At 38.8% G+C, this 71,718-nt stretch overlaps 6 protein-coding genes across 7 annotated transcripts in view; 1 reads left to right on the top strand and 5 right to left on the bottom strand.

Moving 5' to 3' along the window:
- LOC118803947 (2-oxoglutarate-Fe(II) type oxidoreductase ppzD-like) overlaps window positions 1-936 on the bottom strand; it is a 3,395-nt gene extending 2,459 nt beyond the window's left edge. Inside the window, exon 1 of the mRNA XM_036564497.1 lies at window positions 897-936. Within this exon, the coding sequence (XP_036420390.1) occupies window positions 897-936 (40 nt within the window). The remainder of the gene's footprint in view (window positions 1-896) is intronic.
- A 738-nt stretch (window positions 937-1,674) lies between these two features.
- LOC118803945 lies at window positions 1,675-7,257 on the bottom strand. Its single transcript, XM_036564494.1, has 5 exons — window positions 7,074-7,257; window positions 4,289-4,356; window positions 2,996-3,289; window positions 2,055-2,345; window positions 1,675-1,900 (listed from the first exon to the last, which is right to left on the bottom strand). The coding sequence occupies exons 1-5, from the start codon at window positions 7,121-7,123 to the stop codon at window positions 1,770-1,772; spliced, it is 834 nt and encodes a 277-aa protein (XP_036420387.1). The 5' UTR covers window positions 7,124-7,257; the 3' UTR covers window positions 1,675-1,769.
- A 7,154-nt stretch (window positions 7,258-14,411) lies between these two features.
- LOC118803951 lies at window positions 14,412-18,903 on the bottom strand. The gene is made up of 6 exons (XM_036564502.1): window positions 18,873-18,903; window positions 18,168-18,243; window positions 15,735-15,802; window positions 15,166-15,465; window positions 14,765-15,070; window positions 14,412-14,638 (listed from the first exon to the last, which is right to left on the bottom strand). The coding sequence occupies exons 3-6, from the start codon at window positions 15,793-15,795 to the stop codon at window positions 14,445-14,447; spliced, it is 861 nt and encodes a 286-aa protein (XP_036420395.1). The 5' UTR covers window positions 15,796-15,802; window positions 18,168-18,243; window positions 18,873-18,903; the 3' UTR covers window positions 14,412-14,444.
- Window positions 18,904-20,489: 1,586 nt separating this feature from the next.
- On the bottom strand, window positions 20,490-42,628 carry LOC118803949. 2 transcript variants are annotated; one of them, XM_036564500.1, is made up of 3 exons: window positions 42,564-42,628; window positions 41,266-41,547; window positions 20,490-21,321 (listed from the first exon to the last, which is right to left on the bottom strand). In XM_036564500.1, the coding sequence occupies exons 2-3, from the start codon at window positions 41,491-41,493 to the stop codon at window positions 20,869-20,871; spliced, it is 681 nt and encodes a 226-aa protein (XP_036420393.1). In that variant the 5' UTR covers window positions 41,494-41,547; window positions 42,564-42,628; the 3' UTR covers window positions 20,490-20,868. The 2 variants fall into 2 exon arrangements, with proteins under 2 accessions (XP_036420393.1, XP_036420392.1); XM_036564499.1 differs by lacking the exons at window positions 41,266-41,547; window positions 42,564-42,628 and adding exons at window positions 22,493-22,697; window positions 22,910-23,450.
- On the top strand, window positions 24,025-33,957 carry LOC118803950 (protein SREK1IP1-like). Its single transcript, XM_036564501.1, has 5 exons — window positions 24,025-24,130; window positions 25,225-25,291; window positions 25,690-25,833; window positions 28,211-28,411; window positions 33,849-33,957. The coding sequence occupies exons 2-4, from the start codon at window positions 25,225-25,227 to the stop codon at window positions 28,408-28,410; spliced, it is 411 nt and encodes a 136-aa protein (XP_036420394.1). The 5' UTR covers window positions 24,025-24,130; the 3' UTR covers window position 28,411; window positions 33,849-33,957.
- A 5,431-nt stretch (window positions 42,629-48,059) lies between the features above and the next one.
- Window positions 48,060-55,083, bottom strand: LOC118803953. Its single transcript, XM_036564503.1, has 5 exons — window positions 54,843-55,083; window positions 53,369-53,435; window positions 51,790-52,086; window positions 51,398-51,688; window positions 48,060-48,473 (listed from the first exon to the last, which is right to left on the bottom strand). Exons 1-5 carry the CDS (start codon window positions 54,942-54,944, stop codon window positions 48,241-48,243), a joined length of 990 nt encoding a protein of 329 aa, XP_036420396.1. The 5' UTR covers window positions 54,945-55,083; the 3' UTR covers window positions 48,060-48,240.
- Between the last annotated feature and the right edge of the window lie 16,635 nt (window positions 55,084-71,718).

Genomic DNA, 71,718 nt, shown 5'->3' with positions numbered 1-71,718 from the left:
TTATAGGGTGTAAATTTAAATACAGTATTAAAAAATTGGAAATAGTGCAGGATGTTTTAAAACTATCCACTCAGATACACTCTTTAGTCTTGTGAACAGTCTGTCAATGTTTTTCATTTTTTCATTTCTTTTTTCTAAGCCAAACTAATCTGCGTAGGATATCATTAAGGCTACACAAAATACTGAAAATCGTATCAAACCTTGACCTCAGAATTTACAGTCATATTGTACGTGAAAATGCGAGTCAAAGTCTGTGTCATTAGTGTTGAAGTCATCAAATTCGTGACCCAATTGTCAGGACTGGACAGAAGTCAGACACTCACAGATTATGAAAAGAGGTTTTAATAAAGGGCTTAGATACAAAGGGATAGTCAAAAACAGTGTGAGTCAGCAACAGCACAAAACACAAAACAGTAGTAAAGGGGCATACCAAAAGACGTAGTCAAAAAACAAATAAAGATCCAAAACAGAGAAACAGAGTCCAAAAGGGAGAGGCGAAACAAAAACAAGCTAAGGTCAAACACGGAAGGATAAACAGACATGGAACGCTTCGTGATGCTAGTAGGCTAGTCAAAACTCAGCAAAGAACAATACAACAGGGTGAGTATATATAGGCTGGGACACAGGTGAAAACAATCAATACTCAGGTGATTGAGAATGGGGGGTGGGGGGGTACATCATGTGACTCTTGTTAGAAGTCACGTGAGAGTCAGTGGCATCATGGGAAATGGAGTCATGTTCGGCTTGGGAGCCGAAGAGAAGCGTGACAGTCAGACTTCAGTCCAAGGCATTCGACTTGAGTCCACACCTCTGGAAAAAGCAACATACTAAATAGTAGTAATAAAAATTAGTAAAAAAATTAATAAAATCAGAAATTCAAATCAAGACTACAGTACACCGTGCTGGTCCTGGTGTGCAGAGCAGAGACAAGGCCATGCAGTCCAATAAACAAAAAGACACAAAAAATATTAATATACATACACAACCGTCATAAAACAATACAAAAGAAATATCTTCAGATATTCAGCATGATCAGTGCGCAGTGCTGAGCAATTACAGGAAGTTTTCTCCCTTTCAGTGGATCATGTAAAAATATGATACGAAAATAATAACAAAAGAAAAACAAAGACAAACAAGAACACCAGTGCAACAACAGTAAAGTGCAAACTGTGTGCAAAAGCTGAAGTTTACAATAAACCATCTCAGTTTAGCCAAACACTTCAGTTACACAAGTTTTAAAAACATTTTTATGATATTTGTGTTAGCGCAGAGTTCACATTATTACTGAAAACAGACTTTATCAGTAAACAGTGATTTGTTAGGTGTTGCGTCGCAGCTTAGTTTTGTATATCATTTAGCTACAGAACATGCTGCGCTAATGTAGCTAACTTAATTTATCACAATTATTAAGGCAGCAATAGAACAGCTCCAACATGCTCTCTCTAACAATGTTTACCATCTAGATATAATAGTTCAGCTGTTGTGAGTGAAGATCTGAACATTTTATAGTTTTATAGTGTTTTTAACATATTATTCTTCAACATATCCTGTTTCCACCTCTTCTTACGCTGGTTCTATTTAGGACCATAAGTTCTCTTTAGAACCCTTTTCATGCTTAAACGGTTCTTCAGATAGATGGAGAATATGTAGTATATGGTTCTGTGTAAAACCTTTTTGAAAATAGTTCTACATAGCACCAAAAAGGGTTCTGCCATTGTTACAGGGTCAAGTTTGTAAAAACAGAAGAACACTTTTTGGTTCTTCTACTGTTATTTCATCCTCCAAAGCAAAATCATCACCACTGATACCACACACACAACTACAAGTGCAATGATGGTCAAAGCAAACATCCACACTGGCACAACAGCTCCCTGATCTCTGCATGGACATGGCTGGTCATCTACAGAACAGAAGGACACACAGGTTTGTCATATAGTGAGTTTTAACTAAATATCACCATTAAAGCACACAGTGAGATTTTTTTCATCTACTCTACGCTGTTCAAGCTCAATAAAAAAAGAAAAACACTACTAAAGCAGGAAAGAAATGTATACCATGGACGGTCACTGTGTAGATGTGAATGACCTCTTCATTCCTGATGTCCATTATAATGTAATCTCCACTGTCAGATGGCTTCACCTCTCTCAGCTCAAGAGCAGTGAAGAATGCCATTTTCTGTTTATATTCAGGTTTACATTGTGTTGAGCGTCCATCCACTGTACATATCTGACCACTGGATGGTCCAGCTACATCAGTGCTGTTATAAATCACCTCCACTGGATCTAATATGTCCAACTTCAGCACCAGAGATTCACCACGCTTTATTTGAACGGGAGTATTCAAGGCTGAAGAGACAAAACAAACAGAAACTTGATGAATTGTGTGCAAATCAAACCACTGAGCAAAGGTTAAAAGTTAATTAATTTAATTTACAGTAAACTTGATCATTTTCAGGAAATTTTGTGAGGAGATTAGATGGAAGATAATCCGTGTGCAGAAGAAAAGAGAAAAAACAGGAGTTTCCAAATCTGGAGTTCATAAACTGATTAAAATCTCCAGAGAAAACGTCTCTCCTAACAACCACCTGGAAGAGCTGGTCGACCCCAAAACTGCCCCCATCAGATAAACAGCACTTAAAGCTTTCATCTCTGAGAGAGAGGAGAAAATCAAGCTGATCAGATCTGAAAACATCCACAGGTGTTTCTGTCCATCCTTCCACTGTGAGAAGACGACTCAGCGCTGTGGGTCTGAAAGGATGTGTAGCTGATCAAGAAGAACCTCACTGAGAAAAGGAGACGGACACATCAAACAAAGAAGCTGAACAATGGACTGACCACCCCAGAGTCCAGACCTCAACACCACTGAATGTGTTTGATTACTTCAGAAAATGATCAACCAGCTTCTAAGACTGAACTTTGGAGGTGTGTCTGCAGATTCTTTGAGTACTGAACGCCAGTCTTCTGAAAAGTGGTCATTGAGTAAAACATACACTTACGCTCAATCTGTAGACGCACATCACAGACGTCTTTACCATCACAGTCACACGTGTACCAGCCTCTCTTAGTGAAATCAGCTTCAATGATGGTGAGAGAGAGATTCCCCTTCAGGTACTGATCATGGATCATCTGATATCCCTCCTTCACTGATCTGCATGAAGTCTGATCACACTCAGCCAGAGTATCAGTGGGTTTAGTGAACACAGTCCATCTGACCAAACCAGAGCATCTCTCAGAGCAGGACAGAGTAGCAGAGTCATGAAGATTCACCTTCACTGGAGAATTAGCTGACACTGAAAGAGAGAGAAAGATAAATGGGTAAAACTGAATCTCAATAAAGTAAAAAAAAAAAAATAGCCAAAAATAAGAAAAGCTCTTAATTTTTTAGAAGAGTAAATGTCTAAATGTCATTATCAGGTTGCAGGTTCTGGCATATTTTAATAGATCAGTATTGGTGATATTAAGCCTCATCTAATGATGATCCTCTTTATGGATATGCTACCCAATTGTGCTCTATAAACATTGCTGTTGTAGAAGTAATACATCCAGTTCTAAAACACTGTTAGAGATTAACAGAACTTTATGAAATTGATTTGAGGAGTGTGTTAGCTTTGGGGATCTGGAGCCCTCTCTGGTGGAAATGTGTAACTGCACAAAACATGTGGAAGAACATTTAGTAGCGTAGGTTATTCTTTGGTCCCCTTCCCCAAGTGGATAAATCTCATGACTGAAAGAGAACAAAGTCTAAACTTGGTGAAGGAGCGTCTTCTGAGGATGTAAGTGAATTATCTACTATTGTCATCACATCATCAATATAATGTTCATTTTGAGATAATTTGAGACCTAAACATCGAGCCGGACCTTCTTTTTGAGTCTGTGCATTACATTAATACATAAAGACGTACAGCGTTGTGTGAAAAACCCAATGCCTTTGACATTTAAATGATTATTTCAGGCTTTACAGGGCGATTCACAGCAGTGCACTCACCATATTTTAGCCTGTTTATATTCTCCTCAGTCAGTAATGACACTTCTTTCAGTTTTACATAGTGAAGTTTTAATAAACTGCAACAGATATACTGTATACTGTCTAAGGCACTTTGTTTTTTATAATGTTCTAATATTCATTTAATGTAAATTGTGGGTAACAGTTGCATTCTTGTAAATTTTCACACTACAAACATCAAATGTATGGTAAATGGATATTGGCCTCAAATTTCGGTTATTGTTATCCTTGATTACTAATAAAAAAAAACATATCAGTCAACAACTACTGTGCAGTACGTACTCACCAGTAGTGCATATAGTGGTCAGTAAGATCAGAACAGAGAGAGCAGAACTGCAGGACTGCAGGACTGACCTACAGATACACACACACACACACACACACACACACACTATCAGTTCTATTTTGTTATGGAGTATTGATTACTGTGGACAAAAACACTGATGTGTTTCCCTTTACGTACACACCAACAGAGAATACTGATAGTATGTTAGCAGGCTATATACATTAGTGTTTTTATTGGCATAGCAGTGGTCATCATTGGCTGAGATCTGCTAAGTGTAGAGCATTATATTATTCACTACACTGAGCTTTTCTGCATGTTGAAAAGAACTATTCACTACCTGTGTTCATACTAAACATTCATCAGCAATGATTTTTTCATTACTAACAAATTCCTCAACCTTTTCACAATGATGTTCCAGAAAGCGGTTCACCCATAAGGAGTTCCTTTAGCATCTGCAGTTCCAGAATGTCACACAGCATCAGCTATACACTGTCTGCAGAACAGTACTGAGAATCATCGGGCGATACGTGCACTCAGATCATAACCAGATCATGGATCCTGTGGGTTTTTTAATGACATGGTAACACTTCATGAATTCTTGTACTCACTGGAACTGAAAAATACATTGTTGCGGTCACGCTAAAAATATTGTAGCTCCAATTTTTCTACATAATTTGAAAACTCCACTTACCCTTTGCATTATGTTAAAATTTCTGAGGAATGGATACTGAGACAGCATTGGTTCATGTCGTGAATAACCTCAGGCTCAGCACTGATGCACAAAATCCTTCTACTCTGGTCTTGTTGGATCATAGTGCAACTTTTGACTCCGTTGATCATATGATTCTAATCCACAGTCTTGAATTCTGAATAGGCTTCTCAGGCACAGTTTTAGAATGGTCTAAATCATATTTAGGTAATAGACAGTTCTTGGTTTCACTGGGAAATCATTCATCAAAAAAAGAAAATTTCTTATGGAGTCACTCAAGGTTCAGTTTTAGGGCTTTTGCTTTTCTCTTTGTCCAGTCAAAGTTTATTTATATAGCGGTTTTTACAGCAGCTGTTGTCACAAAGCAGCTTTATAGAAAAGTCTGGGTCCGAGCCCCCATGAGCGTCACCAATGGCGACAGTGGCAAGGAAAAACTACCTAAGAGCAAGAGGAAGAAACACTGAGAGGAACCAAGACTCAAAAGGGGAAGCGTTAGTATTAAATATTAGAATACAAAACGAGGAAAACAGGTGGAGCAACAGTAATAATTATGGAGTTTGAGTTCATGCAGCAGCAGCAGGAGGGTCAGTTCATGCAGGTGAGGTTTGCACAGCTTTGTACAGCATGAAACTCCATGGTGGTCAAAACAGTGCAGATCAGCAAACAGAGGTGGAGCTCTGGTGACTCTAGCAGCTCTAGTGGCTCCCATGTGGCGACTTAGGCCAGAGTTAATAGTGCAAAACTGATATTAGTAAAATTCTTGTGCAAACAGAAAAGTTTTGAGTCTAGTTTTAAATGTAGAGAGTGTGTCTGAGTGTAGAGAGTGTGTCTGAGTCCCGAACAGAGGTCAGGAGATGATTCCACAGCTTTGGGGCTATGTAAGAAAATGGTTTTTCTAGTTCTTGGAACCGTCAGAAGGCCGTTACTAAGATACTGCAGGGCCATTTAACGATGTATATGTTAAGAGAAGGATCTTATACTCTACACCAAATTTATCAGGTATCCAGTGTAATGGAAAAGGTAACATTGTACACGTTACCTCTAGGTGATGTCATTAGGAAAGATAATATTAATTTTCATAGCTATGCTGATGTTACGTATACATTTCTGTTGCTTCTGAAAATGTATGGAGGGGTTTGGGTTGGGGTGTGTTCGAGAGTGGTCACCATGGAGAGGGAGCCTATGGCTTTTGATGACCTCCCTGGTAATCGCTGTGAAGTGTGCCTTTCTGCTTGGTGTCAATAAAAGATCACTATTCATAATGGCCAGATGTTGTGCTTTGAATGCTGGTACACTGGTCAACCAGTATGACCATGCTGGGTGACCAGTTAAACCAACCACAGACCAGGATAAACCAGCATGTAATTCATTTTGGTCTGAGCAGTTTTTAGCAGGGGTAACAGATCTTCAGTACTCGTCTGTTTCTGGGTTTAACTTTACACAGTAATTGCGAACTGCTGAATGACACTGTGGGGTACAGAGAACATTCAGAGCTGAATGTCAACACCTTCATTAAAAACAATGCTGTCACATTTTGAATGTGAATCTGGTGTGTGGTGATCATAAGTATAAAAATCATTTATATTAATACAGATTTGAAGTTTAATGATTTCTATCAGTGTCTCAATGTGGATCAGTGAGCCCCCCTTAATGCTGAATCAAAAAGAAAGAGTTGACTCAGACAGACTTCCAAGTAGCAGCGACTCACACAGCTTTCATTTTCATTTTCTTAGTGTTTATGAATGCAGATATTTACAAAGGAGCAGAATAATATATGAGAAAACTGTACAGAACACAAAAGAAAACAGCTGCAGTCAGCCAGCCAAAAAACAGGCTTTATCACAAAGACCCAGACATTCAGACTGTCCCACTGGGCTGTCTGCCTCTTTTAAAAAGACAAAGCGCCGTCCCTCCAAAGCCTCACTAAATTATTCATAATCAAAAATAAAAGAACAACAAAAGCCCACAAATCCACAAACAATATAATCATTTAAACATTACAAATGATTTCCAAGATTGTAGTGCATTATAAACACACAGAACAATGTCAAACAGGACAACTTTACAAACCCTCACCTCCGCTCCCACCCAAAGCAGCAGGCTGCCCCTCTGTAACAGAGCTGCATGGTATAGTCACCTCTGATTCTCAGGAACTACTCGGAAAAGAACTGAAGATGAAAAGCAGAGGGGCTTCAGACTCACTGCTTAACCCACACTCAAGCACACCCCTGAAATGAAGTAGCCCCGAAAATCCAGACAAGGCAAGGTCAGACGACCCTCTGGTCACAGCTCAGTTGCTATTTTAAACATATGAAGCTATATTCAGCTCAGTTAAATACTCCCTGTGTACTCACTGTGCTGCAATCGTTGATCTCCAGAGAGGTTATTAACACAGAGTGGGGATTGCGAGATCTCAGTCTTCTGAAAGCTGGACTGTAGTGAACACTCTCCACACAGAGGGTCTCAGACTTTACAGAGAAGGAGAAACACACGCTCTGTTCACCCTTATAATAATTTTCATGTAAGTAATGTTGTAAGAGGAGTGAAGTGTTGCTGCTGTCCCATAGCACACTTATGTGGTGGGGACAGAATTCCTTGGTATACTTAGTACATTTGCTACAATGTGTTTCAAGTTTATTTCAATGTGGCAACACTGAGAGACTTTCTGCTCATTTCTCAACAGCATGGCTGCAGTTCAGTCCTGCCATTGAAAACGTGAAGCATTATGAAGTGCAAAAAAAGTCAGAGAAGGCCCCGGTCGTTTGCAGAGCTGAGGACTCACTCAGGGTGGCCTGACATCATATTAAACCCTATGGATTAAGAGTGGGATGTCACTCAGGTTCATATGTGCGTGAAGGCAGAAGAGCGAATACTTTTGGCAATATAGTGTAGATTATCTCTAATTCAGATACTCTGAGCAAGTGAGTTCTAACATTCTTTCAAGCAGTTTTTTACCACCTCTTTCTGCGCAGGAGCATTAGCTTTCCTGTAGCATGGCTAAAAGACTGGACTGAGATCTTTCACAGGTTTACTGCACTGTTCTTAACAGACCTCTCTCTCCCTCCTTCTGCAGTTCCTCCTTCTTCAGCTCTGTCTTCAGTGAAGGTGAATCTTCATTTCACTTTCTAAACTACAGCAGTGTCTCCTCAGTTCCCAAACGCGTTGTTGACGCTTTTAACGAGTGTTGTTAAAAGAAGAGGTGATGAAACACAGTGGTAAACAGGCCCCCGTCCCAACTTTTTTGGAAAGTGTTGTTGGCATCAAACTCAACAAGGGCATATATTTTTCAAAAAACAATGAAATTTCTCAGTTTCAACATTTGTAGTATGATTTGCACATCATTGCATTATTTACTTGTTTTAATTGACATTCTGCACAGCGTCCCAACATTTTTGTAAACGGGGTTGTAGAAATCCAGTTTGATTACATATTATAGGTGTTGCAGTTGAGACTGTTATAGGCAAGTCCAAGTGAAGACCAAGGCTAGAGGTTGAGTCTGGGTCAAGACTGAGACCAGATTAATATTTTATTCAAAATATATTAATAAAAAGAAGAAAATGGAAAAACTGAAATTCATTTGTAGTTTATTGTACGTTTATTATCATTCAATACATTAACAACTATTATAAATTTTGTAAAATATAACATTACATAATACATTATATACCCTAAAAATACTACTAAATATTATTATATTATAGCTTTAGTCTGTTGCATTATATTGTAACTTTTGGAAGCAAATGGTATTGAAGTTGTTCTCTGTTCTTCTTCTCTAAAACCTATTCAGAATCACCAAATAGAGTCCACTTTATTCTTAAATTAAATGGAGTTATGAAATAACTGAAGTGTGGGAGGAAGTATGTGCCTGAAACCCCTCCTCCTTCCTATCTACGGACTTATATATTCACATCTTCACCTTCGATTTTCTGTAATGAAGTTCTCACACCACTTTCTGGCCTTCTAGCTACAGGCAGAAGCTGCCCAGAACTCCAGCCCAAGTTCTCAGAGTTCTCCCCCACCCTCAATCAGTCTTCCCTCATACTACCACCACCATGTTGAGGACACAGTCTGAGCTCACAAAAACATAGTAATAGTTATTGACTAGACACAAGACCAAGTCCAAATGATATCAAGACTGAGTCCAAATGATGTCGAGACCGAGACGAGACCCAAGTCCAAATGATGCCAACACTTAGTCCAAACGATGTTGAGACTGAGATAAGACCTGAGTCAAAATGATGTCAAGACTGAATCCTAATGATATCAAGCCCGAGACAAGACCCAGTCCAGAAAATGTCCAGACCAGTCCAAATGATGTTGAGACTTAGAAGAGATTGAGTCCAAATAATGTTGAGTACCGAGATGAGACTTGATGAAGGCAAGACCAAGACAAGCTAATTTATGCTCCTGAGACCAAGACCAGACTTGAGTACTATAACACTACCCATTCCAATGGCAGTTTTTTCACTGATTGGATAGATCTGCATGTTGTTGTCATTCTCATGTGAGACTGAAGGCTCTGCTTCAAGTGGTAGACATTTTTTGAGAAGCCAGTATGCCCCTGTTTTTCTCATGTCAGATGGGAAGTCAAGTGAGACATGGAGTTTGGAGAAATTTAGGATTTTTAATAAAAATTAAAAACAAACAATAGAAGTGAAGCATTATGGGATATTTGACAGTATGTCATTTGAAATGAGACGAGGGATGAAGCAAAGCAGGTGGACGTGTTTCAGACTGTTCAGAGTGCAGAGTGAGCGGTCAGAAGACTTTAATTTTAGACTATTATCAGCAAAACTTCATGTATGGACCAATCAAGTCAAACCAATCAGAAACAACCAAACACCCATGTGCTGTGACATCACAACCATGACTACATGATAGTCTGGAGCAGAAAAAGAGGAAGTTGGGGGCTGAAAATATCAGACCTGGAGCTTCATTTACAGAAAACAGTCCCAGTTTAAGTCACAGTCTCTGTAATAGAGCAGTGATAGTTGTGCAGAACGACTGCAGTTCTATCAGACTGGTGTAGGTGGAGTTTGTGTGTGAAAACGGAGATTTAAACTGGATTTAAAGTGAATTATCCTGTTTTATTTTCATCAGCCTGCAGCTCCACGTTTCTCCTGCAGGTGGTGGTACATTCTATTTCATATGTAAGCAGTTCACTGTGAGTTACACTTACAGAGCACAGGCTGTACAAATGCCTTATTATCTAAACATTATTATTATTATTATTATTATTGTTATTATTATTAGAGAGGTGAATATGGATGATGAGTTGCTGTATCTGGAGGTGAAGATGAACTATTGATTCACAGAGAAGAGCTCTGCAGATACACATGGAATAACTTTCACTTTATCTCCTTAGGACCACCGGTGGTTCCAAAACGCACTTCGTCATATTCTTCATAACTTTCATATTTCATAAGCTACATTCTAAAGGTGGGGGTCGTATGAGGCTGTAACTGTCTTCAGTCAAATAGATGGGTGATGTAATTTTAAACCCTTATAATAAAAGAAGCTGAACTCAGTTTTTTTCTACTGAAAGTCGACCCATTTTTCCACAAATCTGAGCTGTAAACTATAAACAGATGGCGTCTCTTCAGTGATCTGCTCTGTAAAAATTATTTTTATAAAATAATACAAAGAGCGTCTAAGATTTTTGGCTTTCAGCAGTAAATTGTAAGCATATAGCAATATGTGTATCATAAAACACATGTTCTGATAATTTGAGGGGAGCTTTAAAAATAAATAAATAAATAAAATAAAAACGTACATGTATTGTTATTTTGCAGTTACTGAATAGTTTGCCTTATGATTTACATATACAAAATACACCCTGACCAATAAGAGGTTAACTCACTGTAAACAGCATCTGATTCTCAGATACACGAAAGCTAAACTAAACGCTGTAAAAGAAGAAATAAAAACGAAAAAACAATAAAGATCATCTTTATTTCAGATTTTCAACAGTTTCATCATGAAGTACCCAAACCTGTACAGCAGAGGGCGCTACAAACTGAACCTGCTTCCCAAACTGCAGACTGACACAGTCAACAGGAAATACTTACTGCTCTGTGGTAAATAATAAAATAACACATTTACAAAGTGTGTTTAGTGAAGGAGTGTTGTGTGTGAGTTGCAGAGGTAGGATGAGGTGGACAGTAACTTTTAATGATGTCATTCAATTTAATCATGAACATTTTTCATACAATTACTTCAGCTTATTACTAATAACGTACTTAATTTAGCTATTTTAATGTTTAATAACTGTTCCAGTCTGAAAAAGAGGCTGTTCTGAACAGCTAAACTGCTCCTGCAACCTCTTTATGTCTGTTTTTAATGGAACCCAGACTGTTAAGAAGACTTTGGCCTCAATAAGGTGAACAAACTTCAATCCTCTACGAATAATCCTCATCTCTCTCTCTCTCTCTCGCTCTCTCTCTCTCTCTCTCTCTCTCTTCTCCACTGAGTGAGAATCAGCGAAAGATCTAATTTAACCTTTCCAGCTTTATCCAGAGCCTTAATTACCCAGAAGAGGAACATTTTAATGATCTGATTTTCCACAGTGGCGACTTAGTGGTGGAGAGTTTTTCCCTCTTTGTTATTTTATGATAAAACATTCTCTTTGGTTTATACGTCATATCTTAGCAGTGTTGGACATTATTACACTGTAAAGCACACAGGCCTTAAAACTCTAAGCTAATTTAGTAAATGTACGCTAACTTTCACTGCTAGCCCAGCCAGTAAACCCAGATAAATACATCTGTTCAATTAAAAATGATGTAAATAACACGCTGCATCTTTGTTATTGTGGCCTCTAATGATAAATATGTAGACTATGAGTCTGTATCTCAAAATGAATGAACTTTTCCAATCAGATCTCCTGGCTTTCTGCCAAACAGACTACAGAGAATTTCTTCAGATCATTCAGGGAATCCAGAGAAACTCCAGACAGCACTGCATTAAAACAGCATGATTTAGTGAGGAGTATTGGTGTCCATATAAGGGGTGAACTGAACGTCTATGAAGCACCGTTAATGCTGAGGATATCTACACACTTTGGAGCAGCACATGCTGCTTTTCAGTCTTCCCCTGCTGGTTTCAGACGCTATAAAACCCCCCAGCTCAGCCTTTTCTGTACGAAATCCTCCAGAACCCCATCTGCACTGGGTGCTGCACCACTGTCACACATGCATGCACTGCATCATGTTTTAAAGGCATCATAAACGATTTACTGAAATGACCTGGTGCTAAATCATCATCTGGAATTAATATTAATATTTATTTATTTATTTATTTACTTTTTATAATCCTTCTACTTGACTGTTTGTTTATTTAATGTTTGTCTAATCTTTAATGTTAAAGTTTATTAATTTGGCTTATTGTCTAGGTTTTATTGTACTTTCCCCCTTTAATTAAGTCTTATTTGTTCAGATTATCTTGTTTGATTTTATTGTAGTGCGTTTTTTAGTTTAACCTTATTTTAGTTTAACCTGATTAAGTTTATTTTGATTTCAATCCCTTTAAGCTGTAAATGCTCAGCTGCACTGAAAATGAGTCACTCTCAGTGTACTTTGGAATGAAAGTAAAGCGAATCAAACACACACACACACACACACACACACACACACTCACACACACACACTCACACACACACACACACTCACACAGACGTAATTTCACATTCAGAGATCATGATGTTAAAACTGTCCTCCTTCAGTTCATTCACACTGACAGAACCCAATAACTGTCTATTTTATTTCCACTTCATCCTCCGTGCTCACTGGTGCACTCGTTCAAAATCAACATTCAATTTTACACAAACACACAAACACTAACAACAACAACAACAACAATAATAATCCTGTAAATCTTGTAAAATCTATGATCATCAGTGGTTCAGATTTATAGAGCACAGTGAAGATTAAACTCTGAAATAGACCCAGTGGTGACCCTGACCTGTTTGGATCAAGGTCAGAGCTCCTGTCACTCCAGAACAGTGGACCAATAGACACACCTCCTTCTAAGACCCGCCCACCTGTAAAATACCTCACAAATCAATCAGATTGATCAGTAAAGAACCTGTACAGCCTTTTCTAGTGTTTATATTCTCTGCTTATTTAATGTGTTTTTAATGTTTCTGTAAAGGAAACCAGGATTTATATCACACAGCAGAGCACAGCTACAAACACTCACACAGACATTCACTATTATAAACCTTCATTTTATTATAATAGAAAATACACATTTATATACACAGACACTTTATTTCACATTGCAATACAACATATATACATCCTGAACATCTAATGGTCTGTGTTCTGTTTGTAAACATACCTGAGTCAGGTGAGCAACATTACGGCCTCCATCACCTGAATTAACACTGTTTACAGCAGAACTGAATAAAAACATGGACTGAAAACTCCTGATTTCTTCAGTGGGAACATTCAGAATAACAGTGCAAACAATATAGAGTAAAACAAATTAGGATATAAAATAATAATCCTGAACAAACAGTGAGTTAACGCCATATTTGAGATGGATCAACAAGCTTTTTCACCAGAAATGTTTGATCATTTTTGGTTCATTCATCATGAAATTTTGTAAAGAGCAGCTGCCATTTTCAAACTCTGTGAAGAAAAAAAATGAATCTGTCCAAACACTGAGAGAAAACAGCTTCATTCACCTCAGACCTCCAAACAATCAACACCAACACAACAAAGCAGAACCTGGACCTGTAGAGCTTTAGCGTGAACCTCATCACCTACTGAGCCACCTCAGTTACAGACTGAGATTAATCTGAACCAGTGTGGACTTTACCTGACCTCCCACTGTCTCTGCTGACCACAAGTCCACTGTAAACAAAGAGTTCATTATGTTACACTCCTTCGGGCCACTTTATCAGAAACCCCTCTCCTGTAGCTCCACCTTGCTGGTGTACAGTTAGAGACTGAAGAGCTTCTGTAGATGTACAGTGTGAGTTAGCCATCCTTTAGTCCTTCATCAATGGTCTGTTTCTGACCACAGAGCTCCTCTCGTTGAAGTGACAAAAGGACCACCCCCAAACATCCAACTGAGCTCAGATTCTCAGTGAGAGAAACACAGACCGGTACTAATACTGTAACTACTGAATGTGCTGGAAGGGTTCAGACAACGATCTCAGATCTCAGAGGACACAGATCACACTACGTCATCAAAAAATCAATCTGCATCACTGTTTTTCACGTTCGTCTTTCAGTGATAAGCTACCTTTTTCACCTCATCCAAGCATAAAAACCTTTCGCCATATTTTGACCTTAATTTCTCACTTTTCCATCTGTGTTTTTAATGAGCTTTTCCAAAATTGACCTAAAAGAGGTGGATGGAAAACCCTCTAAAGAGAGAGAGAGAGCAAGAAAGATGAAACAGAAAAAAAAAGGAAGATGGTTTTGTGAAGATCACTCAGAGTCACTGGTGTCCATTCAGATAAAGTATCAGTCTTTCAATCTTCATCCAGAGCTGCTGAATTTCTCTCCTCAGCTGCACATTCACCACCACTAACACCACAATCACAGCTACAAGTACAGCCACCAGTACAATCAGTACAGTGACCCACACTGGAACAGCAGCTCCTCTATCTGTGTCCAGATCTGGATGGTCATCTACAAAACACACACACAGGTTTGAAATACAGTGAGTTTAACTAAACACCATCATTAAAGCTCAGCAGCAGATTCCTGATCAGTGAACTCTGATTGGACAGACAGAGAACTTGTAATAACACATACTCTTCACTTTATCATCTCCACCTGCTGACCCCACGGTCACTGTGTAGATGTGAATGGCCTCTTCATTCTTTTTGTCCATTACTGTATAAACTCCACTGTCAGATGGAGTCACTCCTCTCAGCTGAAGAGCAGTCGACACTCTTTGCTTATATTCAGGTTTACACTGTAGTGATTGTCCATCCACTGTACAGATCTGACCACTGGATGGTCCAGCTGCACCTTTATAAATCACCTCCACCTCCTCTGGTATCTCCAACTCCAGGACCAGAGATTCACCAGGGTTTATTTGAAGTGAAGTGTTTAACACTGAGGAGAAAAATATATCTGATATGAATCTCAGCATCTAAATCACTGGAGTTCTGTCAGTAACGGTCAGTTGAAAAAAACTGATGGACACTTACGCTCAATCTGAAGACGCACATCACAGAGATCTTTACCATCACAGTCACTCGTGTACCAGCCTCTCTTACTGTAATCAGCATCAGTGATGGTGAGAGAGAGAACTCCCTTCAGGTACTGATCATGGATCATCTGATATCCCTCCTTCACTGATCTACATGAAGTCTGATTACACTCAGCCAGAGTATCACTGCGTTTATGGAACTTAGTCCATCTGACCAAACCAGAACATCTCCCAGAGCAAGACAGAGTAGCAGAGTCATGAAGATTCACCTTCACTGGAGGATTAACTGACAATATCTCTGAAAGAGAAATGAAGACCAAAGGGATAAAAATGAGGATAAAACAATAACCGTCCAACTTCAACACAAGTTTCTGCTGATAGAAGAGCAGATTTTAACTGTCACCATCAAACAGAAGATTTAAAATGCAGCATTTTTAAGAACTATTTTAAAATGAAGGTAAGTGAAGATAAATTATGTATAATATATATTATGGATAATATAATATTACCCATATAATATAAATGATAATACACTGTTTAAAACAGTAGAGACAGTGCAGTTCTTACCAGTAATGAATGTAGAGATCAGTAAGATCAGGATACAGAGAGCAGAACTGCAGGACTGCATGACTGACCTACAGACACACACACACCATCAGTACTGACCAGGAGAGGAGAGAGAGAAGAGAGAAAGAGAGAACAGAACTGACCTACAGACACACACACACACACACACACACACACACACACACACACACACACACACACCAGCAGTACTGATCAGGAGAGGAGAGAGAGAAGAGAGAAAGAGAGAACAGAACTGACCTACAGACACACCATCGGTACTGACCAGGAGAGGAGAGAGAGAAGACAGAAAGAGAGAACAGAACTGACCTACAGACACACACCATCAGTACTGACCAGGAGAGGAGAGAGAGAAGAGAGAAAGAGAGAACAGAACTGACCTACAGACACAAACACACCATCAGTACTGACCAGGAGAGGAGAGAGAGAAGAGAGAAAGAGAGAACAGAACTGACCTACAGACACACTCTACATCTGATCACACCAAACTGTCTGTGAAGTTTAAATGGTCAGATTTGACCACACGCTGTAATCAATAAACAACACTGTCCTGCAGGCTACCGGCTCTGAATGAGCTCATCAGCTACGTTTAGGTGGCAGTAATAAAAGCAGTCCAGTGAAAATCACTAATAAACAAGCAGCATTCAGGATAGTAAAATATGATGTGACCAATGGCGTTCCTCTAGCGCTTTAGCCCCGCCCACTCTCAGCAGTCAGAATAATCCAGTGTGCTGGTGTAGTAGAGATGAAGGAGGATTCAGGCTGAAGTCTTATTTTCTGTTTTATCTGATTTTCTCTGTCATGTTGAGATTAAACACTGAACATAACCGGTTTCTGTTTGCCGGTAACAACAGTGGTGCAGTGCGCAGACACTGATAAGAGAAAAGGGGACCTCGACATGGTGACATACTAATATCTTAATCATATTACAGTCAGAACTCAAACAGCGCATCACTGTCTGCTTTTCAGCTCCTTCTGTTTATGATAACCACACTAGAAGACCCTGAGAAGACTTCTGAAAGTCTGACTCCCTCTCACACCTAAAGACAGTGTCACGGCTTTTAGTCACAGACTGTGATTTAGCAAAGACTGTGAATCTTGCAGTGTCACTGTTTACAAGACTGCAACTAGAGTTTTGGATCTGTGGATTAGAGCTTGGGGATCTGCCCTGAGTGAGTACATGGTGGCTGTTAGTCAAAGGAAAGTATATGGCTTGTCTTATGGGCAAAAATGAATGGATGTGAATGGGAGGAACGAGGAATGAGAAAATGAGACATAGAGGAGTGCGGGTCCGTGTGGCTGTAGAGTTTGAGGACCTGCCCTGAATGACCACATGCAGTTTGGTGGCTGTCGGGCAAAGAAAATAATGGGGCTTCTGTGGGGGAGCAGAATGAATGGGAGTCTATAGGAGAAATGAGGGATAAGAAAAACAGACAAACAGATGAGTGCAGGTCAGAACAACACTGAATTCATGCTTGGGTGCCTCTGAGATAGTATATGTGGAGCAGAGTATTTCGGTCGAGCAGAAGTACAGCAGATGGACATACAATTTTTTTTTCCTATGGAAAAAAATTCTTAAACTAACAAAACCATCCAAAAAGTTGTTTACAAAGCACACCATTCCCAATTAGACTGAACATTCTGGAGTTGGAACAGTGTCGAGATCTAGAAAACTGCAGAGTGAGTTAGCGCACAAAGAAGAAGAAAAAGAAAAAGAAGAAAATGAAGAATATAATAATAGTGTTCTGTGTTGCTTTGCTAATTATTGTTATTTCTATTTTTATTCTTATTATTGGTATTATAGATGATCGTGATAGTAGTTTTGGTTGGTTTAGCTGAAAGTTAACTGTTTTATTCACATTGTTAAACTGTTACTGTCAGATTTACTCTCTCTCACTCTCTCAGAAAAGAAAGTATGACGCTGTCACTGGGCCAGTACCAGTCTTGTTACCGGGCCAGTACCAGTCTTGTCACTGGGGCAGTACCTGCACAAAAATATAGCTCCACAGCAGCTTTTCTCTGACTGTAGATGACGTGAGTTTGAACTTACAGATAAACGAAAGATGAAACCGATGAATCACAGAACGGTCTGTGAAGTCTGTGTGAGCTCATTTCACTACTTGTATGAGAAACACAGGACCTTATTCCCGTCAGTAACACTTTTAATGCTGATTTACAGGGAATTAGAACCACGAGATCAGCCTCCTGATGATGATCAGATCTGCATCTCTAGATCTCAACTCTTAAAGCTGTGAGTGTGGAATGAGTCAGATATATAAACTGTTTCTGTCTCTTCTTCTCCTGATGATGATCAGATCTGCATCTCTGATATGTTTAATAATATCACTCTTAAAGCTGTGAGTGTGGAAGGAGTCAGATATATAATCTGTTTCTGTCTCTTCAGTCAGGACTGACCTGTAACGCCTCAGCTGAAGGAGCTCTCAACAGGAAAGAACAGAGCAACAGGAAAGTCCTGATTCACACACCTCCTCTGTGTAAACAGAACAGCAGGATTACATGCTTTAACTGAGCCCTTTTACTAAAACACCAATAATCACATTATTATAACTATAATTTAAAGAAATGACATTAGTGAAAAGAGAGAGAGAGACAGAAAGAGAGAGATGGAAAGAGAGAGGAGGTGGGGTGTGGGTGTGAAAATGACATTTTGTGCGTTTTCCATGTTGCTGTTGTTAAAAGTTTAAATATATGTCGAAGAGGCGTTTAGTTGTGGGAGCTCCGCCCACTCTGCACAAGCATGTTCTGACTGCTGGACGGAACTTTTTAATCTCTGTGGATGTCAGTCTTTATCTTACAGAGTCTGTGTGTGTTTATGGTCTTTATCTGGTTAATGTTCTCTCCTCTGGTCTCTTTATAAACTCTGTGGATGTCAGAGTCTTTATCTTACAGAGTCTGTGTGTGTTTATGGTCTTTATCTGGTCAATATTTTCTCTGGTCACTCTGTTAGTTCAGTATCAGCTCCACTCAGAGGTGAAGAGTCTGTGTAATTAAGATGATGTGATAAAATCCTCTACAGTTCAGACTTTCAGAGCAGACAGACTTAAACCGCTGATTCAATCAGAATAATCGATCAGTAAAGTCTTCATCAATCACACTCACCGCTAGGCTCCTCAGCAGATCTGCTCCTCTCTTCTTCTCTCTGTTCCTCTCCTCTCCTCCTGTCCTGCTACAGTGACTGAAGCTGCTTTCACACTGAACCCGACAGATTCACTGCTGCGCTTTTTGATTTGATACATACCTGTGAAAGCTCAGAGCGGCCAATAGGAGAGCAGTAGGTGTGTCTGGTGCTTCCAGTTGCTACCCGATAGGCTACAGAGTGAGAGAGCACCGCCCACCTTTGCAACCAGTTTTTACATGTCACACACTTCACCGATCTGCAGTTTTGCTCTGTGGGTTTGTGTTGTTGAACTTTGTAGTTGAGTGTTGTTGCTCTTAGACGCTGAGATGAGTAATTTGGTGAGGAGTTTTCAGAGTCTCAACCTCATAGTGGGTGTGGCTATAATTAAGAAGAGTACAATAATAGCATAACTGACCGTATAAGACTCTGATATGTATTCTACAAATGTGTGGAAGAGAAAGCAGCACACAGATCAATGCTGATTTAACTTGGTCTCTCAGTCTTCAGGCTGCCTTAAGTGTTTAATTATCACTTCATTATCTTCAGTGAGATGCTGATATAACTGTATAATTCAGTTCCATAAAAGAATTTAGTGCTGCAGCTGAAGCTAACAGCGGTTTATCGAATCCTTTACTCTCCCAGATGAAGATAAAGTCTCCAAACACTATGACATCACCAACTCGTGCAGCAGAGTGTACACTAGGACGGTATGTGGATGTGTACATTTATATCTTCAGAATTATATATAACCCCAGTTTAAACCTGAACGAGAGTCTTAAACTCCATCACTTTGCCCCCAGAAGCTGCAGTTTAAAACACACCTGTGGATTAAACTAAACCCAATTTCTGTGTCATTTAAAATCAAACATCTGCCTGATGGTAACACTTTATTTGGAGTGGTCCTTTGTAGATGATCAATAAACTCTCAAAAGGCTATCAATAACATATCAACAACATATGTGTAAATTTGCAGTAATGAAGAACATGAACATTCAAGTGAATATTTTCTTACAGTTTGTAGACGGACAACAGTTCTTTCTGATTAACGTATCGACATGAAGTAGATATGTTGTTTATATGTTAATTACATTAAGTAGACATTTCTTACACTAAGACGTTTTGTTGATACATTACTTACATTAAGTAGATTTTTTGTTGATACGTAAATTACATTCAGTAGATGCTTTGTTAATAAGTTACTATATTAGGTAGATTTTTTGATACATTTAATACATGTTTTGTTGATATTACTTATATTAAGTAGATTTTTTGTTGATACATTAATTACATTCAGTAGATGATTTGTTGACATTACTTAAATTAAGTAGATGTTTTGTTGATGTTACATTAAGTAGATGTTTTGTTGATGTTACTTACATTAAGTAGATGTTTTGTTGACACATTACTTACATTAAGTAGATATATTGCTGATGTGTTTCATTAGGTAGACATATTCTTGGTGTTACTTACATAACAGCTTGTTGAGCACCTAGAGATGACATGTATTATACCTGTTACGTGTTCAGTAACTTCTCAGGTAAACATATACAGTTATGAAAGTGGACACTCCAAATAAAGTGAAAAACAAGTGCATTCAGTAAATTATTAACAGACTTTATTTAAACAGTTAAACAAAATATTTACATACACAGTTTAAAACAGTAACAAATCTTCAATGCATTGTCATTTCAACAGTTCAAAACAAACAAAGGACATGTAACATGTACCTTTAGCATAGGCATATAAAATCCTAAATAGAAATAAAAGTTACAAAACATTTGTGTGTATGTGAGAGTATTTGCAATAGAGGAAGTGTATGTGTATGTGAGTGTGTGCAAGAGAAGTGTGTGTGTGTGTGTGTGCACAACATGAACATCCATTTTACTTAATGTAACAACAAGGCTTCAGACAGGAAGATTAAAACTCCAACTCAAAGCTACACATGACATTAACATACAGGCCTACCTGAGAGAACAATTACTCTACACGAATGTCCTTCAGAAGCCGTCCAAGAACTCCTTTTCTGTGCTTCCTTCCCAGCCAATAGGTCCATTCAATAAACAGTAGCTGATCTTTCAAGGCCTTTTCATTTCGGTTTCCTCGAAGACGCCACACCTCATGTTTATAGGTGTTCCATGCCCTCTCAATGTGTTGGGTATGGTTCCCTGTGACCAGGTCAACAAAGTTGACGCTGTGGTTCACTGTATGGTGGACATATCCCACTTGACTAAGAGTGGAGTATGCACGCCATTCATCACTGATGATTACACTTTGCGGCCTCACATGTTGTTTGATGATGGGAAGAAGAGTCTGCTTGTTTCTTCTTTTGACTAGTCGCAGAACAGGTCTTCTGGAATCACCACGGCTCTCCAAGATTCCAAAAACCCATGTTCTCCTCCTCCAGGTGTTGCCAACACGGTCTCTGGCATACTACATTCAAGAAGAAAAATGTATGATGTATTATTAACATTAAATGACACATTATGTGACACCAGTACACTGTAAAGATTTTTTTTTTAATTTACAGTGGAAATTCTGCAGTAATCTACAGTATTCCTTAAATACAGCAAAAAAATGTGCACTCTGTATAGCTTCTTGTCAAAAAAGTTAAAATACTGAATTTTACCATAATTAGCTGTTATTTGCAGATCAAATGGGGAAATGGCTGGTACTTTGTACAGTCTTGAGCAGCTTGTCTCTGAATATTGTAGTGATGGCAGTGGGGCTTCCCAGCATTTGGTTATGCTCCATTTATATTTTCTTCTACAGTTCATTTCACATGTTTATTTTTTAACCTGTTATTCCTACCTCATATACACCATAGACAAAAATTTAATTTTTTGCTATAAAAACTAATTAATTAAATTAATAAGAAAAATTGGTGCTGTTCACTCTCATTTTTATGTTATACTAGATAATGTGGTAAAACTAAGAAAAACAGGATTACAAAAAAAGAGTGTAGAAATACAGTAATCAGCTGTAGAGAATCAGCTTTAGAATCACAGTAAAGTAATGTTATGGTATTATACAGTACGAATACTGTAAACAAACATGAAGTCGCTACAGAAATTACTTCCAGTAAATTACTGCAATTTTACACTGAATTTATTTTAAGTGTAAGTCCTTCTCAGTTGAATAATTATATATTGTAGTTACTCTGAACATGTACATACACTAAGACACTGCTAAAAAAGCTTATGTTTTTCAAACTTAAAAAAATCATTGTTCTGGATATTCAAGTAAATGTAAGGTTTTTTATGTGCTTAGGTTTGTTGACATAAATTTAGTTATTACATTATCTCTACATGTTTTAAAATGAGTTAAAATTCATGGATTTGTATTTTTAAGTTGTTACTAGAGGGTTACTTGAAAATACCCATAAATCATAATAATTATCATTCTTTGGTGCAAGTTGTGCAGTGGTCTAGACCATGAATTTGAACCTAAAAAACATTAGCTTGAGGCGAGAACACAACAGCAATAATAAGCAAATTAAAAGTTTAGACAAGGGTGACTTATGACCTGCCACACCTTTTGTGTGAATCCAGAGAAGGGAATCTCTTTTCTTAAACATCCTGTTGAAAGCAGTCTGTAGACTTACCTTCCTTTTGTGGCAAAATTTGCTCTCGTCTATATGCACAACAGCATTGATGCCACCAACCCTTTGTCCTCTCCTGCTATATTTTTTCATGCTTTTATTGCATCTCTTTCGCAGTCTCTTGGACATTTTTGAGAGGGTGGCACTGCTGCCTGCAATCCCATCCTGGATCATGTCCACCTGTCTCATTCTCAGACCTTGTGCAAACCTGAATACAAATAAACCAATATGATTCTGCTTCTTCAGATGAGTCCCATATATTTAGTATGTGAACAAGCTGTAGCCTCAGCTTGATGTTTCAAGCACCCCACTAACCCCCAACCCCTACATGATAATGTATGTGATAGTTTTTGTAGCTGACAGTTTTAGTTAATCATATTGCAGATATTCATGTGGAATAGTGACATGGCCTGATCATACCTGTGTATGTCATCCATGTGAACAGGGTAGAATGTGATGTTGAAAAAAAGCTCCCAGTTCTTACGCTCTTTGCTGTTCTGCATGGTGTCTTACATTTCCTATAAATATATATTAAAACTGTTCAAATAGTTGCCAGCTACACTCTGTGGCCATTTTATCAGCAACACCAACCTTAAAGGTGCACATTGTAAGTTTACAGAATCAGCCTTCAAGAATTTGCCTTGAGACTGAAGGAATTGTAATACAATTGTAATTTCAAAAATCATAGGGATGATATGTGAGTAAAATGAATAAGTTTTTTTTATGTATCTTTGACAATGCCACTGCTGTAAACAGAAAAACAAACCTGATAGCAGCTGGACATGGTGGCTGTGCATTAGTGTTAACTGTATCTCTCATATCATGAATAACAGCCAGATACACCATTATTATTAGCCAGGTTAATAACTACATATGATCGCTGTCCAAAAAAAAAAAAATATCCATCATTTCAGCACAGCAGCTGCCCTTCACATTCTGTGAAGATTTCATGATGATTGGACCAACATAAATGCTCCAAAATTGCTTTGAATAAAATAATTTTGCATTTACCTACACTGAAAATAAAGAATTGTTTTGCCTTTATTATTTTGATAACAAGAAAGGCAAAGGATGTGGAAGAGAGCAGTGAGAATTAGTGTAAACAATAATGGTTTAAATAAAAATGATTTAAAATAAATATGTATTTAACTTAAGAACTTAAGAATGCACAATAAATGCAGGTTTACTTACCATATGTAACCATCTTTGCAATTATGAGGGACCATCTTCATTCTTTTCTTGCATTTATTGCATTTCATTTTCCTTTTCAAATGACGTTCCCTCTGCATCCATTCTATAAGCTTCAGTAACGTCTTCTTGATCTCCCTAACATAAACCTTCTGAATCAGCTTATTCGGTAAATTAGCCATAACATAGACGATACGAGCTCCCTAAAAGTGGAATTTAATTTTGGCGGGGACTGTCATGACGTACTGTGGTTCTGGGCAAAAGACTGCAATCGTCCAATCAGAAACACTAACGGTTGTGATTGACAGGACACGCGCCAAGCAGAAGCAGGAACGTAAGCACACAAAGAACCGGACTCACTATTAACCGTTTATGCCAGCCGGGAGATTTTCTAAAAGAAGGGACAACCGAAAGCCTTAAGTGCTGCTTATGTGAAGATAAACATCACGAAAGGTAAGTGTGCATGTTTGGATTGATAGTGTGATTTAAAACTATATCTTTTTTTCTAGTAACATTAAAGCAGCTGTCAGTCAGTAGAGACTAGCTGGCTAATTAACTCATTTAACATTAAGCAGAGCTGTATTTGTGATGTTTGCTGTTTGGAAAAGGCACTCAGGCAGTGAGGTCGTGGTTGTATCTTAACTGGAAAACTCATAATGTTGAATGCATGACATTATTCGCTTAAATAAGCTGTATGTTGACTCTACTTGTGGCCAGCGAATGGTAGTGGGTAAAACCACGTAGGTAGCTAAGCTAACTAGCTAACGTCTTTTGAATCGGTTAGCTAGCAAAACAGTTGGGACTGTGGCGTCGTGGCAGAGAAGAATTAGGTGAGGGCCGTTTTGTGTATTTATTTTACTGTGGGTGTAACTTCATGCTCTTTCTAAGTTGCTTTCTAATATGGAATATTAAGCTAAATGTAAGCATTAATTTAGTTTTGTAGCTAACTCTCCAGCTTTGGTTAACCAGCTAACCTGCTAACGTTAATCTAATTATCTTCAGCTAACGTTAGCTACAGTGCCTTTAAATTAACCTAAGTATTCACCCCCTGTTTTTCATGTTTGATGTTTTAACAACAGTGCATCTCAGTGAATTTAATCAGGCTTTTTGACACTGGCTTACTAAAAAAGACTTTGCAAAATGGAATTCCACCACCTTTTTGTAATTAAATTAGGATGCAAATAGAGTCACTCAGAGTAGTTTGGTGTGAAATGCTCTGTTTTAGAGAAACTTAGCTAACCTAGCTACAACCGGCGCTCGAAACTTGCTGAGTCAGAACTGTTCACAGTGGTGGTGATAGGAACCAGACGTCCACCTCTAAAAGCTCCCTCACCGAAAGCTATTTCATGAAATGGTTATGAATTCACTGCCTGATGACTGAGACACTGTTTTACCATAGTTGTAGAGGATTTTGGCCACAAACATTTTAATGTACATTTTATATACATTCAGAGGAGGGATGCAGAGTAGGGGTGGACACTTTTTCTATTGATATATAACAAATAAAAAATATTTATCAAGTTCATATTTTGTTCATTATTAACTAGATGTCTGTGTACAACACACGCAAAGGACGAGGCAACCCCAAGGATGTGGAAGAGAGCAGTGAGAATGGTAAGTCAATGCAGAAGCAATAAGCAGCTTGTCTTTTAAAAATATTTAAGAATTTTTCGTATTACATTATTTTTTAATCTAGAATTAATTTACATTGGCCCAGTGCACGTTAAACAAACTGTACCCATTCTGAAGTGGCCAAAGCTGCAAAATAAGGCCAAACAAGACATAGTAGTACCTTAATAGTACAGTTACAGGTTTAACTCCTTGTCAGTTTTTTTTCATGTACCTGGCCGTTCATCCCCAGCTTGTGCATCTGTGCGTGTCTTAGAGATAAGGGTGTGACCACTGGATGCCACCATGTGTTTCTGAGCTGCAAAACATAACTTAGTTCATATTTAGACTCCTGTTGCTATAAGTTGACTTAACTCTGTTGCTTTGTTCAAATGCTGTTTTAGTAGGAGGCAGTAAAATCCAGCCAATGAAGCAAGACCTGTTGGTTTGGAAGAATAAAGCAGAACTGTTAGAAAGCAAGGTGAAGGAGCTGGAAGCACATAATGATGAGCTTCGGCAGCAACTGGAGCATCTCAGTGCACAAGGAGGTAGTCTTATTAAGTCATTCACAAAATATTATTTATGTGCAAAACCCTCTGAACCATCTGTAATAGTGCAGGCCCAGCTGCTCTGAATGTTATGCTGATAGAAGCCATTTTTTAGCCCTGTTACTGCCTAATCTGTGTCCCCTGCCTGATTTGTACTGTAATGCTTCTGCCACGTGTGCGTAGAGAACGTTACTTTAACCAGCACCAGCCAGCACTACCCGTACAATCTGTATGATCATATGTGCAAGCGTTTTACGGTAGTTTGAAATTGTAGCTGAACCCTAAGAAAACTGCCATATTCTTCAGTAGCAGTCATTTTTGTAGTTTGCACTCTTCCCTGTTTGGTTGCCTACATAGAGTTTAAAGATATGATTATCTAGCTGAGTGGTTTTGCTTTGTGTAACATTCTTAGCCTGTATGGGTGCTACAGTACCAAAGGTATGAACAGATCTGGGCAAAATATAGGATCAATCTTAAATGGCTTTCTACTCCCTATGTAGTGTACACTACATAGGTCATTATGTAATGGTTTGTACACACAAACGGTGCATTGAATGTCCACATTAAAGTCATTTAAGTTCAGTTAAAGCTGCACAACATCCTCTCTAACGTTTAGTGCACTATTTGGGTATAGAAGCCATGCGTTCACGACCAATGCAGAGCACTATATAAGGAGTAAGAAGACATTTGAGTTTCAGCCACAGACATGTCTTCTTGCTAATCCAAAATGATAATAAGAGCAGGTTTTGATGTACCCCTATCTTCATCCTGTGCTCTAACCTGAAAGTTTTTACCTACAGAAATAATACTAAGAAGTATTAAACTAGGAAAGAGAATAAGACTGCTTATATAGTGGTTTCAGCATTAAATACTCTAAGTTAATCTGCTAATGCTGCATCGTTAAAAGATGTTCATGCGGGGTACAGTGGACACCCTCTTGTTCAAACACAGCTTTTAAATGGCTTTGAAGCAACACGTTCAGCATACAATGCTGAACAGTGGTTGCAAGACTCACAAACCAAAACTAACAAAAGCAACAGCAAAGTAACAAAAATCCTGAGCTGAATTAACGGGAGCGAGAGAATACAATCACAGAGAAGTTGAGAACAATTAACTGTACATGTAACTGTTTAAACAAAACGTTGTATCACCATTTTTTTTGTTTTTTAAATGCCAGTTGATCTTTACATTAATGAATGGATAGAACGAAGTTCCAAAATTACTTAGAATCTTGTACCATTAACTTCTATTCAAAGTTGAGATCCTTCTGTTGTAAAGTTTACCATTGTTCCAACTATATGATTTATACACATATTGGTTGTAACATTTTACAGCCACTGTTGCTCTCATTGGACATGGATGATGAAAATGAGAAACTATGGTCACTCTACACTCTTAAAATAGATGGTTCTTCAAGGGGTTTTTTATAAAGAAAAGGTTCTTGTGTTCATGATTTTTTACATCCAAATAGTGCACTACATGTTGAACATGGGTGTGGCTTGATTCACAAATGAATATTTCTTAGCTATATTATGCAGTGTGGGGTTCAACATCCAGTATTTAAACTGCTCTGTAGTGCACTGTGTAGGCAGCAGGGAGCTGTTTGAGATTCAGCCCCAGTGTGAGAAGAGGGGCATCATCAGATTGGCACAATATAAGACTTATGGTGGTAATTTGGTGGCCACAAGTATAAAAAGGAGGTATAAGCAAACTGCATTAAACAGTGCTATGTTATGTTCATTGCTATATGACAAAAAGTTAAGTTTATAAAATGGCTTATTATTATTAGTAGTAGTAGTAGTAGTATTAGTATTATTAATAGTAGTAGTAGTAGTAGTAGTGATAGTATGGGTGGTTGTTCTGTGGAGGTTGCAGTTGAAATTCAAAGAAGAACAGTACTTAATTAGCTTAGAACTACTGTCCTTGTAGATCATCATTCAAAGACAAAGAATCACATTAAGACAGGAGTGCCTAACTGTCATCCTGGTGATCTTCTGCTTTGGAGATTTTCAACACACCTGCCTCTACTATTCAGATGCTCCTGAAAGCTTTTATTAGATGGATTAGACGTGTTTAGAATGGAGTTGGAAGCACACTTCCCAGGGCAGTAGATCACCAGAACTGGATTTAGACATCGCTGCATTAAGCTGTGTTCAGTGTCTTGGCAGGAGTGATATTGTCACTGATGAAGTGTCACAGCACATTTAGAGTTTTTATTTCCATTATTAGAAGAAATACATATGTTCCAATTAAGCTTATTTTGTCCACTCTTATAGCTTTAACAAAATTCGCTGATTTTTAAGTCTTCATGGTCAAATTTGGCAAATGAGATTAATCATATTACATTTTTTGTTGTCTGTTTTGTTGCTTCTATCAGATAATCAGTATAAACCCAAGAGCCTGGAGGATTCAACTGAGAGTCTGGAGGACTCGAGTGATGATTCATCCTCTTCTGATGAGGAAGACTCAAGTGGGAAAGACTCGCACAAGAAAAAGAAGAGAACCAAGATGAAGAAAATGAAATTCAAGAGGAAAAAGGATAAGCATAAAAGAAAGGAAAAGAACAGGAATAAATGAGGTATGTATATATCATACATCACACTAATCCTGCTTGCTGCCATGTCTTAAATGTGAGAGGGACTTTACAGTGATTTCTATTTTCAATAAGCAAACAGTAAATAGTTTAATAGTTATTCTAAACCTATTGCTGTAGGTTGTTTGTGTTACGTTGATTGTCCTTATGATTTTTTATATTTTCACCTTTAGAATTTATTTGGCCAAATGTGTTTGGTCTTTGATTACTCAGTCTTTGATTTTTTTTATTTTTATTTTTTAGGACTGGGACTATAAGAAATTTTGAAAAATCTATTAATTTGAAACTGGGTATTTTATGGGTATACCTGAGATAGCACAGCAATGGCTTCACAACAACTTAGCACCACCTGAGACAGCACAACAATAGCTTCACAACAACTTAGCACCACCTGAGATAGCACAGCAATGGCTTAACTACAGTTTAACACCGCCTGAGATAGCACAGCAATGGCTTACCTACAGTTTAGCACCGCCTGAGACAGCACAGCAATGGCCTAGTTGTATCAACTTAGCAACCAATTGGAATAGCATAATAATAGAAATGGCCTAGCAACACAGTAAACATCTAACAACCACTAAGCAGTGCCATAACAACAAGGATGAGTACATTAGAAACCTCATAGCAACACCATAGAATTATTGTGTAACCCCAGTTAAGTTTTAAAAGCAGTTTACAGTTGTCTCTAACTGCTTTATCTTCTGAAGCATTATCTCTGTCTTATGATCTGTTTTCTTTAATATGTAATGTGAGCTTATGTCCTGGTTGCTGAGGCACTGCTAGGCAGTTGCTGTGGTATCCCTGTTGGTTGCTAAGGTGTTGTTAGGCGTTTGCTATACTATTGCAGAAGGTTGCAAAGGTGTTGCCAGGCTGTGGCTGTGATATCCTAGGTGGTTGCTGAGGTGTTGCAAGGTGGTTGCTATGCAATCGCAGATGGTTGCTAAGGTATTGCTAGGTGGTTGCTATGGTGTCCCAATATTGTCCATGTTGCTCCTGCGTTTTTGTTGTTGTGTTTTTGTTTTCTATTCAGTGTCAACTGGAAGAGAAAGCCTTCTCCTTTTGAGCCTCTCTAGGTTTCTTCCTCTCATGGAGTTTTTCCTTGCCACTGTTGCCCTTAGTGATGTTCATGGGGGCTTGGACCCAGATTTTCTCTAATGCTGCCTGTGACATCAAGCCTGTTGCCTGTACATGCAAATATATTAGTGATGGGCTGGTCCACATTTTTTCCAGTTCCAAACTGAGTTAGATACACAGATGCTGATACTGATACAGATTGCGATACAAGAGCTTATTTTTTTACTTTAATATTGTCATGTATTGTTATTGTGTTTAAGGTTGTATTTAAGGTGTTTAATCTTCCAATCACTAAGCATGCCTGTAATGGACGCTGCAGCTGAACTGCTTGTGTATGACCCCCTGCACTTTTTTACCTGATTCACTGCACTCTGTAGTGCATATGTTCACCAAGTGTACAGTGACACTTATTAGAGACACTGGGCCCACATCTGAGCTCTAAATATCAGTTTTGAAGCTCATGGCTTTAACATCTAGCTAACTGTGCCGCTAACGGTGATGACACCTGGTTGGACAGTTCAGGTATAACCATCTCTGAATTATATTTTCTGGATGGCAGATGCATGGGCTCTAAGTGCTCCAACAGGCTGTGAATTCTGACATTTTCCACTACAGATAGCTGTTGTTCATCAAGTATGATGAAGTAGAGCAGCTTCTCTGTGATCTCTTTAGCCTTTCAGTTGTCTGTTGGAAGTGTATCACGTTTCTGTAAAGCATGTTATATAATGTTATTTGCTCAGTTAACAGACTGAAGTTGGCGTAGGTTTATGGTAAGATGTGGAATGGAATCTGGATTGGCAACCTGTCTGTTATGTTATGTTACGGCGGGTTCATGGTCCAGCACAAGCTGTGGACTGGAATATGGATCGGTAAGTGGATCGGCCCTGTCCGTCCGATATCCGATGAGTGACCTCAATATCGGACCCGATACTGTTATCAGACCGGATCGGTCCCATCTTTAAAAAATATTTTCCAGATACAAGGCTGGCCTTCTGGTTCTGGTTCTTGGATTCATCCAAGGGGTCAATTCTGCACCAGGTAGTTGCTACGGTGTTGCTAAATGGTTGCTGTGGTATCCCAGATGGTTGCTAGGGGGTTGCTAGATGGTTGCTGGTGGTTGCTATGATATCAGGGTAATTGGGTCAAAGTAACAGTTCCATGCTGGGAGTGGCAGAAAAACAAAAAATCCATCAACATCCACAAAGCATGTGGTAAATACATCTCAGAGCAAAGAAATACCTGGGCACACTGATTTAGCAAACCAATTTAAAAGGAACTAAACAGGTTATGTGGTTAAATCTAGTCTCATGGTGTAACGTGACAGAATCAGCCAGACGTTCGCACATAAGAAGAGTAAAAGAAGCGTTATCCAAAGTCATCCTCAGCAAGGGTCAAATCTAGTAAAGACAAAATATAAAAATAGGTGAACATAACGAACAAGAAAAAACAAATCCAATAGGGATGAGACAAAAGGCAAAGTCAAAAACAGAGTAGAAAGGTGGAACCAGAATGAAATAAAAACATCAGGAAAAGAACCCTCAGTAGCTCGTAATAGAAGCAATACCTTGCTGTCTAAAGCTAAAAGCCCAGGCTTATAAACTGTCATAACTAGGTCATATAGGGCATAGAGCAGGTGCACAGAATCAGTAATCCAGTGAGGCAGATCTCTCATAGGTAGAGTAGGATGATGTCACAGTCATGTGTTCGTTCAGAGGATTCTGGGAGATGGAGTCTTCCAGAGAGTTAGAGCCAGAGCAATGTGTGACAGTCATGTAGACGGGCATAGATGATTCAGTAATGGGACTGCGAATTCATCAGTAGAGACCAAAGTTAGTGCTGAAATATCTAATTTCTAACAGAGAATCTTGGTACATTGCACAAAATGTAAATGAAAACAGAATGCAATGATGTGCAAATGATTTAAACCCTATATTTAATTGAAAATAGTACATAGACAACATATCAAATGCTAAAACTGAGAAATTTTATTGTTACTTAAAAAATATTTGCCCATTTTGAATATGATGGCAGCAACACTTTACAAAAAAGTTGGGACGGGGGCATATTTACCACTGTGTTTCATCACCTCTTCTTTTAACAAGACTCTGTAAGCATGGTGGGAACAGAGGAAACCAATTGCTGTAGTTTTGAAAGCGAAATGTTTTCCCTATTCTTACTTGATACAAAATTTCAGCTGCTCAACAGCTCAGGGTCTCTCTTGTATTTCTCGTTTCATTAAGTGTCAAATGTTTTCAGTGGTGACAGGTCTGGACTGCAGGCAGGCCAGTTTAGCACCCGGACTCTTTTAATATGGAGCAATGCTGTTGTAATATTTGCAGAATGTGGTTTGACATTGTCTTGCTGAAATAATCAAGGCCTTCCCTGAAAAAAACGCTGTCTGGATGGCAGCATATGTTGCCAAAACATGTATATATCATTCAGCATTAATGGTGTCTTCCACGCCATGTGCACTAATGCCCCCCCATACCATCATGAATACTGGCTTTTGAACTGTGCACTGATAACAAGCTGAGTGGTCTTTAGCCCGGAGGATGCAGTGTTCATGATTTCCAAAAAGAATTTCAGATTTTGATTCGGCAGACCCCAGAACACTTTTCCACTTCTCCTCAGTCCATTTTAAAAGAGGCCAAGCCCAGAGAAGGTGATGGCGTTTCTGGGTCCTGTTTATATATGATTTTGTCTTTGCATGGTAGAGTTGCGTTTGTGGATACAGTGATGAACTGTGTTCACAGACAGTGTTTTTCAGAAGTGTTTCTGAGCCCATGCAGTGATTTCCCCTACAGAATCATGTCTATTTTTAATGCTGTTCCACCTGAGGGCCCAAAGATCTCTGGATCTCTCTGGATTCTCTGAATCTTTTCATGATATTATGTACCATAGATGATAAAATCACCGTATGTTCTCTTTGTTCTATTTCCATATGAACATAGAGTTTAAATGATTTGCACATCATCGCATTTTGTTTTTATTTACATTTTTCACAGCACCCCAACTTTTTTGGAAATGGGGTTGTAGAAATACATAACCAGTCATTATAATAAACGCTTTTGACTAGGTAAAAGTTAATTTGTTTGCCATCCCAGCCATTTTCTCTGGGTGCAGAAGTTTTTTTGTGCCACAAATTTCTTAACCAGTCATTAAAATGAAGCTCTTGTTGTCAGTTTAGCAAGGCAGGTTTCAGTTTTAAAATTGCTAATTGTACTGAATAAGAAATTATTTTTTACTTTTTTTCTTTTTGTACATTTTTTAATCTTTGTTTTGTCCTACAGATTTTTGGTATTGAAATAAACAATTTAGCTTAATGAATGCCTTGATAAAAAATGAATAGATGAATTGAATCCTAAAAATTGTTCTTAGCAGCACTATTTTCTTTCTTTGTTATATTATTGCAGTTGAATTTCATAACTCACTGCTGATAATATTTTTAAATGAGGTAGTTAGGGCATTATTGATAATTACTTATAATTAGATATTACTTAATTTTGTTATAACAATAGCCCATAGTATCTTTTTTTGTTAATTGTGAATGTAAAGAGTTTGTATTGTGCTCACTTGTATGTATGCCATACACTGATTTTTAGCCACTTTTAATGTGGTTTTTATGGTTCTATTGACTTACAGGACGAAAACCAAAACAAACAATGCTAGACTAGAGGAACAAATGCTGAAAAATGGTGTAACAGCTTAAATTTTGTATTTTTGCAGTGATCACTGACATCAAAAATTAAGGCAAAATAGGAAAAACACATAGTTTATCTGCATTTCCTAGCTCCTATAGTCTTGAAGGCATCACACTGCTTTATTACACTTACTAATGATTTAAAGGAACTGCTTCCTACACACCATCCACAGTTGTTTTTATTCTCCACACATTTCCTAAAGAAAAAGCGCCATAAAAGCTCAGGGGGTTTCAAATGGCCCTGAAGTTAACATTTGAAGCATGTAATCCATTCAAGTGGCATTTGTATATTGCCGTTTTACCGTGAATCATATCAAAAGTATTTTAATTCAAGTCCCCGATATTAATGATGGCATTGTTTAGCATGTTTGTTATCTTTTAGCCTTTTAGCAAGCTGACCAGCTTAGTTCTAGTTAAGAAGATTGTTAGCCCCTCAGTTAAAAAAAAGACAGCTTCTTACTTCATCAGCACACATTAGGTGGTCCATGCAAGCAGCATAAGATTCAAAGATTGTTCCATTAACATCACACATTTTAGAACTGTAATTATCCATTTTATAAAGGAACTTAATTTCTTGATTATTAATAATAATAATAATAATAATAATAATAATAACAACTCTTGTCTGTCTGTTTTGTTTTCTTTTAGCAAACAACATTGATGATGTGGTGAAGCGTTATCAGAGGCTGCTGAAACACACCAAAAAGGGACTAACCATGACAAGAGCCTTCCAAAAGGAAAAAGTGTCCCGAAATGCAGTGGCCCAGCTGGCTCCAATAGCTGAGCTGTATATTGCTGACAAACAGCAATTTCAATCAGTCCCTTTCAAGGCAGGGAAACTAGCAGAATTTGCCACCAAATGCCAAGAAAAAATAGCAGGAGAATTGAAAGAGAAGATCGATGACATGAAAAAGAATGGTTTGCTTTTGCCATTTAACCTCCCTAAGTGAAATGGACGTTCCTGTTACCAGTTTCAGAAAGTGACGTTGATGATATCTGCATATTTACACTAATACAAACACACCACCCCCTCTCTCTCTCACACACACACACAGAGACACACATTTTGTTTTGTATCTTTTATCTTTTGTCCTAGAGCAGAAGGCTCTCTGTTTGTTTTGAACTGTTGAAATGACAATGCATTGAAGATTTGTTACCGTTTTAAACTGTGTATGTAAATATTTTGTTTAACTGTTTAAATAAAGTCTGTTAATAATTTACTGAATGCACTTGTTTTTCACTTTATTTGGAGTGTCCACTTTCATAACTGTATATGTTTACCTGAGAAGTTACTGAACACGTAACAGGTATAATACATGTCATCTCTAGGTGCTCAACAAGCTGTTATGTAAGTAACACCAAGAATATGTCTACCTAATGAAACACATCAGCAATATATCTACTTAATGTAAGTAATGTGTCAACAAAACATCTACTTAATGTAACATCAACAAAACATCTACTTAATGTAAGTAACATCAACAAAACATCTACTTAATTTAAGTAATGTCAACAAAGCATCTACTGAATGTAATTTACGTATCAACAAAAAATCTACTTAATGTAAGTAATGTATCAACAAAACGTCTTAGTGTAAGAAATGTCTACTTAATGTAATTAACATATAAACAACATATCTACTTCATGTCGATACGTTAATCAGAAAGAACTGTTGTCCGTCTACAAACTGTAAGAAAATATTCACTTGAATGTTCATGTTCTTCATTACTGCAAATTTACACATATGTTGTTGATATGTTATTGATAGCCTTTTGAGAGTTTATTGATCATCTACAAAGGACCACTCCAAATAAAGTGTTACCCTCCATGGCCTGTTCTAATATAATGCTGTAGTACTTTACTGAGGTTCTGTACTAAACTGGAGGAGGTGTTTATCACTGCAGTCTTTCTCAGAATGAGCTGCTCAGTGAAGCTGGAGATGAGCTGTGTTTATGTCAGCATGGGTACTGACTGAAAAAGGGAAACTGTGGTAAACACACATCACATCACATCACACACCTCATCTCAGAAAACCACTCATTCTTCGTTCCCCCTCCCACACTGGAAATACACAACGAATGACATGAGTCAGCTGGTGGTGTCTGTTACATTAAAAACAGCTGTGTGTGCGTGTGCATGCGTGTGCGTGTGTTGTTTTGGTTTGATCTGGTTTTGGTCAGTTAAGCTTTATTCTGATTACACATTGAGAGTGACTCATTTTCAATGCAGCTGGGAATTTACAGCTTAAAGGGATTGTGAAATGAATGAAATAAAATGAAAGTTAATCAGAATAAACTACAATCAGGTTAAACTAAAAAATAAACTGCATGAATAAATTAACAAATAAAAACAACATGAAACAAAAGAGGGTAAGTGTGCCCATTAAGCCCACCAGTGGTCAGGACCCCCATAGACCCTCACAGAGCAGGTACTGTTTGGGTGGTGGATCATTCTCAGCACTGCAGTAACACTGATGTGGTGGTGGTGTGTTAGTATGTGTTGTGCTGGTACGAGTGGATCAGACACAGCAGTGCTGCTGGACAATGAGCATAGAAACAAGGAGGTGGTCGTAATGTTATGCCTGATCAGTGTATATATACACTCAACGCATATACACACTACATTACACACACACACTGCACTCCACACATACACACAATACACTACACACACTACACATACACAACACATACACACTACACTACAAATCTACCCACACTACACTACACACACTTTTTAACTGTTTACCCATTTCCTTTGTGAACAAAACTGAAGCTTCTTAAATATCTCATCAAGTCTGAGTTAGAGGTCTGGACCAGGCAGGTTCACCTGCAGGTCCCACGTGATCTGCTAAATAATTTGCGAGCGGAATTCATTTTGAAGCACCGTGGCTATTGTAGATAAACAGTCAACAGGTTGCGGGCTTGTGCGGGTGGGTGTTAAGGCTGGCTGAGTGGGGCGGTTTTAGCTTCAGTCTCTGTTTTAGCTTCAAATTAATTTCAGCTGACTTGCAGACGTCTTTTAGAGCAATTAGCTAACAATATAACGCTGACACAATATTCTTAAAAAGTGATGTCAAGCTTGTCTGTCGACACTGACGTCATGTAATGTCCCGCTCATTGTGTGGTGCCACGTTAAGGTTTACATGGTGTTGATTTGCCTCAAGTACACAAAATATTTTCAACAGTGAAGCGTTTATTTGTGCGGCTGGTGTGCAGAGGCATGATGGGTCTGGAGACTCTGCCGTGTCATTAGATTTGCACAGATATGTCCTAAATCAGTGAAGCAGGTTACAGCAAACGCAGGCGGGAGTGGACGACGACCACAAACATAGCCCAGAGTAGGTGGGTGCAGGTGGGCATTGCATGTGGTTGAAGCGGGCCAGTACGGGCAAAAATGGTGCCTGGTTTTGTGGGCAGGAGTGGACAAGAATCACACTAGATTTTGCGGTCGCAGGTGGACGTGATTAGTGGTTGAATCGGGCAGGAGCGGGTATTAATAATCAGACCTCTAGTCTGAGTTATTGTTTGTATTTGTTTTATGAATAAGTAAGATCACAGGAATCTTACTGGTACTTCATCTCTTTTACAGTAAACAACTTTACCTACCAAATCTGAAACATCACACTGGCTGAACCCAGCGCTGAAATAAATCCTTGCTGTTCTGTAATGCTAATAATATTAAAGGCACTACATTTAGCACAATTGTTGCTCCTGTTCATTTATAGAAGCATAACTGAGCCTTTCATGCTGTATTTTTCAACTTGTTTCTAAAAGATCAAGTCACACATTACACAGCAACTCAAATATCACAGGGCTTACAACTTGGCAAACCTCAACAATAAGACTATTTAAGAAGGTCTCTTAGAGAAGCACAAGACCCTGATACACTCCACAGCACCGTTTCTTCACCTTGCTCCCATCACGCCACACATACAGAACAATAGCATGTAAAAAAGCCCACTTTGCAAAAAGTTTTATATCTTCACTCATATCAGCCTCTAACAAGCTACTCCACTTAAAATGATGCTTCACAATGCCTACTTTTAAATGCAGTAATGGGCACACAGGCCCTGTCAGAATCAGAATTACTGGGCAAGGATTTGGTTCCAGCCACTGGTGTCTCTAATCTTAAATGCAATTCACAATATGTGACATATACAGCACACGAGCAACATGAGGCTGTATATTTATAAACACACTTCTTTACAAAAACTGATGACACAGTGTCGGTCACTTTGACTAGGTTGTCAGTTGCAGCTTCAAGAACACTCCAGATGGTATGCTGGTGCTTTATGGGTGGGGCTGCTTGTACTTAAGTCTGATTTTATGTTTATATAAATGTATTTATACATTTCTAATGTCTGACTGCTGTTTGTCCCAACACAATGTACAAATGGTACAGACTGTGAAAACAGTGTCCTCTTTGGAGGACAATAAAAGAGTCTAATCTAATGTAATAATAATCATAATAGTGATGTATAACAGTGAGTACTGTACAGTGTTGTGATTGTGGTGTAACACTAAGTCACTATTCTGCACTGAGAGCTCCGAGCTCTTCATAGCGGGTCTGACATGTTTGTAAACAACGGTTCAGCAGGAGATGAAGTAAACAAAGCGCTGTGTATTTACCACATAAACAGCGTTTAACTGCGCTTTAAACTCAACACTAGTGTGGTGTAGCAGTGCTATCTGCAGATTACTCACCCTGTAGCAGTCTGAAGTCTGGTTTTCTGTTTTATCTTTCTTTGTAAGTGTTACTTTAAATGTCAGCTCAGGACGTGTGAAGTACAGAGAGAAGTACAGCTTGCAGCACAATAGGGTCTGACTGCAGACCTGCACTCACGTGCACATGCACTCTCTGCCACCACAACAGGAAGGGCCCAATGGCTCGGGGACTTTTGGCTGCTGCTGCTGCTGCTTAGCGACATCAACACTTAATCCTTTTTTCATCCATACCACAGCTAGAGAGTTACATTTAATGCACCTCCCTGTTGAAAAAAATGATAGAACCCATTAAAAGTGTCTGTTGGTTCCTGGTGGTTTTCAGTAGTCGCTAATGGTGTTCTGTGTTTTCCTGATGGGTTGATATCACAGTGTAAAGGATTCTGATCGTTTAATCAGGTCTTCTGGGGCTGATTCCACATTTGATCGTTTCCTAATGGCCTCTAACGGCAACCATCAAGCCAATTCCTGTTAGGAAGCAAAACCATCAGGTTTCATTCCTAACGGCCCTGCAGACACAGTTACGTTGTGACCCGCAGCGTCGTCTGCTTGGAGCTTTTCTACACTGTCACAACGTTGAAATGTGATTCCTCAGAAAGTTGTGATGACCTTGTCTGACAACTGTCTAGGAGGTTGTAACAACACTGAGAAGACGTTGTTATGAAGTAATCGGTACTACATTGACTTATGTTGTTACAACCTCATAGAGTGCAGGTCAGGCTGAGAGCGCAAGTCTGCAGCCAGACCCTTCTCGCTTGGAGGATCCTTCACAACATAAACCCCCACATTTAATAAACACATCAACACAACATCAATTACTGCTGTAATTCTACAGGAACTACTTTTCCTTCTACTCCTCATGAACACACTCAGTCTCAAAGTGGGTCTGTTATATTTTATATAAGGTTCTCCTGGTTCAAGTTTCCACTGTACAAAGATCCCAAAGACTTCCTTTCTATGTACACGGCAGACTTTAGTAGCCCTAACTAATCCTGGACACTAGTTATTGTCTAATTCACAAATAAATTAAGAAAAAGCCTTGAAGATTGTTTTTGTTCCATATGTGTGTGTTTGAAGCACAGGGGTGTGAATATTTATGCAAGCAGAACATTTCTTGTTTCTTTTCATTTCTTGTGTCAGTTCTTGTTCGTTTTTTTCCTGTTTTGCGATGGCTGGAGTAACTATGGAAACCAATTCCCACCAGGTAGAACAAAATGTTCTCAATTTTTGGCAAGAGTTTGTCAAAATTTTGACTTATTTCTGATGTTTGGCTTTGACCTTTTTAATTATGACTTCTCAAAATAATGACTTGTTATCCTTCTTATTACTTACTTTCTGTTAATCTAAATTAAATTTATTAAGTGTTTATTCAGAGCGGTTTGGTGTGAAATGCTCTGTTCTAGAGAAACTTTCTGAAATGGTTATGAATGCTGCCTCATATCTGAGGCCTAGTTTTTCCATAGACTAGTCAAAAATCCTGTTCACTGTCGTCTGTTTTTCTGTTCCACTTTAAATGCTGCACCAGTTACATGCTGAACCCCAACATCTCAGAATGTAATCACTGAACGGCGCCATTTAAGGCGGAATGTCAATTTGGAATAAGAAAGCTGACTCCATGTTTGTGTAGAAAGGTTTGATAAACAGGACAGTAGATTTTGAAATAAACTCTAAAGTTTATTATTACACTTCAGTCAGGTAAAATACAGTTAACTACAGAACGTCTTACAATGTTTATGTTAAGCTTCTCTTTTCTCCTGACGAGAGTCTAGTGCACAAATAATTCAGAAATTGGCCATCAAAGACTCTTTACTCTTCTGAGACTAAGAAAATGTGATAGAAACACATTATTCTTTGGGGAACTGCCACCACCTGTCAGCATGCAGCCCTATAGATGGAAATTTTGGTGGAAAGCTGTTTGAACATGTGATTCCTTCCAATAATGTCACTACATGAACTGTGTATTTATTTACCTTAGATTATTTGCAGACGTTCATTACTAGCAGCTATAATTAATGAGGGCACAGAGAGATACAGGATCATGATGAACATCAGCTGTTCCACTTCTCTAATGGAGCGATTTTGACCATCAGAGGATGCTGAGGTAAAACTTTAGATCAGGGGTCTTTAATTAAAGTTCAATAAGGTCCAGTTAGAGAAAATTTCATCAAGCAAAGGTCCGGAACATCATAATGTCTAACTTACATCATGATTCAGTGCCATATACTGTTTACTGAAGCAGCCTAGTAGGTATATCAGCATCTTATACAGTCAACAACTGAATGTCCAATCAAATAAAGTACAGTTCAGTCATATTTCAATAATGTTTATCATCAGTTTTCTCTTTTTAGATCACGTCATGTGAAATAACCTCCCTCTGACTCAGTTTCTTCTCTGACTGCTGTTTCTCGCCTCGTCCCTCCCCTGTGTGAGCGCCACTCACTCGAGTCTCAGTACTCATTGTAATGCACAGATCTGATTGGCTGAGTAGCATCACATGTGATATTTACAACGCATCCGATTAGTCTGTGAGTCTCCGGGCTGCTAAACCGGTGCTGTAATGGTTAGAAAAGGTACGCGGACTAAATGAGGACCACCCCATCAAAGTTAAATAATTCTCCATAGTTTATCGGTTACAGGTCCAGGTCTGCATAGGACAGCGTCTGGGTCCGGACTCGGACCACGGTCCACCTATTAGTGACCTCTGCTTTAAGGTGAGCAAGCAAAACACATTAACTAGTGGTCATAAATTCATATAGTCGCAGCTCATAAATGTCATTACTTTTGGTAGTTAATATAATATCATCCTACGTTTGTATTAAAAATTGCCCTGTGGTGCCCTCTGCTGTGTACTAAAGCTTGCAATGCATTATGGGTATTCCATAGTGAACTATTTAGGGAGCGAAATTTACAGTTGAGGTTTCGAACAACACTAGAAAATGGCTGACACTATATAGCGCATTATCTCTGTTATAGGGAGCGATTCTGAACGCAGCGTCTGTGCTGATGTGTAAGGGTGCCTTCAATTTTCCACAGGGACACATCTGTTCCAGGACTCTCTGTCATCATACATCATACAGCCATACGAGAGTAACCTCACAGAGCTACACTCTGAATAAGAACATCCAGGGACCACTGGGCTAAAATTGGGTCAAGGCAGAATTCCTTATATTGAAGAACCTCTGCCTAAATCAAACCAATGCCTCTTTAAGGCAGAGGGCGAGGCACTCTGATTTGTATTTGAGCTAAACGGTGGTCACACCCACCAGAGAAAAACGAAAAGGACACCAGTTAATAACAGCCAACAACAATAACATTAGAAACCCATAAGTACATGTACTCACCACTGAACAGCTGCATGAACCTCGTCCACAGCTACTCCAACAAGCCTCAGGCTGAATAAGCCTGTATGAACTGAGTGTCTCCATCTGTCCTGGCTGACGGTCACTGCTGGTGCTCCAAATACGATGGTGAAACAGCCTCAAACTGCTTTCTGCTGCATTTCTGTGCTGAGACCTGGGTCTGCAGCTGGAATCCTCTTTACATTTGAAAAAGTGAACTGGATCCTCCATTATGGACAGTAATGGACATCAGTCAATCATCAAGCTGGAAAAGCTGTCTGGATCCTGAAAAATGGAAGAGTTTAAAGTGAAATGTGCTGTTAAAGATCGTATGTGAGGTCAGTGCTGTCTGGTGCTGCAGAGCTGACACGACTAAAGATTATCCCACCTAGAAAAAACAGTATAAACCAGCATAGCTGGTCACCAGTTTAACCAGCACATCGCTGCTGTCGGACGAAAACCTCGTATCTCCAAAATGGTAACTTTACAGGAGAAGGAAAAAACATGGTTTACTTTTAATGGAAGTCAATGGAACCAGAGTTTTTACCAAGTAATTCTGGGCCGTTTCTTTCAGTCCATTCATCATGAGATTTACACACAATGTAAAGACCAGCAGGATTTTTTTTCAAATGATGTCAAAAACTGAAAAAACTTGTGCTGTGTAAACTGCAGAGTTCTGTCTATATAAGTTATATAACTGTTCAGGTTTCAAATACTCAGTTCCACTGCCTGCATTTCTTGTCCCAGTAAAACACATCAACTTTAAGCGCTAAATATCCATTTATATCTGCTGAGCACTTCAAGATGCAACAATAATAACAGTACTGTGATTTCAGGATGTAAATAATGTAAATAATAAACAGTCTGGTTATGTGAATTTACAGAACTGAAGCTCCAGATGTCATTAATACTCATCACACCAGGTACACAGTGTTACAGTACAGCACTCAGACTCTGAGTAGCTTCACTCAATATTATAGGGAGTCAGTTATTACTATAATCAGTATAATCCACTGAATAAAGTGCACAATTTTAAATAATACTGATTTGATTTTAGACCTGATTTTTAAGAAAGTCATTTCAAAAATATGCTGTTTATTGATGAGTAATAATTTTGGATGAAACGCTTTTAACAGATTATCAGCTGATGATGTAAAACATCTGTATTTCTGTGTGAATCATAACACAGCACTGTTTTATTTGAGTGAAGCTCAACAACACAATTCTTAAAACGGCCTCTAAAGAAGCTCCTCTAATAATGTTTAACTAGAGTTTAATTCAGCATAAACCCGTTTACTGACCTCTAATTCTGACCTTTACTCCTCGGAGCTCCTCACTGACCCGCCATCTCACCTCCTCTTCCTCACGGTTTGGGCGGGAAACTGAAACTTCTGTCTGAATGACGCTCTGCAGGACCGTAAGGTGCTTTACCGCCACCTACTGGTGGAGTGTGGAGCGCTGAAACACAAGAACACATACAGAAAGTAAAGAAGAGGGAAAAGACTGGACTAAAGAGGGTCTTCAATAAACAATCAACAATCTTTGGATTTTTTTTTTGTACACAAATGAAAAAAAGATCTGTTTTCCACATATGAAGTTGGGGAATGTATAATAATAATAATAATAATAATAATTATAATAATAATAATAATATGTGCTTATAGAGCACTTCTCATACTGATGGCAGTTCAAAGTGCTTTCCATTGAAATGTATTTATAAAGTAGGGGCCGCAGCATTCCCAGAATTCCAGTTTATTTGACTGCAACTGCTGAAACTCATTCTAAAACATTAGAGCACCTGAACCTGAGCACAGTAAAGACTCGTGTCAGCTTGTTCTACTGTCTGTATTGTGTTTTATTTATAGATTTCCTCCAGAGTAAAAGTATAAGCAGAGTCTATGGTCAGTTCTGAGCTCCAAAGCGCCCTAATATTGTTTTTGAACACGAAGAATTCAACTAACTAGCAATACATATACAGAAATGGGTACTTTCTACAATTAATAATAATAGAACATACCATAATATCACAATACCAATGATAACAACAAGAACCACAACTGCTGTTTGGAATTCACTGGAACGGCAGAAATGCTGTTCTTGTGAATGTACACTAGATGGCAGTATAACGCTATAAATGACAGGCATGACGGTCCAACACAGGGTCACCAGTCTTATCCTTAAAGCGCCGTTGTAGCTGCAGGTGTTCATTCCAAACAGGCTGGAGTTCAACTGATTGTACGTGTTTAATCAGCTGGTTGAGGTATTAACAGTTTACAGGGCTCATAAATAATAATAATAATAATAATAATAATGTAAGTGAATCAAATTAGAATTATGGATTTGCACATGCAGCCACACAGCTGATCACTGGATATAGTTTACTACAAATAAACAGCAGCCGGTAGCAGCTCACTATAAACTGACTGTTAAATACTTTGTGTTTTGATTCACTTTTTGTTTATTATTCCTTTAGTTAATTATGTACATATGATAAATAGATGGTTTACAGTTCATATCATAAGAATAGTGTTAATATAATACGTTAGAGTAAAGGCTTGAATGCTGAGGTTTATATTTGATGATTCCCTTTTTTAATTTCTGCGATTTAAATTGTTACTTAAAACAGTGAAACCCCCAACTCACTTATTACCTACAGTGAGCAGAAAAACTCAAATGACATTGTTTACCTTTTTGACTATTTAATTATGTAGACATTTTGAAAAATCTGTGGATTAAATCTCCCCTTTAAGTGCTCAATGTATGACAGACTCAAGACATATAATAACCACTCTGTACAACAACGTGATCAGAAAAGCATCTCTGAATGCACAACACATCTAACCGTGAGGTGGATGGGCTACAACAGTGGAAGACCATGGTCAGGTTCTCCTCCTGTCAGCCAAGAACAGGAGTCTGGGGCTGCAGTGGACACAGGCTCACTAAAACTGGACAGCTGAAGATTGGAAAAATGTGGCCTGGTCTGATGAATCTACATTTCTGTTCAAGAGTGAAGATGGTCAGAATCAGTCACACTTCACTGTCCTGATCATTTCAGCTAAAGCTGTTCACTGAAGAAACACCAGGGAATCATGGGATAATACACACTTTATTTCATACAGAGGAGTATAACAGTAATAAATAGCAGATACAAATAACTCTCATACCTTTAAAAAAATGGAAAAAACTCATACTCAGCACTTTCACAAACAGAGAATAAAACCCTGCAGAAACAGGAGCACTTTCACAGCAGCACCAGTGCATTCTGGAAACTGGGGTCCAGTTAAAGAGCTGTAATGCTGGATGGTAAAGACACTGGCTGGACCAGCAAATTAGGACCTGAGCCATGTTTCTACTTTCACTACTGATCACCATTTAAGGTTCGAACAGGAAAATTTGAACATGAAGTCGGGGAATAAGAAACCAGCTTCAGATGGGTGGAGTGGCCTTGAGAGCATCAGCTCGTTTGGGACATAAAAATAAGTAAACAAGTAAATTTCAGTGTCATTTTTATTGATTTAAAGTCATTCCCTATGATGAGGGTCATTCCGTTGGCTGGTATTCCCTCATGTCAGGGGAACACTCTTTTCCACATCCTCAGTTTGATTCACGCATGAGGAGTCTCGTCTTCTGAGTCTCTGGAAACATCTGTCACTCAAATAAAGCCCCCTCGGCACAGCATAGAACCCCAGAATCACACCGAGAACCAGCGCTCCAATCCCAAATCCCAGTGCTCTGATTTTCAGTCCCTTCTGAAATCCATCGCTGTTTCCCTTCTGATATTCATCCTTCCACATCCAGCTCTTCTGAACATCTGAAGACAACAGACAAAACAGAGGAGGTGAATATGATTAGTGCTCTTTAGGAAAGTCTTCAGGTCATGAAAGGTCAGAGTGATGAGAGATGAAGACCATCTGTCCACTCAGCATAACTGTATGATAAGCTAATCAGAGCAATGATGGGTGTGATCAGTGAAAGCTGTGGTACGGTTTAATGTTTACTCTGTTCATGAAGAAATGATTATTGTCCTGAGTTTCATTTCCTGTGGATCACTGTTTTAACATAACAAATTTTGGAAAACATTCAGTATAAAGAAGGTTTTCAGTTAGACTGGAGGACGTGTTCACCCTAGAGAAGATAATTCCAGATTAGAGTTGTTTCTCCTCAACCAAAAACCTACTAATGTATCCAGATCAGTTCTTTCCACAAAACAAGTTTTGGCCAAACAGAAAAAACACAACAGCTAAATGTTTCATAATGCTAACTAGGAAATTCCAGTGGAAACTGCACTCAGATGTTCAACTCTACCCCTAAACTAACACACCTGATCCAGGTAATAAAGGCTTTTAAGGTCATCTGGATGTCCAGATCCAGGGTGGTGGATCTACAGGACCAGGACCTGTTCTAACTGTTTACATTTCATTTTGATGAATCTGAAGTGGACAGAGTTTTGGATTTGATGAAGATCACTGAAGAAGAGCTATTTAAAGGCTTATGTAGTATATGTAATTGTAGAAGAGTATATGTAAATATTTTACAGTTTAAGTTTATCTTTAAGGCACACAAGATCATTTATGTGCCTTAATGATATTATATTTATAATATAGAAAATTCTGTACAATTACGGAGAACATCTGTAAATTAACAGCTCAACTGTTATTTTACGGATTCTGCCAACAAAGACAAATTACAATTTTTTCTTGTTTTACAGAAAAATTACTGTGTTATTTATACAGTATTTTTCTGTTTTTTTTTTTACATTACATGCAAATTTCTGGAAAAAGACAATAATTATCTGTAACTAAACAAGTAGCACATTATATAAAGGTTTATGTCCATACTAACAATTTTATATTTTTTTCTTCATACTTTTAAGGTATATCTTATTTGTTATATATTTTCGTATAATTTTACATTCAAACTCTGTAATAGACACAAATTTAACAGACTTTTCATTACATCAAACATAACAGTCTTTTTTAAAGAGTACAAAGCCACACTGCTCTCAAGGTTGCATCTTCCATGCGTGTTGTGGCTCTGGCCACACCCAGCCAGTGATGTCATGGTGAGTTTGAGCACATATGTGCCAATTAATCTGACAAAAGTAAAATAAGTAATGCCAAAGTCAGAAAATCAAGGCATTGCAATAGTCCAGACAGGAAGTAGCAGAAGCAGGAACGATAAGCTGTAAGTCCTTTAGAACAGTTTTTGAACTGAACCGAAAAGCGCCAGGTCACTTAGCTCAGGCTAACTGAAGTAGCGAGGTGTCTAGTCCAGTGCTGGATTCCTCAGAAACAGATTCTCAACACGCTGAACCAGCTCAGCTCGGCGGATCGGTAAACTGACCCACATCCATCCCAAAACCACCGCAGCTCGGTCGGACCACAGCAGTCTGAACCACGCTAACGCTCCTAGTGTGAACCACAGCGGTTTTACTTACAAGCCTTGAAAATGCAGACGTCTGCTGGTCCACTGACCTGTGAGTGACTGTGTTTGTATTTGTGTTTGGTCTGTCATTGGTGATGTGGAGGACATGTGAGTGCACAATGGGGATTTACACAATTTGGAGACGGTAATGAGGACGATGCTGAGCTATGGGACATTACTATTGTGATAAGAGGTCAACAATCTTGGAAATGCATTCATCATGGTATTTGGACTCCTTCATGCCTTTGTTTTCAGCTTTCTGACAACTTGAGTTTGTCCAGAAGATCTTGATGAATTTGGATGGACACAAGCTAAACAGAAAAATTTTCACATGTGGTGGAAAGTAAATCTCTTTGGATGGTCCGGCGTTACAGCTCAGGTTAAGTGTTTACCAAATAAACTGCACTGAGTCTTTAAGCTCATGTTGGTTTTTGAAATTGTAGTTTTCTTCATGCTCATATTTGAAATGGCATTTTAAAGGAGTTGGTTTTGCACTGTAAATTCTTGACCACGCTTAGGGTGGATGTTAGTGTTAAGATATTAAACCCCTCAACATGACTGATGTAGGACAGCACCCACCATATTTATACTGCCTGATCTTCCTGTGTCATTCAGGGCTGAGAGCACTTTGTTTCGAATTTGAGCCCATGGTGGTAAATAGCTAAGCTACAGCTACAGTTTTTCAATAAAGCTCAATTTTCTTGACACTAATTTTCAGAAACTGAATCTGTTGAATCAGTCAACAGTTGGTAAAATTTGCATTCCTTGTCTTACATCATTAGAATGACATCATTTAATATTTTGTTTAACAAATTTGGCCCATTTTTTGAGTGGGTAAAATAAATGTGAAACTTTGTCACTGCTTGAATGTTATTGTTGATGTCAGTAAATGTAACCTCTACAAAACCTTTAGTGCCTTTACTTTGTTGAAGGTGTTTGATCGCAGTAATTTAAAAAAATCTGTAAAGTAACAGTTTTTATCTGCTCAGTCGGTTGTTGAGCGCAGTGTGAAGCCGTATACTGTTAATAGAAAAACAGGTCACTCAGCTTGCGGCTAATTGAAGTAGCTAGCTAGGTGTCTAGTCCAGTGCTGGACTCCTCAGAAGCAGATTCTCAACACGATGGACCAGCGCAGCTCAGCGGATCGGTAAACTAACGAACATCCATCCCAAAACCACTGCAGCTCAGTCGGACCACAGCAGTCTGAACCACGCTAACGCTGCTAGTGTGAACCACAGCGGTTTTACTGCTGTCTCTAATGTAATTTACGGTGAATAAACCCCTAAAACGCAGATGAACAGTGAGGTAACATCTGCAGATAAAGTGGAACTGAATCAGGAAATTGAATCAGAAAACGGACAAACACATGCCAGTCTAGGCCACAGCATTTTTATTGATGGTGTTTGATCATAATAATTTGGTAAAAATCTGTAAAATAACAGTTTTTCTGCAAAACCTTTATTGAAAATTTCCGTAAAATTATAGATTTCAGAAAGAAGAGCTGATTATGATTTCAAATGCTGATATTAACCTCTCATCCTCATCTTAACCTGGTCATTCATTCTTGTGGGGTGACGGTCTCTTAACACCTGGACTGTAGTGATGATTCCTTTGATGTCTGTTACTTGTATCTTCCGCTTGTAGAAGCTGAATTTCTCTCCTCAGCCGCACAATCACCACCACTGATACCATAATCACAGCTACGAGTGCAGCCACCATCACACTCAGTACAATCACCCACTCTGGTACAGCAGCTCCTTCATCTGTGTCCAGATCTGACTGGTCACCTACAAAAGAAAAACACACACAGGTTTGTAATATAATCATTTTTCCAGGTGAGGAGCTCGATTGCAAGTGACTGCCGATGCAGAAGATCCAGTAAAGTGAGATAGTAAATGAGTCAGCCTTTAGCTCTCAGATCTACTGCAGCTCTGGAGAAATCAGAGACCTTCTGACATTTTCAAACATGAATGTTTTATATGACTCAAACCAGTGATGAGTCCTGTAGATCCACACGACTACAGATCAGGTAAAGTCAAGAAACACTGATAAAAATGACCTTTCATTCAGCTGCTTGGATGCAGACCCAGGAGTGGTGCAGCATGAACAGCAAGCCGCAGGGCTCGTTCATTCAGACTGAATCGTCCACATTTCTGTGCTTTCTGGCAGTAAATGAGGAAACAACAATTAAACAATACAGCCTAGACCGGCTTCCACTCTTCTGGGAAGGCTTTCCACAAGGTTTAGGAGTGTTTTTGGGAATTTTTGACCTTCTTCCAGAAGCGCATTTGTGAGGTCAGACACTGATGTTGGACAAGAAGGCCTGGCTCGCAGTCTCCGCTCTAATTCATCCCAAAGGTGTTCTATCGGGTTGAGGTCAGGACTCTGTGCTGGCCAGTCAAGTTCTTCCACACCGAAATCGCTCATCCATGTCTTTATGGACCTTTGTGCACTGGTGCGCAGTCATGTTGGAACAGGAAGGGGCCAAACTCCCCAAACTGTTCCCACAAAGTTGGGAGCATGAAATCAAAATCTCTTGGTGCTGAAGCATTAAGAGTTCCTTTCACTGGAACTAAGGGGCCGAGCCCAACTCCTGAAAACAACCCCTCACCAGAATCCCCCCTCCACCAAACTTTACACTTGGCACAATGCAGTCAGACAAGTACCGTCTCCTGGCAACCGCCAAACCCAGACTCGTCCATCGGATTCCCAGACGGAGAAGCGTAATTGGTCACTCCAGAGAACACGTCTCCACTGCTCTAGAGTCCAGTGGCGGCGCTTTACATCACTGCATTCCACACTTTGTACTGCGCTTGGTGATGTGAGGCTTGGATGCAGCTGCTCAGCCATGGAAACCCATTCATAAAACTCTCTATGCTGTTCTTGAGCTAATCTGAAGGCCACATGAAGTTTGGAGGTCTGTAGAGATTGACTCTGCAGAAAGTTGGCGACCTCTGCGCACTATGGACCTCAGCATCCGCTGACCCCGCTCTGTCATTTTACGTGGCTGACCACTTCGTGACTGAGTTTGCTGTCGTTCCCAAACGCTTCCACTTTGTTATAATCCCACTGACAGTTGACTGTGGAATATTTAGTAGTGAGGAAATTTCACGACTGGACTTGTTGCACAGGTGGCATCCTATCACTGTACCACGCTGGAATCCACTGAGCTCCTGAGAGCGACCCATTCTTTCACTAATGTCTGTAGAAGCAGTCTGCAGGCCTAGGTGCTTGGTTTTGTACACCTGTGGCCATGGAAGTGATTGGAACACCAGAATTCAAGGGTGACTGAATACTTTTTGAAATGTAGTGTAAATGTATTACTCATTTTGCCAGTTTTTTTATATATATATATATATATATATATATATATATATATATATATATATATATATATATATATATATTGCTTCTGGAATCACTCTTTTGTTTCTGACTTTTGGCACTTTTTATCAGGGGTGGCTCTTAGAAGAGGGCGTTCGTCTGCACTCACTATTGGTCAACTGATTTGGAGTGACAATCATTGGAATATATAAACATGTCCACTCTGAGAGCTGTGATCTGCCTCGACCATGGCGAAGCCCTTCATACTCAGTGTAGAACTGCCAGAAAAGATTATGCTGGCAGGTCTGACATTATAGTATATTCTTGTAGAGGCTAATTAGGTGAGCTTTAGAGATGCTTAAATCAGAGTTTATTAGCTCTGCTTGTGGAGACCTACAACTCTGCACGGTCCCAACTACTCCTTGCCTGATTCACCTGATTCAGCTCATCGACTGATTATCAAGCCCTTTATGAGCTAATCAGGTGTGTTGTGTCAGGAAATCGTTGAATCTGTGGTCAAAGGCAAAATCACACAGCGCTGACCCAACCCACACTCAGGAAAGAGTGGAAAACACCACTCATTACTGCCAGCTATGACTGCTGCCATGAGAAAGTCTAGAGAAAGTCAGGTTTAATCACAACAAAAGGAATAAAGGTGACCTGCTAGTTGACTAGCAGCACTAGCAACTGAAAACTCCAAAGACGGTACAGTTTCATTCATTCAGAAACAACCAAGTTTATTATCTTCAATGCCCAAACAAGTTATATCATTTTACACAGGTCGACACAGGACTCATAAATATGTGCTACATTAATCATTTACATGAACATGACAAACATTGCTCATAACGTGAGATATGCTGGTATAACGCTGCACTCTGTATTACACGTTCCGCCATGTTGGGGCGATTCATGCTGAGTGGTTACATCTCAGAGGACCTGTCACTCCAAATCAGTTGACCAATTGAGAGTGCAGACTCACCCCCTGTGAAAGTGTGCTGAAAGTCAGCAGCAAAAGAGAGATTACAGCAGAGATGATCTGCTGACCAGCACTTGCTCAATGGTCAACAGTCAAGAGTTTTTTCCAGTGCAACCACTTGACGACACAACCCAAGGTGTATCAAAAATAGTGAGGATTTTTACATTTCATACTTGAAAAAAATGATCTATACTATACGTCCATATTAGTTCACCATTGGTTATTGAATAGGTCATATGAATTTCCCAAAGATGAATCTTCAGCTCAATGTCTAAATAGTTACCCTCAGGGTTAGAACCTCTGTATTCAGTTCCAACTTGGTCAGCTTACACACCACCACCAGACCATCAGGACTCAAGAGGAAAATGCATTTCTTGAGGCAAAATAAAAAATAATAATAATTCATACCTTGAATGGTCACAGTGTAGGTACGAATAACTTCTTCATTCCTTTTGTCCATTACAGTATAAACTCCACTATCAGATGGAGTCACTGCTCTCAGCTCAAGAGCAGAGATTACTGAAGCTCTCTGTGTGTGTTCAGGTTTACACTGTAATGAACCTCCATCCACTGTACAGATCTGACCACTGGATGGTCCAGCTGAACCTGTGCTGTTATAAATCACCTCCACTGGATCTGAAATGTCCAACTTCAGCACCAGAGATTCACCAGGCTTTATCTGAACTGTAGTGTTTAGGGCTGAGAAGAAAAACAAACAGGAACTTCATCCACTGTGTGTTCATCTGATACACTGCAGAAAAATCACTGGAGCCTCTGGAAAAAAGCAGATGGACACTTACGTTCAATCTGTAGCTGAACATCACAGAGATCTTTACCATCACAGTCACACGTGTACCAGCCTCTCTTACTGAAATCAGCGTCAGTGATGGTGAGAGAGAGATTCCCCTTCAGGTACTGATCATGGATCATCTGATATCCCTCCTTTGATCTACATGAAGTCTGATCACACTCAGCCAGAAAATCAGTGGGTTTATGGAACACAGTCCATCTGACCAAACCAGAACATCTCTCAGAGCAGGGCAGAGTAGCAGAGTCATGAAGCTTCACCTTCACTGGACCAACAGCTGATTCAGACACTGAAAGAGAGAAAAAAACATAAAAAAGAACTTTAAGTGAGAAAGAGAGTGAAGTGTAGTTATGTAATGTGGTGCAGATTTGAAGTGTTCATATTCTCTCTCACATTCTTTAAAACCAATGAGATCCAGTCAGGTGTATGTTAATATACAGTACTGGCTATACTGAACCACATACAGTTATGATGATTTTATGCTATCTTAGAGGTGCCATAAATGACAGTGAGAGGGCTAAAGTACAGCCTCCACACAGTGGGGTTAGTTTAACACATGTAACAACTAAGACCCCCATAGTAAACCATCAGAGAACTCCATATCCCCCATATACAAAACCTAATTCCAAAGAAATTGTGAATATAGGTAAAATGCAAATAAAAACATACAGCAGTGATTTATAAATCTACACTGACCTATATTTAAATTAAAACAGTACAAAAACAAGACATTTAGTGTTTTAACTTTGTCAATTTGTCACTGTTTTGGTAAATATTCATTCAGTCTGAAATTAAGGCCTGCAACACATTCCAAAAAGTTGCAACAGGCAATTTTAGGATATTTTTATATTTTTGAAATATTCACACAACATCTTGAACAGGTGATGTAATTATGCTTGGTTATGAAAGAAGCAGCCCAGATAGCAGATTTGATAAGGCCCAAACCTGGACCACATACAGCATTTAGATGCAGCCCACATACCACATGGAGTGATGGGACAGGAGTGGGCCAGATGCGGTTGTCAGAACCCGGCCTGTTTACTGCCATTACAGGTCCACATCTCAGCCACCTTTAAACCAGCACTGCCAGAACTGACCCAACACTCAAAACCACCAGTACAAAACCAGGTCATTAACCTGGTGTTTCTCTTTGCTAAAGGATTTTAGGCTGGATTTTTAGTGTACTGTGACAGATACAGCCAAGATCTGAATGTAAATGCTCCCTCACAGTCCTGTTAACCCCTGTTTAAAACATAAATGATTGTCCTGTAGCTCATGTCAGCTCTGGCAATGTTTGCCAGAAGTGGCCCAGATCTGTTTTGAGACATGTGAGCCAAATGAGCATTTTAACATGCAGTATTAATATGTAGTTAACTAAATTGCGGCAAGATTGTGCAGATGATAATTAAAATAATTGAAATTCATGTAAAATAAATGATTTAAATATTGTTTTTATCTAAATAATTAATCATTCATTTAGTATAAGGTACATTGCTTGGAGTGACAGGGGGAAGATAAAATACAGCAAAATGTTTAATAAGATGATGAAGTAGTGACAGTGCAGTTCTTACCAGCAGTGACTGCAGAGATCAGTAAGATCAGGATAAGAGAGCAGAACTGCAGGACTGCATGACTGACCTAGACACACACACACACACACACACACACACACACAGTTTGTTGTGTGTATATGCAACAAAATGATGCAGTTTTCATCAAACAGTGATCGTCATCAGGGTTTTAAGGCCTAAACTTTATCAAACTGTTGTAAAACAGTGTCTCAGACATCAGGCTGTGAATTCATAACCATTTCATGTACAACTCCATTTCCAAAAAAGCTGGGATGCTTTGAAAAATGTAAATAAAAAACAAAATTAAATGATATGCAAATCATTTAAAAATGTCTCCTCAGTTCCCAAACGAGTGTTGTTGAAAGGAGAGGTGATGAAACTCAGTGGTAAACAGGCCCTCGTTTTTGGAACGTGTTGTTGGCATCAAATTCAAAATGGGCAAATATTTTCAAAAAACACATTTCTCAGTTTTAAAATTTAATATGTTTATCTTTGTGCTATTTTCAATAAAATATAGGGTTTACATGATTTGCACATCAGTGAATTTTGTTTTTATTTACATTTTGCACAGCATCCCAGCTTTTTTGGAACTGGGAGTGTAATAACTTCCTGTGAGGGAGCTTTTAGAGGTGGACGTCTGGTTCCTATCACCACCACTGTGAACAGTTCTGACTCTGTATGTTTCGAGTTTAACACCAAACCACTCTGAATGACTCTGTTTACATCTAAGTTTTGAATCATGCAGAAATTTGAAAACCTCCTGGAGTTCCCCTTGAAGTGATCATGTTGCGCTGAGAGGTACAAAAGGCTTTAATGGTGGTGGGGGATGGATAATCATTTCGAAGTGAAAGACATTCAGAGAAGATTATATCTGGAAAGAAAATATACCATGTATGTACAAAATGCATCAATATTCCAATGTATGTCACAACAGACTGATAGAATAACTCCAGGTACCCCTTTAAAAAGCCTAACAAAAGTAGGGGACGGTAGGTCTGACCAGGGGAGCCAAACATTCAGAACACATTGAACAGAAGAACAGCAAATCATCAAAGATCTGTCCATTTAGACAGTCGGTGTAAAGATTCATTCATTCACCATATCTTTAGTATCAGGCGCGCGGTGAGCAGCAGCAGCAGCAGCAGCGTGCGAATCTTACTTTCACTTCTGCCACGTGTACAAAGCCCAGTGAGTTCAGTGGGATATTAAACTGGTTACTGGGCACTAAACGAGCCCATAATGCCGGACCTGCTCAGAGCGGTCAGCTCTGCAGAGGCTACTCGCTGAGTCCACATGAAACAGAGAAATAACGAAGCTCATCATTACTGCAGTGAGCCCTGATGAGCTCAGTCACACTTCATCATCATCATCATCATCATCATCATCATCATCACACAGTGTCTGAGGGAGATCTCTGTAGAAATGCACAATACACTTTATAATGAACAGCTAGGAAAGACGCAGTCGTGCTTACCGTGGGGGTCCACCAGAGGATCGGGGTCGTACACAACTTATTTTGATATCCTAAGTCAGAAGATGCTGCACAGCTAAATAAGCACGCTGAGTCAGAGCTCATTACTGTAATGTTTGTGCTAAATTTTCAAATTCCGCGCCTTAAAAAACTCATCTGTGAAAAGCGGACGTACTGAGCACGTGCAGGTTTTCAGTTAAACAGTTACACCCGAGCGGAACCGAGATGGGTCTGGCTGCAGAGCTGCGGGAGCCGCAATTTCACTACAGCGGTTTCAGGCGAGTGGAGCGCATGCGCAGTAGGACAGCGTCTCATTCATATTTCATCCAGTGGCCGGTCTCCTCATTTATAAGGCCTCTGATCTAAACAGCGACTGTTTGTGCTGGGTGTATGTGTTGATATGTATATTAGCATTCAGGAACAGAGACTGTCGCCAGTATACGAATCAACCATTAACCGGTTAAACCATAAACAAAACACATTACAAAACCATCAGAAACCAAAAGAAACACTCAGTGGATTTTATGGGTTTTTCAACAGGGATACATTCAAAAACTAAAGTTTGTTTCAGCCTTAAGCTTAATATTATACTCAGTTTAAGCTGCTTAAGGTAAAGTTTTAATCCTGTACATGTAATATAAGTGTTTACATAAAGCCCTCATATTAAGGGTAGGTTATTGAGCTATATGTCTACATAACCCATTAGTTTACCCAGAGCCACATCAGCTGTAGTTGGTGTAATATTAACCCTGTGAATCTCTATATGTGTTCAAACCAGAGTCTGTTCCAGCCTAAAGCTTAAAATATAACTAGCCCAACACAAATTTATCACAAATTTATTAGAAACTCACATAAAAAGGCTGAAATGTTGATCAGCCAACAATGAAAAACCAAAACAAGTGTCGGCACGGAATGATACTGGCCTGAACCTGCTGGAGTGAAACTGTGGCTCTGCAGCTCTGCAGACAGACTTTATTAAGCGGATATCGTACCATAATTATATTATACCATAATTATGTTCTAATAATTACAGATATTGTTATAACATACAACAACAACAAAAAGTTGCAACAGGCAATTGTAGGATATTTTTATTTTTTTTTAAATATTCACACAACATCTTGAACAGGTGATGCTTGGTTATGAAAGAAGCAGCCCAGATAGCAGATTTGATAAGGCCCAAACCTGGACCACATCCAGCATTTAGATGCAGCCCACATACCACATGGAGTGATGGGACAGGAGTGGGCCAGATGCGGTGGTCAGAACCGGGCCTGTTTACTGCCATTACAGGTCCACATCTCAGCTACCTTTAAACCACCACTGCCAGAACTGACCCAACACTCAAAACCACCAGTACAAAACCAGGTCATCACAACAACAACTGCCCTGTTGCACGGTGCCATGAGGCTCAGGGAGAGGTGGTGTTTCCCACTCTTGGATTACCAACTACAGACTGCTGTGGTGTTGATGGGATTTAATCTCATTATTTCCTGATGAAGGAACAAATGCTCAGCCCACTGCACGACTCAGACACTGTTGTTCACAAACCTACATTCAAAATGTTTACTGCACTGTGAAAAAGATTTCTTTAATTTAAAATTAGTGACGTGTTTGACAGAAAGGTTTAAGTTCAGTGAACCTCAGATCAGGTTTGTTGTTTAATGAACACAAAATGTTAAGCAGCCACAAACCATTTTAAACTAAAACTGAATTAAACTGCAGATTAGGATATATAGTAGTGTTCCTAGTGCTGAGACAGATTGTGTTGAATTAACTAAAATGAGCATTTTAACCTGGTGTTTCTCTTTGTTGAAATCACAAATAAACTGTCACAACAGCTGAAGAATTTTAGGCTGGACTTTTACTGTACTGTTACAGATACAGCCAAGATCTGAATGTAAATACTCACTCACAGTCCTGTTAACCCCTGTTTAAAACAGAAATGATCCTGTAGCTGTAGCAATATACCTATATATGTCACAACAGACTGATAGAATAGCTGCAGGTACCCCCCCCCCTCCTTTAAAAGCCTAACAAAAGTAGGGGACGGTAGGTCTGACCAGAGGAGCCAAACATTCAGAACACATTGAACAGAAGAACAGCAAATCATCAAAGATCTGTCCATTTAGACAGTCGGTGTAAAGATTCATTCATTCACCATATCTTTAGTATCAGGCAGCCGCGGTGAGCAGCAGCAGCAGCAGCAGCAGCAGCGTGCGAATATGCCATGTGTACAAAGCCCAATGAGTTCAGTGGGATATTAAACTGGTTACTGTACATAATGCCGGACCTGCTCAGAGCGGTCAGCTCTGCAGAGGATACTCGCTGAGTCCACATGAAACGGAGAAATAACGAAGCTCATCATTACTGCTGTGAGCCCTGATGAGCTCAGTCACACTTCATCATCATCATCATCATCATCATCATCATCATCACACAGTGTCTGAGGGAGATCTCTGTAGAAATGCACAATATACTTTTATAATGAACAGCTAGGAAACGCTTGCTTACCGTGGGGGTCCACCAGAGGCTCGGGGTCTTACACAACTTGTTATTTTGATATCCTAAGTCAGAAGATGCTGCACAGCTGAATCAGCGCGCTGAGACTCAGAGCTCATTACTGTAAAGTTTATGTACTCACTGCAATGTTTGTGCTAAATTTTCTAATTCCACGCCTTAAAAACTCATCTGTGAAAAGCGGACGTACTGAGCACGTGCAGGTTTTCAGAAGTGTCTCGCTGCAGAGCTGCAGGAGCAGCAGTTTCACTACAGCGCCTTCAGGCGAGTGGAGCGCATGCGCAGTAGGACAGCGTCTCATTCATATTTCATCCAGTGGCTCCTCATTTATAAGGCCTCTGATCTAAACAGCGACTGTTTGTGCTGGGTGTATGTGTTGATATGTATATTAGCATTCAAGAACAGAGACTGTCGCCAGTATACGAATCAACCATTAACCGGTTAAACCATAAACAAAACACATTACAAAACCATCAGAAACTAAAAGGAACACTCAATGGATTTTATGGGTTTTTCAACAAGGATACATTCAAAAACTAAAGTTTGTTTCAGCCTTAAGCTTAATATTATACTCAGTTTAAGCTGCTTAAGGTAAAGTTTTAATCCTGTACATGTAATATAAGTGTTTACATAAAGCCCTCATATTAAGGGTAGGTTATTGAGCTATATGTCTACATAACCTGTTAGTTTACCCAGAGCCACATCAGCTGTAGTTGGTGTAATATTAACCCTGTGAATCTCTATGTGTTCAAACCAGAGTCTGTTCCAGCCCAAAGCTTAAAATATAACGTTAACCCAACACAAATTTATCACAAATTTATAGGAAACTCACATAAAAAGGCTGAAATGCTGATCAGCCAACAATGAAAAACCAAAACAAGTGTCGGCGCATGCGCTGAATGATACTGGCCTGAACCTGCTGGAGTGAAACTGTGGCTCTGCTGCTCTGCAGACAGACTTTATTAGGTGGATACTAACATAATGATGTTATAGCATTATTACGTTATAATAATGACAGATATTATTATAACATACAACAACAACAGCAGTCAGGGGTGTACCTACACATTAAACAAATCATAATCAATATATAACTCCACAGTCCTATATTTATATATTTTTACAATAGTACAATATTCCTTAACCTCACAGAGGAAATATGTAAAGTTTGGCTGATATTCAAACCATTTCTTTTCATGTAAATGATATTTACTCATAGTATTCAAGTACTGTATGAAAAGAAACACTTCAACATCCTTAGAAAAATTAATAATAACATCCAGTGAGATACAGTGTCCAGCCTTTCTTCTCACAGCATTTTCCACATCTCTCTAAAACACTTTAGTGCCAGTGAACTGGTAAACAGATGGATAATGTTTCCTTTTCTAAACCACAGAAGGTACAGAAATATTAATCATTCTAAATCTCTCTAAAACACTTTAACAGGGGATGTGCTGTGTAAATATTACTTTATAATTCATACAATATTCATTACGAACTGTCCATGTTTTATTCCAATTTATACTCTCAAATCAAAATGACCAATGAGGTTGTTTATTACTACTTTGATTTGATATGACATTCCTAATATATTTATATGTATACTTGTATTTAAGGATATCAGTTTCCCCAATAAAGAGATCATTCCCTGTGATGTCCATACCACTGTTTACTGAGCACTTAAGAAGCTGAATCATTTGTTGTGGTGTAGCATCAAAAACTGTAGCAAATTCTTTGGTTGTGACTCCAAATTTATTAAAAAAATGTATCAAAAAAAAGGCCATCAGCATTTAAAAGTAGTTTCAGTAATATAAAATTGTTTTCAAACCTTTTTTTAGTTGAATTGAAATTTAATATTGAAATGAATATTTCTGTTATTCCAAATAATCCCTCTGTGGGAGGGAAATTATTCTTATAATCCAGTGTCCAAGCAAGCAGAGTCTGTTTATTAGCCACTTCTGGAAAAGACTGTCAGAGCTGACATGAGCTACATGAAAGTTTAAATTCAGATCTCGGCCATATTTGGCACGGTACACGGTAAAAATCCAATGTACAATGTTTTGGTCTGTGTGACATTCTGTTTGTTTTTTGAACAAAGAATAATCTTTAAAATGCTAATGTTAGTTAGTCCAACACAATCTGCCTCAGGACTCAGAACACTATAACACTGTAAATGATGATTTTGTAAGTGTTTAGATTATTACAGCCTCTATTAATGCCTTGGGTTTAAATAGGTCGGAACATAATTATTGTAAATGTCTAAACTCTGAATACTTTTTTAAATAGTTTTTGTTGTGGGAGCAGATTTCGATCTAATTCAGCAAAATGTTCCATATACAGTCATTTTGTAGCCATTATGGTTTTTAATTGTGTATTTTAAGAGTCAGAATCATCATCATAGTTAAAGAATCCTCCAGTATTAATGTAGTTCTTCTTCACGTCAGCTCATCATGATCAGGACAAATACACATTTACAGAAGGTCTGTTGGGGTCAGACGGACATGAGAATGCTGAATTCACTTTAGTTTAAAAAATCACATAAAGAAGTTTTGCAAGTGATAATAATTAAATCAGAAAAGCCTAATAAGCAAACATGACCTCTTATATATAGATCCCATCTGAGCTACATACCAGTTATTAAATTCCCTCAACACTAGAGGGAGCACTAAGCCATGTAAGAGCATGTTACACTGTGTTTTATCTTCACTCATCTTCATGTTCAACATCTCACAGCACTCTGGCTCCAAACAAGGCCAGTTTTTGTTCTTGGAAAGAAGGAAACCACAACATTTTCCTTCATTCATGCACTTCCTGTCTGTATGCACATCCTTTTCCTATCATGTTGTTCGTTAAACGTCTGTGTGACTCTGACATCTCTCTTTGTTTGGCGGCTGAAAAGTGTGTTTATTTGGAAACGATGAAGCAGACGTCTCACAGCAAGGAGATTAAAAGGTACTGTAATACATATACATATACATATTAAACAGCGTCGATGAGAAACGAAATGCCACTTAAGATGTGTGGATCATAATGAGTGAACTTCTGAGCAGTAAGTGAAAGCGAGTTAGAGTAAATGATGAATCATTTAGATAAATATTCACACCAAACTCCGAACTTAACAGCAGAGCAGAAAAAGAAACCTACACTCATACAAGAAGCGTTTATTTATGAATAGTGTATAAATAAATAAATCTGGATGATTCCAGCAAACGTATTTTGTATTCTCAGTACTGGTGTAAGTGAATTTAATGCACACAGAGCAGCACTGCGTTGTTTTCACAGGTCACTTTTAGGTCATATTAGCATATACATTATTCCTGTTTTGTATTTCAGGTGTTGAACAGCTCAACATTAATGTGTTGAAAGAAAAGACGTGCAGCACTGAGGAATTTAACGACTACACTACTAAATTACTCTATAAAATTTACTCCATACAGTTGTGTCTCAGTGTGTCAGTCATCCCTTCAATAAAAGGCCTCCACCACTTTGCCCCACACCCTCCACCCACCCCCAACACGCCACCCCCATATGCCACCCCCCATCTCAACATCCTGTGCAGGAAACACTGACTGAAAAAAATGTCTCTTTATAAAATCAGAACATTTGTTTTTAGGCTCAAAAAAGTCACCATCTTTGGGGGCAAAGCAGTGTGTGTGCTCAGTGTATCAGACACAGTGGTGTTGTTGGGGTCTGCTATATACGTCCCCCCAGCCTCTTATTAGAACTTGCCCTTCGGTGTATTTGTTACACTTTATAATAGGATATCAGTTATATAATTTAGAATGAATAAGTCTTAAGTATAACAGATTATCATGTTCACACAAACACACATAACCTTACTCTTTGTGTACCAGTATGTCTGTCATGGTTATCTGTGTACCACTCCTGCTGAAGAAGGACCATTAGAAACCATTAGGATTAAAACCTAATGGTTTTTCTTTCTAATGGGAATTGGCCTAATTGCTTCCAGTAGAGACCACTAGTTTCCTGTAGAACACCTTTAGATCCCATAAGGAAACCATCAAACACATTTAGAATCAGCCACTGGTCACCTGTTAGACCAATAGGATCCTTTATATTGTGATATCAACCCATTAAAAAAACCAAAACACCTTACAAAACCATCAGGAATCAACAGAATCACTTAATGGTCTCTGTTTTTTTTTGCAGCAGAGATGGATTTTGTATTTTATTTGTAAAGGTGAAAATAAATAAATAAATAAAATGAATATGGAGCCACACACTACTAACATGCTGTCATTAAAAGGCTGTATTACTGTTACCTTCATTTGGGACTCGACTCAAGACTTGCCTGTATTGACTTGTGACTCAAGTCGTGACTTGCCTGCATTGACTTGGGACTTGACTCTAGACTTGGCTGTATTGGCTTGAGACTCGACTCAAGACTCTCCTGTATTGACATGGGACTCGACTTGAAATATGGCTGTATTGACTTGGGACTCGCTTCGAGACTTGGCTGTATTGACTTGGGACTCGACTTGAGACTTGCCTGTACTGACTTGAGACTTGACTCAAGACTCGCCTGTATTGACTTGGGACTCAACTTAAGATTCTCCTGTATTGACTAGGGACTCGACTCAAGACTCGCCTGTATTAACTTGGGACTGAGTCTTGACTCAGGGCTCAAGGGTCAAGAGTTAGTTGTTAGCTGCAACTTAGCGTCTTGTTCCCACCTCTGCCCTGTTTTATTAACTATATACAACAGGTTCTCCATCATGAAGAAGAACTACTTAACATGAAGCATTGAAGCATTCAGCTGGTTTTCTGTGTAACCACTGTACAAACTAAAGAGCCCTTGAAGAAGCCCTTTTTTAAAGAATGTGGGGGTAGGATGGTATGAAGGATTCCTATGTGGTGGTAGGATGGTATGAAGGATTCCTATGTGGTGGTAGGATGGTATGAAGGATTCCTATGTGGGGGTAGGATGGTATGAAGGATTCCTATGTGGGGGTAGGATGGTATGAAGGATTCCTATGTGGTGGTAGGATGGTATGAAGGATTCCTATGTGGTGGTAGGATGGTATGAAGGATTCCTATGTGGGGATAGGATGGTATGAAGGATTCCTATGTGGTGGTAGGATGGTATGAAGGATTCCTATGTGGGGATAGGATGGTATGAAGGATTCCTATGTGGTGGTAGGATGGTATGAAGGATTCCTATGTGGTGGTAGGATGGTATGAAGGATTCCTATGTGGGGATAGGATGGTATGAAGGATTCCTATGTGGTGGTAGGATGGTATGAAGGATTCCTATGTGGGGGTAGGATGGTATGAAGGATTCCTATGTGGTGGTAGGATGGTATGAAGGATTCCTATGTGGTGGTAGGATGGTATGAAGGATTCCTATGTGGGGATAGGATGGTATGAAGGATTCCTATGTGGTGGTAGGATGGTATGAAGGATTCCTATGTGGTGGTAGGATGGTATGAAGGATTCCTATGTGGTGGTAGGATGGTATGAAGGATTCCTATGTGGGGGTAGGATGGTATGAAGGATTCCTATGTGGTGGTAGGATGGTATGAAGGATTCCTATGTGGGGGTAGGATGGTATGAAGGATTCCTATGTGGTGGTAGGATGGTATGAAGGATTCCTATGTGGTGGTAGGATGGTATGAAGGATTCCTATGTGGTGGTAGGATGGTATGAAGGATTCCTATGTGGTGGTAGGATGGTATGAAGGATTCCTATGTGGTGGTAGGATGGTATGAAGGATTCCTATCATGATACTGGTTTACTACATTGTGGCGTCGTCAGAGAAACTCAAGACGTGGAACACACAGCGTTTCAAACTGTGCTCTTCTGTTCTCACTCAGTTCTCTCTGACCGGCTGGGGGGCAGAGTACATCACTCCATCCATACCTCTCACAGATATACATACATACATACATACATCATCTAAACCGCTTATCCTTCTGGGTCGCGGTGGGGTGCCGGAGCCCATCCCAGCTGCCATTGGGCGGAAGGCAGGATACACCCTGGACAGGTCGCCAGTCCATCGCAGGGCAGACAGACAGACATACACAGTTACACACACTCACACCTAGGGGCAACTTAGTGTGTCCAATCAGCCTGACTGCATGTTTTTGGACTGTGGGAGGAAACTGGAGTACCCAGAGGAAACCCACCCAGACACAGGGAGAACAGGCAAACTCCACACAGAAATGACCCAGGCCATTCTTGCTGTGAGGCGACAGCGCTACCTACTGCGCCACCGTGCCGCCCCTCACAGATATAGTAGATACTAAACCCCACCACCCAGACCCACAGCACATTAACACACCTACAACACACTTACACATGCCCAAACCCACAACATGCCCAGCAGCCAAATGAACCAGCGTTTCGTGATACAGGAAAAGATAAATGATGTTTGTGGTTAAGATGGATTCTGTTGTCTTCAGGGGTTTTCACCTCTGTCTCTGTTTTATTCCATTAGAAATGAGACCTGTGTGTTCCGATTCCAGAAGTGGATCGTTCCACAATCAGATTAAAAAAGATGAGGACCACAACACACGCAGCATCACCAGCTCTGCCTTCTACAGGTACTACAGTCTTACCACAGTCTCCTCAGATTCTACATTCAGATGTTTGTCAAGTCTAAAGAAAAGATGCATATTCGAACGTTTAAGGCTGTATGTTTCAGTAACACTATCACACACGACTCCTGCTGCTACAGAAGAACAGTGTACCACTGCTGACCGAAAACATAACAACAACAATTAACCTTAGCTTAAATTGTTCGTTGTATTTGTTGTTGTTGTAAAGGAATATTATATATTAACATTTTGGTAACACTTTACAGTAAGTGTTGACTAACTAACATGAAGTAATGCATTAGTTAACATGAACAAGACATGAAGAAATGCATTAACAGTGGTTACCTAATATTAAGTAAACTTGTTACAACTGCATTAGTTAATGTTGTTTTCATGTGAAGTGTTGACTCATTAACATTAAGTAATGCATTTATTAACATGAACAACTAAGGTTATACATTTGATAATGGTTAACTAATGTTAATTAAACATTGTTTAATGTTAATTTGTTCTAGTGTTTTGCTTGTGTACTGCAGTTATACATAATGCTTGAAAAAGCAATGTTAAGTAATAGTTTAATTGGCTGAAATGACACTTTACCAATGGGAGCCACTAACTTGTTTTATTTACTTACTTCAATTTACTGATGTAGTATTTTGTACAGTATTTTTAAATGATAACACCTTTACTTCTCCCTACTGCTTTTCCCTCAGTTCCATTTCAGTCATTTAGGTTTCGTTGTTTGTTGGGGTTTCATTGTGTCGTCTCGTTGAGGTGGTTCAGCTCCTGTTTTGCTTCTTTGTTGCTCACACCTCTCACTTTGGAGTTTTAAAATTTTATTTCAGATGCAAAAGGAAATAAAAAGCTAATAATATAGTCTTCAGTTCCTCTGCTGAGAGATTCTGGATGTACTGAGCTTGACTGGACCTTTCCAAGTTACTCATTACTCATGTATGTAAATGAGTGCAAGGTAATATTTTATTTTATACATAAAAGCTTACATTAATATGCTACATTCTGATGTATGTTAGATATGCTCATGTGTGCACTGCAAGAACGAATTATACACACCATTCTCTCAGTCATATTAGTCAGGCCTGGATGGGGCAGCATACTGAAATTATTTACTTACCTACCCAGTTTCTCTTCCTCATTCCAAATTTTATCATGCATGTGTGAGTGTGAATGGGACACTTTTAGGAAGTCATCATACATTTAGAAATTGTAAATATAAACATGATCGTATAAACAGACATTTTCATCAAAGGAAACTACTCAGAGAGCATAACATGCTTTATGTTAAAACCAATAATGTCTTAGATTGTGTTACTAACATCTATTAAGCACTACTAAATGTTTATAAGGTGTTGTTCAGTAAATTTAATATACCTGATGTAAAGTGAAAACCAATAATGCCTTTGTAATGCATTACAAACATCTATTAAACACTACTAAAGGTTTATAAGGTGTTGTTCAGTGAATTTAATATGCCTGATGTAAAGTGAAAACCAATAATGCCTTAGTAATGCATTACAAACATCTATTAAACTTCACTAAACATTAACAAGGTTGTGTTCTGTGAATTGAATGTACCTGATATAAAATGAAAGAGTAGTCCTGTATTAGTAAAGTACTAGATACTTTAATGCTATAATCTGAAAGCATTACACAATGTTAAACAATAAACAATGTATACCTACACATTCAGCTACCCAGTAGAAATAGAAAAAAAAAAAAAAACATAGATACATTTTTTCTGTATGTGTGAAACATTCAGTTCATAGCATTATTACATTAACACAAACATACATGGTGCAACTAAAAAAGAGGTTCATCACAGAGCTGGTGGTGTCTCTGGTGCGGATAGCTCTGCAATGGAAGCAGTCTGTGCACTTGTGTTGCGGTCTACCCCGTATTTTTGGACAGATTTGGCTGTTGTGTTTCCTTTCATATATACGGTCAGCACGCTGGGATCTTACTGGACTATATGCGCCGAGTCCGCCTGTGCTGAAGCGCAAAACTCCCACTTTCTTCCAGCCAATCGGTTTAAACCAGTTCTCCTCACCAGCCAATCACGGGTGAGACTGCTCCTGCGTCCTGCGCGCGCAGATGAATTCCCATTAGGCAGTTCGGAGTGTTCACGATGCAGTTACCCTGCAGAGTTCACCAGATACTCGCTGACGGGTCCAAGAAAAAGACAAGGATTCAGGCAGTAAGTGAGGCAAAACGGATGGCGATAACAGACCTGGTCCAGCCAGCTGAGGTGAGCTGTTTATCAATGTTCAGCTAAACGTGTTGTGATGGGAAGTTCGATTCATTCCACCAACCGATTCTTTTCGCTTTAAAGAATCATTGGAACCGATTCAGACATTCGGACGAACAAAGCTTTTCTTTGTACCGTATATACCCATCATAATATGCTTAATCGCATGTATAATCTTAATCTTTATAATGAAGATTCTAAAATCATAACACGAAATTATTAAATCAGTGGAATCAGACGCTCGATTCATAAGTTCGAAAGAACCGGTTCAGTAAAATGAACTGAACTTTCCACCCCGGTGTTGTTCTTAGGTCAAGCCACAGACAGGTATTTTTGCAACTAACCTTGTGATGTGTGTTCAGTTTAAAACGGTTTGCAAAGCTGAAACTGTTTCATTAATATTTGAAAAAGCTGTGTTTCTATTCTGTATTCAAATGTATTGCACCTTATATATCTCTACATTGTTTGTTAGTAGTCAAAATTCAAATGTATCCACATACATTGTAGTAGCATTTAATTTTTCTGTTTATATTGGTATTGACAGGTTATGTCTAGTTATACCAGAGATGAAAAATGTAAAACTGTTCATGTTTGTTTACTCAGTTTTTTTTTTGTTGATGTTTGTAGACAACAAGCTCAAGAAGGAGAATGAGGAGGATGAAATTGAAAGAAAGAAAAAAGAAACACAACAGCCAAATCTGTCCAAAAATACGGGGTAGACCGCAACACAAGTGCACAGACTGCTTCCATTGCAGAGCTATCCCTTACCGCACCAGAGACACCGCCAGCTCTGTGATGAACCTCTTTTTTAGTTGCACCATGTATGTTTGTGTTAATGTAATAATGCTATGAACTGAATGTTTCACACATACAGAAAAAATGTATCTATGTCTATTTCTACTGGGTAGCTGAATGTGTAGGTATACATTGTTTATTGTTTAACATTGTGTAATGCTTTCAGATTATAGCATTAAAGTATCTAGTACTTTACTAATACAGGACTACTCTTTCATTTTATATCAGGTACATTCAATTCACAGAACACAACCTTGTTAATGTTTAGTGAAGTTTAATAGATGTTTGTAATGCATTACTAAGGCATTATTGGTTTTCACTTTACATCAGGCATATTAAATTCACTGAACAACACCTTATAAACCTTTAGTAGTGTTTAATAGATGTTTGTAATGCATTACAAAGGCATTATTGGTTTTCACTTTACATCAGGTATATTAAATTTACTGAACAACACCTTATAAACATTTAGTAGTGCTTAATAGATGTTAGTAACACAATCTAAGACATTATTGGTTTTAACATAAAGCATGTTATGCTCTCTGAGTAGTTTCCTTTGATGAAAATGTCTGTTTATACGATCATGTTTATATTTACAATTTCTAAATGTATGATGACTTCCTAAAAGTGTCCCATTCACACTCACACATGCATGATAAAATTTGGAATGAGGAAGAGAAACTGGGTAGGTAAGTAAATAATTTCAGTATGCTGCCCCATCCAGGCCTGACTAATATGACTGAGAGAATGGTGTGTATAATTCGTTCTTGCAGTGCACACATGAGCATATCTAACATACATCAGAATGTAGCATATTAATGTAAGCTTTTATGTATAAAATGAAATATTACCTTGCACTCATTTACATACATGAGTAATGAGTAACTTGGAAAGGTCCAGTCAAGCTCAGTACATCCAGAATCTCTCAGCAGAGGAACTGAAGACTATATTATTAGCTTTTTATTTCCTTTTGCATCTGAAATAAAATTTTAAAACTCCAAAGTGAGAGGTGTGAGCAACAAAGAAGCAAAACAGGAGCTGAACCACCTCAACGAGATGACACAATGAAACCCCAACAAACAACGAAACCTAAATGACTGAAATGGAACTGAGGGAAAAGCAGTAGGGAGAAGTAAAGGTGTTATCATTTAAAAATACTGTACAAAATACTACATCAGTAAATTGAAGTAAGTAAATAAAACAAGTTAGTGGCTCCCATTGGTAAAGTGTCATTTCAGCCAATTAAACTATTACTTAACATTGCTTTTTCAAGCATTATGTATAACTGCAGTACACAAGCAAAACACTGGAACAAATTAACATTAAACAATGTTTAATTAACATTAGTTAACCATTATCAAATGTATAACCTTAGTTGTTCATGTTAATAAATGCATTACTTAATGTTAATGAGTCAACACTTCACATGAAAACAACATTAACTAATGCAGTTGTAACAAGTTTACTTAATATTAGGTAACCACTGTTAATGCATTACTTCATGTCTTGTTCATGTTAACTAATGCATTACTTCATGTTAGTTAGTCAACACTTACTGTAAAGTGTTACCAACATCTTTTTAAGAATCCTGCTTAACCAAGAGATGATATTTATTTTATTTAATGAAGAGGCAGGATGCTATAGTTATGTATCCTACTATCCTCCTACTTAAAAAAAATGCAAAAGTAAATTCAAATATATTCAATTATTTGACAAGCAGAAGAAAAATCTGACAGCCATACTGTGAGTTTCTGATCTTGGGCTGAGTCTAGTTCAGTGTGGTGTGTGTGTTTGTTTTTTTGTGTGTGTTTTGAAAGGTCCTCTCTGTGTAGAGTTTGCATGCTCTCTCCATGTCTGCATGGGTTTCCTCCCACAGTCATGCATTCAGGCTAATTGGACATGCTAAATTGCCCCGTAGGTGTGTGTGTGTGTGTGTGTGTGTGAATGTATATGTCTGTGTGTCTGCCCTGTGATGGAATGGTGGCCTGTCCAGGGTGTTTTCTGCCATCCTCCCAGTGACCACTGGGATAGGTTCAAGCTCCCCACGCGACCCAGAAGGATAAGCGGCTTAGAAAATGTGTGTGTGTGTGTGTGTGTGTGTGTGTGTGTGTGTGTGTGTGTGGTGTGTGTGTGTGTGTGTGTGTTGAAAGCCGCTGTCTGTTCTGCTCCCCTGATCTGTTGGTAATGTTTAGCTACATTACACAGATTCTCTTATTTATCACCCACTATCTCTAATATAGCAGGACATCTGTGTTTTACTCTTTTTATTCTTCTCTCTGTGCTTTCAGGTATGCTTTCCTGCAATGTTTCACAACACTGTGTTAAACACAGTGATTCATATAACTGTAATGAACAGGGCTGTAAAAAAAGGTTATTCAGCTGCACAGATTCTGAAATATTAGAAACAATGACAAATAATATTTATAATATTCTGTATACTGTGCATGTATTATTGCCCAATGCATGTATTATTGCCATGATTGACAGTTCTGTGTATAGATATGAGCCCCCCAGTTAAACTAAATCAAAGTAATACAGACTGACATGGAGAATCTGAACACAAAACACCGTCACTGTTAAAGTAACAAATCCATGTACAATGTATTCAGTCAGTAAAGCACCATTTAACTACTGGATAATTAAATTATAAGCTTAGGTATAAATACTAAATTATATCAGCTGAGATTAATTTTCAGCCGAGATTAATCTTTTGTCATTTAAAATTGGTGTCAGTATAGGCCAAAAAAAATTCTTCTTACAGGGGCTCTTTTATGCCCCCCAAATTAGATTCTTCTGATATAATTGCAAAAATCTCTCTTTTAGAAAAAGTTTTGTTCTAATCTTCTGTATTTCTTGACTCCATAAACAGTTACAGGATAACTAAATTGTTTCCTAATTGTTGTTCACCCCAGCGTATCACTCCTCCTCTCTCTGTTCTCGGGTTCTCTCTCTTTCAGTCTGCTGCAGCATCTGAACGTTCTGCCTGTGCTGGACGACTCTGCTGAAGCCAGAGCTGCGAATAAGCGCCAAGCTCTGGTTGTGATGGCTGACGGCTCTATGTGGGTGTACCGCCTGGTGGAGTTCGCAGACACACTGCTCAAACAGGACACACACGTACGGAGCACTCAGACGTTCACGGAGGAGCACACGCAGGCCTGGGACAGGTGAGGACCACGGAGGTGTTGTAGAAAGTCATTGGCATTAGAGCTGTTTATGTGTTGGAAGCTTCAGAAAGTTTTGCCCCAAAGTTCGGACTCTGGATCTTTGCTTCATGATGATTTTCTTAGTGAGGCAGTGTTTGTGCTAATAATGTTAGTGCTAGCCAACCTAATGAATTCATTTTGTTCTAGCACTTTACACTTTACAAAGTGATAATCTAAGCACTGGCAGAGCATACCACTAGTTTGTATTCTGCTGCTTTTATTTGTGATGTAATAGTGCCCAGTGGCTTTATCTTCAGCTGGAAGAGTGTTTGTGTAAGTGTAAAGACTATTGCACACCTGACATGATGCAAATAAATGACTTGAAAATGTAAAATGGACATATGGTGACATGGATGTGGAGAGGTGAGAGGCAGAGCTTCATTAGATGCTTGAGCGTCTGATTGGTTGAGCGCAGAAGCTGAGGGACTCCTTGAGCTGCTGAGCTCATGGGTATTTTGGTCTGTGTATCTCACTGGTTAAAAGGGGTGTGATGAAGGAAGCAGACTCATGCCTGGAGCCGTGGTAAAACACACTACCTCTGAGACTCATGCCTGGAGCCCCCCCCCACCCACACACACACACTACCTCTGAGAATAAGCACAAGTGTTACTGTCAGACTTCTGAAGCATATGTGTGTGTTTGTGGTGACTGCAGGAGAAGAGCGTGGGTAAGGCGGATGTGGAGAGTGACGTATCAGAGACGCTCTGACTTCCTTTACCAACCCCCACAGAAAAACCCACTGTTTATCAGTGTCATCAACAGATTCCCCATGAGAACATTCACCATCACACCTCCCCCTAATAATAAAACTTCATCATCAGCCCTTATATGAATGTTCTTTGAGTCACATCATATATATATATATATATATATATATATATATATATATATATATATATATATATATATATATATATATATATATATATATATATATCTTGTATCATTATCTGAATTATTATGATCATGTTTTGTTCATATGTCAGGGACCCGAAACGACAGGAAAGTAAAGTCTTTTTCTCTTTCTCTTCCAGTGTCTGCAGCATGTAGAGTACAAGAACAAAGCTGTGCATGAGAGAACAGTGAAGGCTCTGGAGCTCTGCCAGTACCTGGTCAAAACCAGTGGCGGACAGTAACTAAGTAAATGTAATCTGTTGCTGTACTTAAGTAGTTTTTCGTGTATCTGTACTTTACTGAAGTTTTTCCATTTTGGGCGACTTTTTACTTTCACTCCACTACATTTCAAAGTCAAATATCTCACTTTTTACTCCACTACATTATGAGAAATCTGTCCTTCTTTTGGTTTATGTGTGTATAAAAACGTAACATGTCAAAACGAAAGAAGCGCAAAGCAAAAACACCAATCAGGGAACAGCGCACTTTGTTTTGAGCTTGTTTTGACCTGTTGGACATACCGACCCAGTGCAAGCACACACAATGTCAGTTCCTACATAAATGATCGAAAAAACTCTTGACTCTAACCTAACTTTGTGTAAATAGACCACAATATAGAAATATGTACTCATATGCAGTTGTGACTG

The sequence above is a fragment of the Colossoma macropomum genome, unplaced genomic scaffold (assembly GCF_904425465.1).
Source record: "Colossoma macropomum unplaced genomic scaffold, Colossoma_macropomum, whole genome shotgun sequence".
Lineage (NCBI taxonomy): Eukaryota > Metazoa > Chordata > Actinopteri > Characiformes > Serrasalmidae > Colossoma > Colossoma macropomum.
This window is presented reverse-complemented; position numbering and strand designations above follow the sequence as displayed.

Coding starts and splice junctions, on each gene's coding strand:
- LOC118803945 (XM_036564494.1), bottom strand. CDS start 7,123: ATGCAGCTCTGTTACAGAGGGGCAGCCTGCTGCTTTGGGTGGGAGCGG. Junction 4,357..7,073: donor TGCTTTGGGTGGGAGCGGAG/GTGAGGGTTTGT, acceptor GTGTATCTGTAG/GTCAGTCCTGCAGTCCTGCA. Junction 2,346..2,995: donor TGTGCGTCTACAGATTGAGC/GTAAGTGTATGT, acceptor TTGTCTCTTCAG/CCTTGAATACTCCCGTTCAA.
- LOC118803951 (XM_036564502.1), bottom strand. CDS start 15,795: ATGCAGTCCTGCAGTTCTGCTCTCTGTATCCTGATCTTACTGATCTCT. Junction 15,466..15,734: donor GATCTCTACATTCATTACTG/GTAAGAACTGCA, acceptor TTTCTCTTTCAG/AGATATTGTCAGTTAATCCT. Junction 15,071..15,165: donor TGTGCGTCTTCAGATTGAGC/GTAAGTGTCCAT, acceptor TTTTCTCCTCAG/TGTTAAACACTTCACTTCAA.
- LOC118803949 (XM_036564499.1), bottom strand. CDS start 22,992: ATGCAGAACAGCAAAGAGCGTAAGAACTGGGAGCTTTTTTTCAACATC. Junction 22,698..22,909: donor CACATGGATGACATACACAG/GTATGATCAGGC, acceptor ATTTGTATTCAG/GTTTGCACAAGGTCTGAGAA. Junction 21,322..22,492: donor AATTTTGCCACAAAAGGAAG/GTAAGTCTACAG, acceptor TCTTGAATGTAG/TATGCCAGAGACCGTGTTGG.
- LOC118803950 (XM_036564501.1), top strand. CDS start 25,225: ATGTCTGTGTACAACACACGCAAAGGACGAGGCAACCCCAAGGATGTG. Junction 25,292..25,689: donor GGAAGAGAGCAGTGAGAATG/GTAAGTCAATGC, acceptor ATGCTGTTTTAG/TAGGAGGCAGTAAAATCCAG. Junction 25,834..28,210: donor GCATCTCAGTGCACAAGGAG/GTAGTCTTATTA, acceptor TGCTTCTATCAG/ATAATCAGTATAAACCCAAG.
- LOC118803953 (XM_036564503.1), bottom strand. CDS start 54,944: ATGAGCTCTGACTCAGCGTGCTTATTTAGCTGTGCAGCATCTTCTGAC. Junction 52,087..53,368: donor GATCTCTGCAGTCACTGCTG/GTAAGAACTGCA, acceptor TCTCTCTTTCAG/TGTCTGAATCAGCTGTTGGT. Junction 51,689..51,789: donor TGTTCAGCTACAGATTGAAC/GTAAGTGTCCAT, acceptor TTTTCTTCTCAG/CCCTAAACACTACAGTTCAG.